The sequence below is a fragment of the Clinocottus analis genome, unplaced genomic scaffold, assembly GCF_023055335.1.
Source record: "Clinocottus analis isolate CAN_PGR_092001 unplaced genomic scaffold, fCliAna1.0.p SCAF_5, whole genome shotgun sequence".
Classification (NCBI taxonomy): Eukaryota; Metazoa; Chordata; class Actinopteri; order Perciformes; family Cottidae; genus Clinocottus; species Clinocottus analis.
Genome location: NW_027176207.1, coordinates 4,200,546 through 4,270,352, shown reverse-complemented (window position 1 = coordinate 4,270,352; position 69,807 = coordinate 4,200,546). Strand labels below are relative to the sequence as shown.

The window sequence follows — 69,807 nt, the reverse complement described above, 5'->3', positions numbered from 1 at the left end:
TTTTTTATTTTAAAATTATCAACATCTAAGTGAGACTATACATGATTTACATTTATTGATGCTGCGGTTTCGAGTGTTGGATCATTTCTTCCTCTTGCATGGTCTATCAATGTTGTATGGGTGCAGTTTGTTATGTCACAGTCAGAGTGGGCGTTCAGGACTTCCTGTTGGGCACCAGGACTTCCTCTGCCCAGTAAGTCTGCTGCAGTTCAGCTGTGTGGGAATTGAACCCTGATCCCCGGAGCAGTGATCTCTAAACCACTAGTCTGAATGCATGCATCTCCACCAGCAGAATGCACTAATCCATCAGGTGGAACTGAAACAGTTTTATTTATTTACAGCCTTATTACATCATACTTCCCACAAAGGATGAGCTCTGGCTACAGATAGAGGCCCAGATGAATGGACTTCCTTTCCAATAATTAACAAAAAAAACAAGGCAAACACTGTCTCTCATTACTATTCTGACTTAGCTATCTTGTCTGTGACATGCCCCCCCACCCAAAAAGTGTTTAACTTATTACAAGCTATTTTTTCAACTGAAGACAGCTCACAAGTAAATATCTTTAATGTCTTAAAACAGCTGGTCACTGTATTTTTTTTAACAAATGTTACTGAAATGGGAGGAATTAGTGCATTTGTTGGACACTATTGGTGCTTTAGTGAGTATTAATGGCTGAAGGACGGCATGTGTGTGTGTGTGTGTTAATGAAGGAGCATATCATCTAGTGCAGCAGTTTGACTTTCTGTTATTTTTTATCAATAATTCCCCCCTCCAATTATACTACTATTTCATTTATGTCATAATTCCTATTTCCACATCAGATCACCTCAGTCACTGCTGCTGTTGTGAAACTAAACTACGGTCAACAACTCAACATACATCTGGAATGACATTTGATTGGTGTTGAGTGTCGGAATTATTCAAAGGATTATTATTGATAATGAGTAGTACGCTGTCACAAACAGCAGCACCTGCTACATTTGCACAAACAGAATTTATTTGGCCATATTGAAGACATATTCACACAGATTCTGGAGGAGCTCTTTCACCTTCCATAAGTCACCGTAGAAAATAAACCAGACATATTTACAGACATGTTTTGATGACTTTTGACTTCAGTGTAGCGTTTTTTTCTTCACTTTTTTTTTTTTTTACAAACACATTATTGATAATACACTAATATTACAAGCATGGACAGAGCTACCCTACTGAGCCTTTCATGTTGAAAAAAAAGCCTCATTAAACAAAAATCAGTTCAAATATGAACGGAGCCAGAAGCTAGGCCGGAGTATTTAACTGGGGTTAATGTTTCTCTGATAGTACGGTGCGCCGAGCTGCACCGCGAACACACGAGACACTGTCGCGGGAGTTTTAAGAACACACCATTTTAGTGGTCACATATAAAAACTAGTCCTGTACAGATATTTTGAAGGGGGAAATCAATGTTAGTTATGTTGCTGTGGTTTAATGTGGTTTAATACTACGATTCCCATTTTTTTCATCATGCAACTTGTGGATGCGGGCAGGGCGGTCACTGGAGGTTGTCGTTGGCGGCCGTCTGAGGCTGCATGGCAGGAAGCTCCAGCCTCTCGCTCTCGGTCAGCTTCAGGGTTAAGTGCTGGGCGATCTCGTTAGGATCTGTGTACAGTGCGGCGGGGACATCCTGGGGAGAAATACATGCAGTACATTACGGGAGTTTTAATGCACGTTCTATTATCGAAGGCTTCATTATCACCGTTAAATAAAAATTAGATATTCAAACACATGATTGCCGTGTAGAGTTTCCATTCTTACATACACTTCACTGGATTTAGTGCATTTATGTGTCAATAAATGGTAATGTTGGGTTGTTTCTTAAAAGAAAAACATTGGCAATACATGAATGATTCATACAAATATACGCGATGGGGATTTGTTAACAACCTATGTTTCCACGACAAAACAGACTCTATGTGAGAGAAGCAGAGATGTGTCAGAGTGGCCACTTTATTAGGTACACCTGTAAGATCAAAGGTAATAAATACTATCTTCATAAAGATTGACAAGCAGCAGCACCACCGGTAAGAGGGGTGTCTATGAGTTTGGGGTGTACCGTCCCTTTGAAAGGTCAAGACTGTAATTTTGGCTGAAAAACATGTCGTCTTTTTAAATGTGCCCTGTGGCTTGTTGTCGGTTGCGTGATGCATCGCCGCTCACCTTCAACTCTGTTACTTTGCTTTCTCTTGTGCTGAACTCTCGCAGCATGAAGTCCTTTCCGGCCTGAAATCACAAACAGCATCGCCACAGTCAGCTTCAGCCACGTTCAGATAATATGACTTTCCCATTGTAAAATAATAAAACACTATTCGGCCCTGCCCGGAGGCAACCAACTTGCCTCATGATACAGTCGCGTGTCGTTAATTCGAATCAGCACTCCGTCTACTCGTAGGAAGAAGCGCAGCAACAGGAAGAAACTGGTGGGCATCACTCTCTGCAGCAGACACACAGCGACATGTTACTTAAAACTTGTTGCATACACCGCGGGCTGCTGCTGTCTCGGCACTGAGCCTGCTGCTGGTTTTGCTCATTAGTATCGGCACTGGCGCCGTCGCACTCACAATTTTGGCGCTGATCATCGAGACACCGTGGTCATGCAGCTCGTCCTCGAACAGCAACACCTCGTCGAAGAACATGATCTGTTCCCGGGCCTTCAGCTTTTCCATGTCGATCCGTTCCTCCGTCTTGGTCGCCTTCGCATGAAAGACACAGAGAGAGGGGATAAACACAGGTAACGCGGAACAAGAAGGTGTGGATGAAAATGAAAAAAAGATCCACCTTCATCTGCATGCTTTCTCCTATGAGGGTGCCTCTGTAGTCGGTGGTGTATGTCCAGTCGTACGGTCTCACCACCTCTTTGGAGTGTTCGGAATCAGCTCTGGAAGGAGATCACAGAGGTTCTTGTTCTCATTCTTGGCATCTCTGATAATGTACAGCTTTTACAAAAATACATATAATCCCTTTTCAACGCAACACAAGGAGTGTTCTTCTTTGAAGCTGTTCTGTTTATTGTACTTCTACTACTTTTTTTAAATGACACGTTGCGCGTAAACCAAACAATCCCTTTGGGCGCTCTCTTGCCTGCTCTCCTGCCACTCCTGCGCACAGGCCACCTTGACGGCGTCCTCCATGTTATTGACTCTCCTCAGGGCATCGATGGCGTTGAACTCGATGCCGTAGCCGTCCGTGTGCTGGATGCGCAGCACGTTGTCCCCGAACAGCATCTCCGGAAGGGAGGGCATGTTTATCTCCTCCGCTAACCTGTAGAGGCAAAGAGCAATTGTTGACACCTATTCATTCAATGAGTTGACATAACTGTATGTAAATATGCTAACAGTGAGTTTGAAGGAGGAGGAAACTAGACCAGGACTGAGCTCTGCATATGTACAGGGAGGCCTATAGTGCCATGTTCTTCTGGCTGCACTACTGTACATCAGTGTATAATTGTATACACACTTCAATAATAATAATAATAATAATAATAATACAGATATTGTTACAACGAAAGGGAAAAAGACAAAATCATATCTTCTTCCTGTGCGCGGAGCCATCTCACCGTTCAATGTCTTTAGATTTCATGATGTGGTTTCTGGCAGCAGTCACCTTCCACGGTCCGAAGTTGAAGTCCTGCTTGCTGCTCTTGAAGCCATGCGACATCATCGTGGATAGAGAGGCCAACATCAACTATAGAAAAGAAAAAAAGAAAGATTGGCTGTCTGTCAGGTGTCTGTCTGTAAACACTGTGCCAACATGCAAACCATGCTGACTCAGAATGGGTCTGATGTTGGCGATTGTACAGGTGACGTGTTTTCCTCTCCTCTGCTGAATCTGTGTCTTGGTGAACACACACGCACACACACACACACACACACACACACACACACACACACACACACACACACACACACACACACACACCTTCTTGATTTGCCCCGATTCACAATAAAATTAATTTACAAATGAATGGCAATTTAATTTACCTACACATATTTGAAACCAAACATTTAGTTTGTCCACTCGGTTTAGACATGGAGGATAAACAGAAACATAAACACACACACAAACTTAACAGTTTATTAATTCATAACGTTCACGTTAGCTCCGGCATGTATTAATGAAACTCTAATCAAACTTGTGAAAGTCTCGGCTGCTACTGTTTCTGCTCATGGGGCATATTTTGAATATTGTCTGACTGGAGCATCTGCTAACTGCTCGCAGAACGTTACGCTACTTCCGGCAAACACAACTACCAAAAGCCGGCCGGACATTGAGACCAGCCGCCGCCGACCAGAAACACTCCGAGTCGCCACGACTGTGCGTGAGCGCGCGCGTTAACAGAGCGAAAAATCTGTTTACCTTGGTGTTGTAGTCGACTGTTAGCTGTCATGGAGGCTACTCGAGTGCGCCGCTATAAACTGTCCGGTTGGTTTTTGCTACGCTTACGCTGAGCGTTCCGTTATTTCTCCGTGGTGTCTGTTTCCTGGTGTTACCGTTCGCCCGTCCCCCGCCCGCCTGACGGTGCTGCATTCTGGGTAGATCCATGGCGGGCTTGATGTGATTTATATTCCCCATTTTATTTAGTCATTAACAATTACACCAGGCGACGTAATGTATTTTTATGATTGAAGTGGTGGCTGCCCTGGGCACGTGCACGCGCATATCAATTGGCGTGGGAATGAGTCAGGGGCTGCTGGTGTTGCTGGTGTTGCTGGCTGGGCATGTCTGTGTTGACCCCAGATTTTACGCACGTGGGAACGACGTGACACTCACCCTTTCTGGTGTCTGTAGATCTCAACCAAAATAATGCATAATAAATAACGTGCACATAATTCTTTGTGCACATGTATGGGGTGCAACCCGAGGGTACCAAGCAACCATAAATAGAATGTTTTATTACTGTGTTTTTATTTGATTCTTTAATATAAATAGTTTTTTATATGTGTTGGTTACAATGTTTTATTTTCCCCCCCCCTGTTCACCAAAGCCCAGGAGAACAACTTTTAAAAACCCTGTTAACTATTGGGATTCATGTTCTGTTGCATTTCTATTCTGATAGACTGGTTTGGCTTAAATTGCTTAAATCCAACATTAGTCAGTCTGAGATATATAATTATCATCTTATAAATTGTATCAAAGTACATGAAAAGTTAATTGAGATAATGTAAATGAGAATATCTTAAAAACTAAAAGGATATAAATAAATCTGAAATCTTTAAAAGGGAAGCGTTAGTCTAGGTTTCGGGAGGGAAGGGGAGGGCACACATTAAAACCATTTGGTGTCTTTTTTTCAGCATGAAAATGCACATTCCCTGTGTCTTTAGTATCTGAGATGATCCTTTTTACACACAACAATTTACCAGGCAGAATTTATAATGTTTAAGAAAATAAATTTTGCCCAGGGTTGTTCGAGAGGCATGAAACAAGAACACAAGTTGGGTCAGATAGATTTTCAATAGATATTGCAACAGTCTAACTGGTGGCTTCTGAAGAAGTAAAACAGATTGACAGGTCAGAGATGATTTAACGATCCCTGTAGCGTGTGGCCAACATTGTGCTGAGAAGGTGCTCCCTCTTCCCTGTAGGTGGTGTGAGTCAGCTGCATTCACTTTCTTATTCTAAAAATTTGAGAGACTATTCTAGAGAATCGTCCCCTGCAGGTGAGATAAGAAATGGTGCGTGAAGCACTTCATTCATGTCCACCTGCAATGTTTGCAGCAGCAAATCAGTGGTGGAGCATATAGCAGCTACTTTCATCAACATCCATTCCTCCCTCTTTTACCCTTTTTTATAAATTCATTCACCTTTTTTTTTTATAAATGCCACATTAAGTATATGTACCAAACCCTCACAGTTTTGTCTTCTCAAAGCACCCGCTAAACACATAACACATGTTATTCCTCAGTGTACTCACGCAAGTTTCTCAAAAGGCCCACAAAGACTTCTCTTCTTCACTGATGCCCATCTAACTTATTTATAATAAGGCTTTTTAAGACTTTTTAAGGCGATAAAACCTTCTTTTAAGGACCCATGGGAACTTAAAAAAGCAGTTAAACAATCATTTAATGTCCACTAAAGTCATGACCTTTGCACAGGGTTAGTTTGAGAGGGGATTGAGGATTCACTGGCCAGCTGCAGGTCTTAAGTTTTCAACCCCACACAAGATCTGCTTTCAGTTTCTTTCAGTTTCTTGGTCACTAGCTGAGACGTTTTAGACGAAGGGAAGCTCACAACACTGAACGTTATGGCTGGCCGATGACAGCTCTTAATATTTCTGTGAGGCCTGTCTCTAATTTGTACTGTGGCTCCTTTACTCTGTTTCTGTAGATTACCTAAATTGTATTTCATGATGAATTGTGTGGACACTATCGGAACTGTAAACCCTACAGCTAAACATATCTTGAAATGTTATGTAGCAATGGGCATTGAATAAAGAGAATGACATACCACATTCAATCATCACTCTGGCTACAGCGTCATCACACTGCCTACAGCGTCATCACTCTGGCTACAGCGTCATCACTCTGGCTACAGCGTCATCACTCTGGCTACTCTGGCTACAGCGTCATCACTCTGGCTACAGCGTCATCACTCTGGCTACAGCGTCATCACTCTGGCTGCGTCGTCCTTTGTCACCGCGGCTCCATTGTCTGTCCTACGTCTCGCGTCTATTGTCCTACGTCACTCTCGGTTCTGTCGTCCTGTGTTATTGGTTCTGCCATCCTATGTAACTCTGGCTATGTCGTCCTAGGTCATTCTCTGTCCCGCCGTCCTACGTCACTCAATTTTGTCGTGCTGAGTCACTCTCGGTTCTATCTTCCGATGTCAGTCCGGTCAGTCATCCTTTATGGTTCTGTCGTCCTATGTGACTCTTCATTTTGTTGTTCTATGTGACTCTGGCTCTGTTGCGCTATGTCCCTCTTTGTCGTGTAGTCCTTCATGACACTGGCTCTGTGATCCTGCAAAAATGACGGTTCTGTTGTCCTACTGTATGTCACTAATATCAATATCATCCTCAGTTAAACCCTCCATAACTCAATGTGGACTTCTTTTAAACTCCACATCTTTTTAAACTTTGTTACATATCAGACATAAAGCCGCTTGAATGAACAGAGCTGATTCTCTGAGTTGCTATAAATGAGCCTACCTGTACATGCATTTCAACCCTCATCCAGGCTCATCTTCATCCTCTTCCTCTGTGGGGGAAGCTTCTGTCTGGATTTCTGCACACATCAAAACTTGAATCTCTTGAATCTTAAAGTCTAATGGGACAGATCGTCAAAACAGCAGAGTGATGCAACACCTACCTAATTAGACACCTCTTTCCCTCTGAGATTTGGTTCGGGCCTTCGTCACTGGAGCCTCATTAGAATATCTTTTCTATTTTCTGGTCTTCCTCGCCGCACAGTTTGGGTTTTCTGCACCAATCAAATGCAGTTTAAATGTCTTGAATGCAACAGGAACAGCACAGTCATCAAAACAGGGAAGTGACACCTTCCTGGACGTTTGGTAGTGCGGGTCCGTTTGGGCCTTCGAAGCCTTCTCTGGTGGCCTGAACAGAGTCACAAAGTTATAGCTATTTTATAATTAGTATTATTTTTATTTATTAAAAAAACATTATAATTAAAAGTTATAGCTATTTTATAATCTAATTGTTTTTCACAAATACACTACAGGTATTAGAATTATTTTTCCCTATTGGCTTATTTTCTCATTGTACAGCTGTCTTCATCTGTTCCTCTGCTCCTTCAGGCCTCTGGTAGGCCTTGTGAGCTAGTCAACATCATCTTTATCCAATCACATTTCACCTCTCTTTATCTATGGAAGAGTAGCCTGGCATCCGACCCAGAGGCGCTGCCTAATTGTGCGTTGCTCGGCGGGGGAGTCCACTGGTGGTTGAAGTGGCTCTGTGGGTTGGTCCACACGCCCCGCGCATTGCTTTTTTCCCCGTCATAGTGGTGGAGTGGCTCGGCGGGTCGATCCCCACGCTCCACGCTCTTGGTGGTGCCGTGTGGCGGAGTGGGTGCTGTCCACACGTGGTGGACTGTATGAATGCGCCATGTATTGAGTGGGTCGGTCTGTGACAGTCACTCCCGGTACACTTTTTTTTCCACTGTCCGCCCGTGACGTGGACTACACGTCACTTACTGAAGGCCTAAGTGGAAAACGCACAGCCTGCTTCTGATGTTTGGTCTCGCTGGATGGAGCCTGGTTAGGTTTCTCTGTGGGGGAAAAGATGTTCAAGTTTCAGCAAAAACTTCTATACAGGTCATGGTTGTCCTGAGACGCATTGAAAAGGAGTCAAAGCTTAGCTCACTTGTGTGTGTCTCCACCTCATACAGGTTCATCTTTATCTTCCTCTTCTCCCGTGAGCTGCTGTGTGGGGTTCTGCGTGAAAGAAACCTCTGAACCTCATTGGACGAAGCTTCAATTGGATCCTATTTTGGGTCATGAAGCATGCTCTTCCTCATCTTCTTCCTCTCTGGTGAGCTGCTGCGTAGAGTTCTACATAATGAAAGTGGTTTGAATCTCTTGAATTGTAAAAAGGGATGCATCGATACGACTTTTTCAGTCCTGACACTGATATGGATATCTGGGATTTGGGTATTGGCCAATATGGAGTACTGGTCTGAAACCATTGTTTTATGAATACGCTGTGTGGAAGTGACTGGCATCATTCTTTTATGTGTCAAGCGACATTGATCTTGATTTAAGTAATGCATTCCCACATTGTAAAAACCAATGTAACAAATAAATACATAAATACAATATAAATGTACTGAATTGCTATTTAATACAATAATGGCATCAGATACCAGGTTGGCCTATTGTCACAGATACCTGATCCAGCTGTTCATCTCTTATTTTATCAGTACAAATAAGTTAAATATCACCTACCGTAAGCCACTGTGCAAGTCTACAACAGTGGCCCATGTTCTTTCCTCTGACGCTCAGCTGGATGAAGCCGCAGCAGGAGCTTCTTTCGATGTTTGAGGTAACTCTGATTATAATGGTCATAATGCTGGAATACTTCTTGTAAAATATTACTCCTTTATTTCAGATCAGACTTAAATGCACTAAGGTGATTTAAAAATGAACTCGCAGGCTGTTGTACCGGCTGTGTGTAAGTTCAAATGTATTCATGGCCTGTTATTGTGCTGCTATAATTGAGCCTACCTGTGCCGTGAGTCTCAATGAAATCCATCTGTTCACGAGGTCTTTTCCCCGTGAACAGACGAGCTGGCGGCCGCTGGTCCTCATGGATGGAGAGGCTGCTGGAGACAGAAATGGAGTCGCAATCTCCAGTTTGAGGGGACGCTCTTTGCGACTGTGCCAAGCGGGAGCGACCTCGCCGGAGGTGTTGTGCTGGTTCAGGCTGGCGGTGCTGGTGGAGGCCTTAGGATTCAACCAAGGCCCCCGGTCCCTTTAGCCAGAGCTCAGACTCCGATCTTAACAGACTTCCATCATTTCACAGCCTTATTTCAAGCTTCCTACCTCCTTCAAATCATCCAGGGAGATGAAATAGCTCTCGCACCCAGCAATTTGTCCACATTTAAAAGTCTGGAGAGAAATAATTGTTGATTACGAACCCAATGAGTGTCTTTGTCTGGAAAGACACACAGGTAAAGGAAGGCTTTCCAGGTGAAAGCCACGGAGTGCTGGTACCTTTAAGCTCCACGACGTCCTCGGCTGTCTCTCTGCGGAAAAAACTGTGTCTGATGCCATTTTTTAAAGGTTGGTGCTGCATCTGACCCTGAGTCTGCGTCATATGTTGTAACTGTTGATACGACACAAAGTCACAAAGTCGGTTCCACTTGGCACATTACAATATTAAGATGTATTTTCTTTTGCATTATGTTTTGATGCTTTTAATGGTTATATGTGAACATACAAATAATGCTAAACAAATAAACTTGGCTTGCCATTTCAGTTCTCCAACAAGTATCAAAGAAGAAAAAATGTTATGTGGTTACTGAATAAATTCAAGAAATTGTTTGACATTTTGGCTAATAGGGTTATTTCCTTCTTCTTCTGAAGCTGGAGTAAAGAGGAGATCATTTTAGATTGGCATAAAGAGTGAAAGCATGAGTAAATAGCATCAACATTTCTGTTTGAGACACATGTCAAACAATAAGTAAGCCTTCAAAAAAAAAGTTTCTAGAGGAAAGACGCAGGCTAGCTGTTTCTCATTACTTTCCCTGTTTATGCTAAGCTAAGCTAATCGCCTCATTACTCAACCTCCATAACTAACTCACAGACTTGAGACTTGTGTCAATCTTCTCATCCAACTTCTGGAAAGAAAGCGCGTACAAATGTTGCTCTAAGACCCTGTTCAAGCTAATATAGTGTTAGCATGTCCTGCTACACGGTGATGCCACTTCTCGCCCCTTATACACAATAGATGGAACTTTTTTTTAATGATTTCTTCAGTGTTACACTGACCATGTGGCATACACTGTTGCCAGGCTACAGTATAAAGCACAGGAGCCACTGTGCAGCAAAGGAAGCCCAAAGACCGCAAGTCAACCAGGATGACCTCTGGAGACCTTAGAGAACAAAAGTAAATGTACATATTTTTTGCTTTATTAGAACTAAAATACAAAGCCAAAACTGTGCAATGTTACTAATGACTTACACGTAATAGCATGGCTCCATGTGCAACCCATGTGAGCCCTGATCAGTCAAAGAAGCACCAAGTCAATGAACTTAATCTCGCATGGTCCACCATCAGGATGTGGTCTGTCTTGAGATCAGTGTGTGCAACTCCCAGGTTCCTCAGAGGTAGAGTTGTGGCCATCTGAAAGATCCCCGCCGTCCACACCAGGCGATATTTTCTTTGCTTTGTTTTCAAGACATTTAAAGGGTGAGTGAACCCTGTAGGATCTGAGACTGCAATGCCTGTATGCACAGATGTCTGCGGTCAAGCCGCTGTGGTCGGGTCAGCTAATGCTAAAGTGTTAAAGCACCCACACTAAATGCATTAAATCAGCCAGACTGCGCTGACGATAGACTGTAAAGAAGTCTGAATTTAAATTATTTAATATAGAAAGGTTGTCTCTAAAAAGTTTCTATTTGCAGACATTGGTGATGACAGCAACTTGATAAAGTTAGTACAATACATGTTTGACTATATGTTCAGTTTTCCAAATAAAGTGTTCACAATGGGTTTAAAACACTTGAGGTAACAAGATTACCTGGCTGATGTTAACAATAAGTATAAAACATGTTCCCCATGTCCCTTGTGAATTTAAAGAGAAAACACCAATAGATTGCGAGATAAATGTTGTTATTCTTTCATTTCACGTGTTCTTGGAGAAAAAACTGGATGAATAATAATGACTGATATTCATTTGAGTTGAGGACATCTCTTACTACATCCAGACATTAAAACAAACATTTTTACTTCGTCAACTTGGAGATAATACAAAGGGAAAGTTACACATTTCAACCTAAACTTTAAACTCTAATTCATTTCATGATCATACGTGTATTTTTAAACCTTTGTGAAAGCCTTATTTTGAAAACTGGACGTAGTCACGTGTGTCTGCTTCCGCTAACTTTGACAAGTGTTTGCTAGTCGTCATCTCCACAGAATTTTTGTTTGTGTGTTTTTATGTATGTAAAGAATGTAAAGAGACTTTTTATATACAGTCTTATATACAACATTTTTTTTTTCCCATTATCGATATTTTGCGAGATAACTAAATGATTAACTTGTCTCGTTATAACATCAATTATAACACGGTTAGATGAAATCAAGCATTCTGATTGGTTGAGAAAGAGTCACAGGGTGTACTGTATTGAGCCATAATGTCCTCTACGCCTGTTTACATTTACCAGAGTGTTCCACATCAGTGTGCACTTTCCGTGACCGTTAGTTGTTATTTCAAACAAACATTTTTTCATGTAAACTTTTATATTTTGGGGGGAATAACGAGAATGATGAGAATGGCGGTGGTGAGTAATGGGGGGGAGAGGAGAGCAGATAACGCTCTGACCAAGCGGACTAATTAGCGGGGAGCGAGTGTGTAAAACCGGATACTAAGATGCGGAAAGAAAAGGGTTTGATAGCTAATCACAAAATTGTGCGTTTTTCCGGTGAGAGATAATTACTGTTGATAATTTCCCGATGTTCGGGAAGTTCTCTAAACAACATGGAGGGGAATAAAGTGATGGAGGAAAGACGGACAGAGAAGCAGCGAGAACACTTCTTTACATCGGTGGCTGACGGTCACCCTTCACCCTGCTTTTAACCGGCCAGGTCAGTAAATCACAGACTTTCTCTCTCTCGTATGTGTGTGTGTCTCTTCCACATGTGAGGCGGTTGCATAGCTACACGTTGGGCCTAACAACACCCTTGAACTGTACATTATTGATGATACAGTACTGTCTCTCGTACCTTATTGCTTAATTAAACATTAATGCGACGATGACAGTTATTGTTCTTTCAAACAAAAATCAGGAGAACTTCCTACATTAAAATACACTACATTACAATGGCACCACAAAAAATATTTTCTGATAAATTCTCAACTATTGACCGCTTGCCAAAGCCCTTCCCGTCACACCATGGCAGCCAAAGCGGAAGTTACATCAGTCAGTAACAAGTAATGACGCTGACTTTTAAGCCTTCTTTATACTCAATGGCAAGAAAATGGTTGCCTGAAATCAAGAGTCCATTGTTTCAAAATCTATTTAATTTAAGAATTCCAAGTAATTTTGTAACTGAAAATGTGCCTTTTCTATATAAACCTAGCTGGAGCAGGGTTAAGCAGATTTCTTTCCCAGAGAGGGAGCAGGATGTTTTCTCTCTATGTAATCAAACAGACTGATGTCCACCATTTTGAACTCCAGACATGCTGTCTGTCGATCCAAGTGGCGTTGAATCTGACAAAGCTGAGTCTGTTTGGGTTAAAAGCTCCTGAAGGACGTCGACCTGAAGAACGCTTGAGCTGTCAGATTCAAGGCCAAGGGTTTGTGTACATTTAAAAGCGTTCTATGAAGCCTTTTACCCTTCTGTTCTACTTTGTTCTGTGTCTCTTCATTGCTAATCGCGATTAGCATTTCTGCATTGACATCAATGTTAAAATTAGCTTGGACGCTAACTGATCAAGGGAATGTTATGTTAATGGTTATTTACCTTTTCTGGCATAATGGCTGTATGTTGAATCAGAGCTTAATACTCATGTGTATGTATATGTGCTGTTTGTAGGCTCATTTTATGTTCTGTTTTTTACAGTTTTCCAAAACCAAGATTCTAACTAAAAACCCTAAACTTCACTCCGGATTGCTAAGTCTTTATTTTATGGATCTGCTGTTAGCTATCTGCTCAGCCAACTTATAAAAATCAGGGCAGAATAGCCATCGTTTATTTTGTGGCTGACTTTACGCATCCCATATGAGACAAAACCAAGTACTCAGTATTAAAATGGGCCTTCATGACTTTCTGCCAGAAAGTAGTTTTTTACCCAAACCAGGATATTTTTTTCGTAAACCTGACCGAGTAGCCATGTTGCCTCAACCTGAGGAGATTTCTGGTATGAAGTCCCAATACTATCAGCTGGGTTGACCTGGAAGAAACCTTGCCAGGAGATTTTACCCTGCAATGGCTCAACTAAGCGTCCATTGAGATCGGCTTGTGTACTGGACTGTCTCCGTTGTGTTCATGGCTTTGAGTCCTTTGCATCAGGATGCAGTCACACCCAGTAGAAGATGTGTTTTTTTCATCATGACCTCCATGGCTGCATGTTGTAAAAGGTCACAACACCTTTTCTCACTCTCTTGCTCACACGTGTGTTGCCAATGAGAGGTGTAATCTGATAAAGAGTGGTCTACATATTTAAAAACATAGAATCAAAACCCGCAATCACTTTCAGAAAAATTGACATCCCTTAAATTCAAGTCATGTAAATAGTTATGCTTTATAATGCTATAAATGTCAACGTCAGTAATGTTTGTAAAATGGGAAGGCTTTAATTTCCAATTATGATGAGAGAATCTTTTTTTTTGTTTCATTATTTTGCATCTACACTATGAGCCAACTACTTAATATTATTATTTGTGATATGTGTAATTCATTGGGTCTGGTCAGGTCTGATCCTACTTTAAACTAAAGATGTGGTTCAATAAATTGCATACATTAAATAGCTGATCATAAAACAAATACACACAACCCGCCTGAACAACACAACTTGGTGGTTTTGGCTAGTGCTCCACTTCACTCTCATGAAACTTTAATCACCTCTGGATGCTGTGACGATTCAATCTTGATCAAAATTGGTATTTCTAAAAGACAGTAAAAAAAAAGAAAAGAAAGAAAAACAAACATGTGTTTTTGATGCTGCAGCACGGGCGCGGACTAAACATTAGAAGTGAACAGAACACGTTTTCTGTTTTTGATAATGTAAAAATCGCCTCTCTTATCTATAATTCAGATCAGGGGGAGCGGCGGTAAGCACACGGTAAAGCGTGTGCACCCTCTGCACCCGAAGGACACGGGATTTGCGGCAGGAGGAATAGCATGCGGGTGCCCTTTAAAGAGGGAGCGTGAACGGTGATCCGAATCAGTCGGCTGCAGCGTGGACCATGTGTGCATGCATCCTCCCATCCCTCCCATTCAGCTGTTTTAAAAACGACCCCCCCCCCCCCCCCCTCCAAATCCTGCTCCCGCTCTGAGTGCAGTCATTTCTAGTGCAGAGAAATGTCCCTGGTGACACTGAGGGATGACGCAGGCTCTCTCTTCCTTTCTCTGTTCCACTACACCCCCCCTCCCCCCCTCAAACACACCCTCCTCCCCCTTCTCAGCAACACCATCTTTTTCCTCTTTTCACTTGCTTTCCCCTTCTTCTTCTTTTTTTTGTTGCTCTGGCGCTCCCCCTTTCTCCATTTCTTCTCCCTCTCCCCCACTCCTCCCGCTGTCTCTCCTCCTTCTCCTCTTCCTCCCCCTCCTCCCTCCCTCCCTTCCTTCCTTCTCTCTCTCTCTCTCTCTCTCTCTCTCTCTCTCTCTCTCTCTCTCTCTCGCTCTCTCTCTCTCTCTCCCTCTCTCTACTCCGGCACTGCAGTGCTGATTGTGATTGCACACACACACATACACACGCGCAAGCACACACGCACACACACACACACACACACACGCACATACACATACACACACACACACACACACAGGAGCGTAGCTGAGAGGCAAGGACTGCAGCAGCATGCACCAACCGCGGCTGAGCTGTTCGGGGACACGAGGAAGGGGGAACTGAGGAGAGGAAACAGTGTGCTATCTCACAGCAGCCTACGTGGGCATCTTTGCAGCGGCCGGGAGCGATGCATTTCAAGAGCGGATAGCTTATGTTATCCGGCCTTCCCCCCCTGCACTGCCTCTGCATCCCGTTCACCCTGCTCCTCCCACTCCAAGTCTTCCTCCTCCTCCTGTCTACAGCATCATTACACCGGACTACAGATTGACCGGGACTGGTCGAGCGGCGGATGGTCAGGTTTGCCCCGGCTGGAAGACACCTCTGTGGCTAAGCTACATCTACACCTCCGCTGACGGCTGGATTGTAATCGCCATCCGGAGCTGGAAGACGAGCCGACGAGCCAAAAGGGGCATCGGATGTGTTGTGTCATTTCTTTTACCAGCGTTGTCATTTGGCGCATTTGCTCTATTTCGCTGCTTGTTTTTTTTTTTTTGCCTTCTCTGAGACTGGCTAGCAGGCACTGCAGCATCAGGACCGCAAGACCCATGAAGCAGTAGGGCATGAGGACCCAGGGGCGACCCAAAGGAAGGGCTTGAGTGCTTCCATTGCTACCACTGCTGCTGAGGTGCTTATCTTGATTTTTTTGATTTTTTTTTTCCTCCAGAAAGGGGTGTCTGGTGGGGGTTGGGGTGAGTGGTGACAGCACAGGTACCCAGGCCCCTGCAGAGCAGAGCAGAGCGGGTGGCTCTTGCGTAAAGGAGGCAGGCAGGACGTCCTGTGGGAAAGAGGGGGGAGAAGAAGGGCCGGCTCGAGCGTTGGGCTCCTGATGGTGGCTATTTTTGTCTCCCCTAGCTGAGTGATTGGGACAGCGGGTGGAAGAGAAGATGCTTATGGCCCGAGACACGGCGCGGGACGAGGCTCAAAAGCTACACAGGAAGTGGCTGAAGCACCAGGCCTTTATGGCCGAACTGGCCCGCAATAAAGAATGGCTTGCCAAGATCGAGCAGGTGAGTGGAGGTGGCATGGGCATGATGGTAGAGGAAGGGAGGGGAGGCGTGGATGGGGGTGGTTTGGACGGGCCGGAGCAGGTGAGAGCATGGCTTGAGTGACAGTGGGTGTGGTGGCAGTGAAACGCTGATAAGGTGAGAGAGAGTGTGAGGGATGTCATCACTCAGCTTTTCATTTCACCACTTTGCTCGGGGACATCCTGAATTACGTTCTCAAGGTTACGTCGCCATGGTGGCGGTGTTGTTCCGGTTCACAGGTGGTATGATCCCTCCTCCCTCCCCCCTCCGCCACCCCCACCGTCCGTGGTTCTCTGGTGTCTCTGCCCAGAGGTGAGACCACCTGGATTTCACGGCTCGGTTACGGAGGTTACAGTGAATCACACAGAGGACACGTAACCTCCGCAGCAGTGGAGGCCAAACACACAGGAGGATGCCGGTTCCCTCTCGTGCCCATCTATATACAAATGCTGTCTGTCGGAAGAAATATACATCGTCAGCTCGCATCATGAACACCCTTTTTTTTTCTTTTTGGCCCCACATTCCCATCATGCTTTGCTACTCTGGCACAGAGCAACCGTCCCGTCCACACAAAATGTTCCCCGTGCCGTCTGCCTCGGCGGAGCTCAGGTGGGCTCTTTATTAGCTGATGAGACGGCCTCCGTCTCCGCCGAAGTCAGCCAGTCAAACGTGTCGCCGCTGTGGTTCAGGAGGCTGTGATGATCGGCTCGGTCACACGCGAAGCTGCTGCTGATGAGGCGGACATGTGGAAACCACGAGATCCAAGAGGGCTTAGCTCTTAGTGGAAAGGTTTGCATACTGTCATGTAGAAATGTGCACTGGTTATAACGGTGTCAGCCCCCTTTGATGCTTAAACAATTGAAGCAGAATCGCTGACTTCAGAGATGCACTGTGTTCTAATTGATGCAGATTGATGAGATCTCGGTTAAACCAGGAAGTGCTTCAGCCCTCGAGCATCATGCGAAAGACGAGAAGCAGGAGCGAAAGCCCCTTTTGCAACATGGATCCTATAATTCACCAATTGCTATAAATACTCATTATTTTCTCATTCCTGCAGGTTAACCAGCATATTATTTATGTCCGTTCATGCATTTCAGTGGACCCAAAAGCTGCACCGGGGCAAAATCAATCGGCGCACAATGATTTATGGTGTAAAGTGTGTGCGTTTTTGTTGTTGTTGTAATATTAGATAATCAATTTGCTAATCTAGAAGCAAGCGAGTGGCTGCTGCCAGTCCTCCGGCTGCGCCTGTGGCACTGAGAGACATGACAAGTCGCTCCTGGACACACGTTTAAGAGAAAAATGCTGAATAACGTGATGGCTGTGCTGATGAGGATTATCAGACTGTGACCTTGCTAAAATGTATTTACATCTCCGATAACATCCTGAGAGGTTTTGTTGACATTTCCGACCGTTTTAATTATTAATTCTTTATTGAATACATTAAAAAATTCATTAGACTGTATAGATTTTTACACATTCATGTTTTCATAGTATATACGGTCTTATTAAATATTCATACGATAGTGGCGTAACTAATTATAACCACGGCCCATGAAGACGAGGCCCCACCGCTGCATATGACCTAATGAGGAAGCCCTCATTAGCCGTCACCGGGTTCACCACAGTCCAGACCCTCCCAGTTGAGCCGGCAGACACCTCCTCCTCGTTCAGTCACGATGCGAAAGAGAGACTTGTGCTTGTAGCTGAACGTGTGCAGAGTCGATGTGTCTTTTCTTTATGTTGTCTTTCGCTCCAGCCGGTTCCCAGCGCGAGCTCTCTGCGGCCATATCCAGACGTGCGTCCTGTGGCTTCGGAGTTCAGGATATTCCATTTGTGATTTTGCGACGTTACAGTCGTTTTTTGGTTCGCAGTGTGCACAGGAGATGGAGTTTTGTTTTTACAATGTCAAAAGTGGAGAGGCTCGTGTTAATCATTAAATGTGGCCACATTGCTCATATATAAATATACAAGATGCTACGATTTAATGTCATAATGACACCAATTTGAGCATTCACTGGGATTTAAAAACAGGCTTCAAGACTCTGGATGGAACTTGTTACCTGAGCCTGACGTGGTTTATTTTTAAACTTATGTTTTCTGTTTAGTTTTGATGAATAATGTGGCGCTGAAACGATTAGTCAATTTAAGGATTAGTCAATTGATAGAAAATTAAGCCGCAACTGTTTTGATCACCGATTAATCGCGTTATCCGCGCAAAACTACGACCATTCTCTGGTTCCAGCGGCTTTCCAAATGCAGGGATTTGCTGCTTCTCTCCATTTTTAAGCATTGTAAACTGAACAGCTTTGAGTTTGAGGGGAAAAAGCAAGTCATTTGAAGCTGTAGGATTTGGGCTTTAGGGAATGGTGACTGTCTTTTATCCCTGATTTCTGGCATTTTATAGACCGAGCAATTTATCAAAACAATCAAGAAAATTAACAAGCAGATGAATCAATAATGCACTACAGTTAAAACAGATAATCACATGGTGGAACAATGACATTTTCATATATATATAAATATATAGAAAGCTGACTTGCTGGGACCGCTGTCAACATCCTCATCATATGCCTGTTATTATCTTCATCACTGGTAAAATAGAATGAAATGATTCATTTAAAGGAAGCTGGACTCGAGTTGAGGACACTTGAGTTGGTGTATGCTCAGCACGTGATTTTATTATCACAGATCACTGAAATATACACTATTTAGAAGATGTGACTGCGGGTTTGAAACATTTCTACATTTGATTAAATGTTTTTAAAGACAAATAACATATTATTACCTGTTCAATAGTGCAATTGATATGCAGTATCACTGAAGAGTAAAGCCAATGCTGAAGTTTGTTAAAGCTGAATTATCTCTACTGACCACCAGGAGGGCGACTGCTCTGGTTGTATAGAAGTGTATATAAATGACTCTACTTCTCTCTTGATGTATTCCCTTAGTAAACATTTTAAACATGAGTCTGAATCTCTAATTTCCAGTATTTTTCAATACAGTATGATATTTATTTAGGCAATAATGGTTCATTTAGAGTCAGACGATAATGCACGGTATGCTTTAGGGCGGGGCTACAAGGTGATTGACAGGTTGCTGCCCTACCAGAACCGTAAAGTCTCTATGTCACTCCTCCACAGTCCAAATATGGTCCCTTATGTTTATTGGTTGCAAAAAATCAAGATGGCAGTGGCTGTAATCCAAGATGGCGACAGCCAAACTCCGAGCATCAAAAAGGCAGTACACAAACCAATGGGTGACTCCACGACCACTACCACCACTTCTTACAGTCTATCCTCATATGGTATGCATCTTAAACCACCATGGCAGCATGACGCCTTCTCACCAATAACCAGTCGCCTTTAATATACGTGCACAATATTTTAATATTTTTCCATAATAATACAAAGTTAGCGCAATACTCTGATCAAAGAGACAGAGAGCTCCTCTAATAGAGCTACATCTCAGCTTTACATGAGAATGGACTGAACCGGATACCGCTGCACTGAATCATCAGTGTGTTTGAATAACCTTTATTGCCAAATACCAGATACAACCAACTGGAAGGATTGAGAGAAAGATGGCTGCTCTACAGAGGTTGTCTCTCCCGTGCTGACCGACACAAATTCCTGTGTGTGTAGCCACGTACAGACGGTACCAGGCACACTCATGTCTCCGCGACCCTGCTAGTCTCCCATAATCTACCCACGTGTCTCTCTGTCCATCGTTATCTAAGGGGAGGGGAGAAAAGATGACGGCGCGTGCTGCCGCGATTGGAGAACTCCGCGTCCTTTTTTGGAAGGGTTCCCACCTCCGCCCCTCACCTCTGTTCTCCCAGTACTTACTCAGCACATGAAGCCGGGCCGACTCGTGTGTGTGTGTGTGTGTGTGTGTATGGAGGTTCTGTGGGTGCTTCTCTGTTACAGTGAGGCCGACCTTGTGCCGAGCCTCAGCGTGGGCTCAGGGGTCAACGCACAGACAAACCATGGGCCTGTCCAGTGGCTGACTGATAAACACTGTACCTCTTACATATTCACACATGCAGAATATATTAGGGGCATCTTCATATTTAGCTGCTGCCCTATTAACAAAATAATTCAAATCACTTTTTTACTTTTTTACCTTCCTTTGTATGTGACTGGAGACAAAACAGGGATGATGCCTTTTCCTTAAGACGTCGTGCATTTAACATGGATTTCAATGTACGCTTCAATTATTCTATATGCTTATTTATATGATAAAATAATTAATCCCAGAGCCCAAACTCTTAACAGGCCTTTGTCACTGAGGACATTTGCAACACAGGCGCCAGAATCAAATGCCGGCATTGTACGTTTCTGCAAAGCAGCAATACATCGAATTTCAAAAAGACATTTCCACATATGTATTAATCAATGTTATAGTGTCTTGACCTCTCGTAGCTCTTTTGAAGCTGCAGTCTTAATTACGTTCAAGTCTAGGGAACACGATTATTCGGTTAGGGTTAGCAAAAGATCATGTTTTGGGTTCAAATTAAGTATGTTGCTTTTGGTTTTTCACGGGACTCGGGTACCTCTTCTGGGGCAGAGTCCCATGTTTGACCCAGACTTTCATTTAACATATCAGCGTATCCTCATGCAACGGTTCCTATGATATCTTATGGAAAGCTACTCCTCATTTTTCATGCGTTTTCCTGTAAATACTAGCAACATGCGTGATTCTTGTGACACACCGTCGTTCTTTTCAAAATTGACTTCTATCTGCACAGGAAACAACTCAGTTAGGTTTAGGTAACAAACCTACTGAGTTAGATTTAGGTAAAGATTGATTTTTGGGTTCTAATAACTATGGAAATCCTGAGACTTAGATATATATAGATATATGACATATTGTTTCACTTGGGGAACGGACTGAAAGATTGCCGTTTGTTGGACCCATCCACCTTCCCAGCGTGGGCTATTTTACTTCCTCGTTCATGAATACGTGGGTAACATACGTAATAATTTTGTGAGATATCTCGAAATTATGGCTGTAGTTATTGCAATGAATGCTGGATAAGACCTACCTGAACGTATCAGTAAGAAAATATAGTGCAACTAATAAAATAAAATGATGGCTAAATTCCATTTCGCTGCTTCAGCTTCAGGGTGCAGGTCTTGTGCGTGCTGACTCGCTGTCATGACTTTACTGGGACACAAAGCCATTGTTAACGTTGTCAGTAACGCATGCATTTCCTGCTATGCCGAGTCACAATGTCTCCTGTCAAACTGATATTTTTCTAAACTTCGCGACCACGTCTGTTGGGGACTACTTTCAGTGGTAGATTACAGTCGGTGCTCTAGTCTAGAGCAGCGGTACCGGTCTGTGGGTCCCTTGGTACCGGGCCGCACAGAAAGAATGAATGAAAACGTTTTGATCGATTATCAAGGTCGGAAAAAAGTGTTTCATTTTGAAAAATAACCGGATACATCCGGCTGTGCGTCTAAGCCTCTTGACACATGTCAAGAGGTTATGTGATACGTTACCCAAATACGTTTTAACTTTGCCGGTTCTGGATTAAAATCAAGGCTATCCTGAGAAATGTCGAACATCCTGTTTTTGTGAAGTAGACTGGAGACCAAGGTTTAAGTTACAGAGTAGACTGGACATAAAGGTCTAAGTTATTGATAGACTGGACATAAAGGTTTAAGTTACGAAGTAGACTGGACGTAAAGGTTTAGGTTACGGAGTAGACTGGCCATAAAGGTTTAGATTTTAAGGAGTAGACGGGACATAAAGGTTTAGGTGAAGGAGTAGACTGGACATAAAGGTTTAGGTTACGGAGTAGACTGGACATAAAGGTTTAGGTTATGGATAGACTGGACATGAAGGTTTAGGTTAAGGAGTAAACATAAACGACACACGTCGGGTGTCGTTGTCTGCCCATCACTCGAAATGAACTGGATCGTAGCAGAGAAACAAACTCATGGCTCCACTAATTCGGCGTAATGGTGAGTTGTATTTTTAGGCCGTGAAGGCCGGTCTGTGAAAATATTGCCTTAAACCGGTCCATGGTGTGAAAAAAGGTTGTGAACCGCTGCTCTACAGAGTATTTAAGAGGACGGTGTATATGGTAGTGTCCTGTTCACGTTAATGAAGGCTTTGGCTATTAATAATAGGATCAATCGGATCCATTTAACATGGTTTTAGTCTTTGTATGATATCTGTATTCAATTATCTTCAATTATTTTCATCCCTTTCAAGTCATGTTGAACCTCACACATTTTATAGTGTCAGGCAGGACTTTTTAAATATCCTTTTTTCTATTTAAATTGTGTCCCACCTATTATGCAATATCATAAAGTAAATATTAAGCATAAACATGCAATTCAGGCTATTTTGGTTGTTTTAAACTGTGCATTGTTTAATTAGCAATCACGCTGTTTTGCTGCTATGATATGAAGTAGCGCTGCATACATCGTCGCTGAAAGCTCGTGTTAATTCTCTGAATGAATTTATTAATGATCATCTCTTCCTGTCAGACAATAGCAGATAACAATGTACCACATGTTGGGATCAAATGTTTGGGTCTATAGACATCTGCATTGTTAAAGATATGTGTCAACTTAAACAGCCAACACCGCCATCATATTAGCATAACTAAAGATGTCGTGTCTGCTGCAGGGTTTTAGCAAAGTTGGCAAACATATTGACGCTAACATCTAAACCTCACTAGCTCTTTATTGTCCATGTGGCTGTTGTGTGTGAGATATAATCAACCTGGTCAATGACGTAAACTTATGGACAACACAGCTTTTTTAAATCTTCAACCCAACGACGCGTTAGCTAGCATTAGTGAGCATCTTTTAGATACGGTTTAGCTAACGGTACTTGCTTCTGATTGGGGCACTGCACATATGTTAAAACACTATGAGTTATGAATCCAGTGCAGTCACTGTTCCCCTGCTATGAAACAGCAGCGTGCAAACACTACAGTGTGCAACGTGTTTGCACTAGAAATGCAGCTGCAGTTGACATCGTCTCTCCAAAACACACACCAGCGTTATCGATGTTATACTGGGATTATTAAATGGTTTATGTTTTATGTATTGTCCTGATGCTCTTGATAAGTCTCGTATTTCCAAACCTCTTAATTCAAAACAGTTTAGAGTCATATTTTCAACATCCAACAATGACTTTCAGTACATTTTCAATAAATTGTGTAAAAGTAACGATTTGTCACGTCTTTAATGCGGTACAGACTAATTCCCCCTGCTGTTTTTATATTGCTCTCCAGATGTTGCTGTTCTTCATAATAAATGTGAACACATTATTTTAGCTTATCGTACTGCAGTTATTGTCCTAATTATTTTCTTCTAATTTTTAATATATTACTCATCCCAAACCTGAATATCTGTGTTTTTAGTCTATTACATCCATCCTGCTATTTTATATCCATCAATTATTTGTTTAATTTACTACATACATGATTTTATTTATTATTTATGACAGCAGGTTCAAATAACTGCAATACGTTTCTGTCTTGATGGCAATACTGCTTTCATAAGGCGCATGCTGCTGGCATCACACGCCACTCATGCATTCAAGCTCTTTAGCATGTGCATTTTAGAAATAGGGAAATCTACTAATCCAAGACGTTTGAAAATACTATTTCTTACAGAATTGTAAATAACAGCACATCCACTCAAAGTTGGTTGGACGCCGCCATAGTAATACATACGTGTCACTGTTGCATTGTGGGTTGGGCAGAAGGGGAGACGTGGCATCAGAGAAGGACGCTCCCGTCTACATTAAGTGATATTTGCCGTCTCTTGCAGGTAACGGCTACGTTGCATAGTGTTACTTTCATGCATCCAGAGGGTGTGAACACATTGTTGTTTTTGCCAGTATCGTATAAAACAAGCCCCCCAATCCCGCCCACTACTTCTCTATGCTGCATCAGCATCACAAGAAAAGCCTGCAGAATTCGGCAACACAACTCCTCTGCCGTAATCGCACGATTCCTACGTGGTAGCCATTCAAATATCGCACTGTGTCAGCCGACCGCCTCGAACATTTGCTTTCGCAGATGCCCTTTGGATCCGACTGTGCCCAGGCTGTAGCACACACCCGCAGCCTCATTCCTGCCCCACAAACCTTTGATTCCCTCTCCTTTTGCCTCCCATCTTCCTTTTTACTCTGCCTTTCTGCTCTCTCTCTCTCGCTCTCTCTCTCGCTCTCCACCCCCCTCTCTGATTTCTTCTCCCTCTGCCTCACTGTGTGTGTCAGTAAAGCCAAGGGAGGGAGGAGAGAGAGACAGAGAGAGAGAGAGAGAGAGAGAGAGAGATACCTGCTTTCTGCTGGCTCTGCATTATGAGAGGGAGAGCGAGGCTGGGGGAAGATAGGAGCGAGAGTGCGGGAGAGAGAGAGAGAGAGAGAAAGAGAGAGAGATGGGTGGTGAGCGAGTGAGCGCTAGCAGCAGTTAAGCAGAGAGCCGGTGCCAAGAGGAGGAATGCAGCACTGCATTATGAAAGCCATAGGATATAGGTCCAGCTCCCCGCGAAAAAAAAAAGATAAAGGAGGGGAAGCAGAATTTAGAAAAGATCGAATCCATCACGTGCACGGTTGTTATTACGACACGGGTAAAGTATGATCGTATGCAACAGAGGAATGTGGAGCAGGAACATGAATCAAATCCGCAGAGATTCTAAGTCACGACGGCGTGAATGCAAGAAAACACATCCCAAAATCTTGTGGAAGCACCTTCAACAACCTTTGAGGAGCCCGGTGATAATCTGTTTCAAGGGAGGGCTTCATTGACACAAAGGGGAATGTGCCACAAGCTTTGATCTCCCCACATCTCCTCATCCACATCACGTCATGAACAAAGCCCAAGATTTAGGGGAGGGGAGAGGAGCAGAGGAGCACGGGCGGAGGACATCGCCGGCGTTTATTAGACTTACCACGCATGATTTTTTTAGGTCAGCCCGAGGCCAAACTTTGCCCCATACACCTGCCTCTCTGCTTGCGGGGGTGGGTGTGAGGGGGTGAGGGGGGCTCTCCATACTTGGCATGGCGCTGTGTTGTCCCAAGCTATTTTTGGGGACAAAACTGAATTTAGCCACTCTCTTCCAGCGCCATGAACAGAGCCCTTCTGCAATAATGTAATCTATTAAAACAAGATCCACCGGTTCATGGCTTAGAATAGCGTGTTGTTCTTCGTGTAGATTTGTCGAGGGCTGCTGATATAGTCCATTTGTCTTTGAACACTAATTCCCTTTTGGTAGAGACGTTCCATCGAAGGATATCAATTACCTAAAATCGTTGGTCGTGTGAAAAAAAGATGGATTTCGAATGAACACGGTTCGATTTCAGAAATAGATTTCCTTTGAACTTGAAATCTAAAATGGTGGACGGATGTGTGCAGTTCACAGATTTGTGGTAACAAGTGAAGCAACAATCATCTCAGCCCATATAGGAAGCGTCGCCGCAAGCCAACGCTGACATTAAAGCAGCGTCCGAGTCACTCAGCCAAGAAACGGCAGTCCAACACACAATGTCTTTCTTTCCTTTTCTTAATCAGATAGATTTAACACCTGTGACAACAGTGACTTAAACTGATGGTTTAGGCCAGTGTAATTGGTCATCACTTCCTGTGTCCAGGAGGGTCAGGAGCTGATCCAGGAGAAGCCGGAGCTGCGTCCAGTGGTTCAGCAGAAGCTGGAGGAGATCAGAGAGTGCTGGTCCGACCTGGAGAGCACGACCAAGGCCAAGGCCCGTCAGCTCTTCGAAAACAACAAGCCCGAGCCGGCGGTGAAGAGCTACTTGGACCTGGACAACCAGCTCTCCCACCTGGAGCAGCAGCCGCCCCAGTTGGAGCCGGTGCACCATCTGCCCACCTTCAACGAGCAGCTCCAGAAATTCCAGGCAAGTCTCAGTCTCGAGAGCTCCCTCGCGACACGCTCGGTGTCGCCCGAAAACCCAAATGATTCTTTCACGTTTGAAACACTTTCACGTGTAAACCGGAGCGGCTCCCCAGCCACGAAGGATTTATGTTGGAGGTAACCGCCATCAATTGGTCAAACTCAGCTTATGTACTGCCCCCTCTCATTTGTAAATTTGCGCTTAAATGTCTACAAATATATTTCACTGCACACATAACATGAAGGTAAAACTTTTATATCTGGAATCTTGAACCTCATTGGGAAACGGTTTCGTAATGACATGGAAATAGTCAAGTACCTCATAAAACCTAGGTACAGTAGTTGAGTAAAAGTCCTTAGATACATTCTACATTTAACTGAAAATATATATATTTTTTAAAAACAGCCTTGGTTCTCACACGCCATGTGACCATGAGAAACGTTGTTGAACTAAAACTCTCGGCCTGGATGTGGCCAATGCCTTTGACGGACTGCGTCCTTCAGCTCGCTGTTGTTTATGTAATTTCCCCGTCTCCAACATGTGTCCACCCATGATGCTGTTGTGGCGTGTTCTTGAACACATGAAAAAATGCAACACATGCTTTTTTATCCCTGCCCCCTTAAAGTGAGGCAGTCCGTTACATAACCCTGAAATGTTCCAATGGGAAAACAGCTGATGTGTGTTTGTCCGTCCCTCATGTGGCTGTAACATGACCTCCCCCCCCATCCCTCCTTTCCCCTCCGCTGCAGGCTATGGAGTCTCAGATTGGGGACTTTTACAAGGATGTGGGAGAGCTGGGTAGCTTGCAGGGGGTCTGCCTCCCCCAGCGAGGGCTGACGGCAGGCGACAGGGAGGGCGGCGGCAGCGAGGCCGGCGACAGGGAGGCCGGCGACAGGGAGGGCGGCGAGCAGTCGGGCGTGGCGGAGACCCGCATCGTCCGCCTCATTGAGCCGCTGAAGGAGAGGCGCCGCATCCTGCTGGCTTCCAAAGAGATGCACCAGGTCGCCCAGGACCTGGAGGACGAGATAGTGAGCGCACACTTCTTTATCCCTCTTCCCCATCCTTTCCCTACACATACTCCCTCTTCTACATACACTGTTTTTAATTCCCTTTTGGAACACCTGTCAGTATATGGTATTATGGTGCATGAAAGAAGGAATGCATGTGGCAATGCGTCAGTGCCGTGGCTTCCATGTTTGACTGTGAGAAATGTAATGATCTGACTGTGGTTACTTGATAGCTGTGGATTCAGGAGAGGCTTCCCTTGGCCTCCTGTAAGGATTACGGGACTAACCTCCAGAGTGTGCAGCAGCATGTCAAAAAGAACCAGGTAAGTGTCAGAGACGACGTTTGGTGGGCTAAAATGTGACCCCCGAGCACGCTCAGTTTGGGAACTCACCTCCGATTTGGTCCTTCAGACGCTCCAGAGGGAGCTGACGGGGCGGCGGGCTCGCGTCGAGGAGGTTCTGGACCGCGCGGGGATCATCGCTTCGCTGAGGACTCCCGAGGTGGAGTTTGTGCGCGAAGGGGCCGGGCACGTGCGCCAGCTGTGGGAGGTTTTGCAGCTGGAGACGGAGCGGCGGTGCATGATGCTGGACGCCACGCTGCAGGCGCAGCAGTACTACAGCGAGGCGGCTAAATTGGAGTCCTGGCTGTCTGGTCAGAAGCTCCATCTGGTCAACGAAGAGAGAGGCACGGTACGGGCAGCGCGGTCGCTCACACGGGGGGGGGGGGAGGTTCATTTCTTTCTTGCCACGATTGTGAAAGTGAACCCTGACGGCGTTGTGATCATCTTTTTTCAGGACGAGGCGAGCACCCTGCAGCTGCTGAAGACCCACCTGGCTCTGGAGCAAACGGTGGAAACATACGCAGAGACAGTCGGCATGCTGTCCCAGCAGTGCCAGCGTCTACTGGAAGTCGGACACCCAGAAAGGTGTGGCTTACGAGCACTCACAAAGCAGCGCATACAGGCCCAAGGACAGAGTAAAGCTTAACCTTTGCATGTTCCGTGTGCCGCGCAGGAGAACACGGGGGCCGACATTGTCGATGCGCGTCTCGCCGGCAGCTTTAACGCTTCGTTTCCCTCCGTTTCTTTTCAACAGCTCGCAGCTCACCAAGCAGCAGACGCACGTAGACCGGCTGTATGTGTCTCTGAAGGACATGGTGGAGCACAGGAAGACCAAGCTGGAGCAGCAGTACTGGCTCTACCAGCTCAACAAGGACGTGGAGGAGTTAGAGAAGTGGATCACGGACCGGGAGACGGTGGCCAGTTCCACCGAGCTGGGCCACGACCTCGAGGACGTCACGGTCAGTTCCTCAGCGCAGTTTGGGGTCGCTCCAACTGCATGACACATTTCACATCACTACAATTAAATGCCATTGCTTTTTTTTTATATTTAACAAGCCCAATAAATTTAAATGAAGCTGAATATAAATGAGCCCAAGTGTGAAAGCGATATTAGAAAACACAGTGAAAATAGCTTTATCACGTCAGGGGTTATTCTCATTGAAAGGCCTTGACTTATGTATTTACCTCTTGTATTTATTGTGATACAAAAAGGTGAAAGACTGTAATAAAACTTACAATCTAGCTTAAAATCTCCTGAGGAATCAGTTTCAAACATAAGGCTATATTTTGTGTTTTCTCTTTTTCAAGATAAAGTAAAAAAAAAAAGGAAAGCAACATTAAATATTACAGTTAGTTTAAAGCCCTGTTATCTTTTGATCTGATTCAATTTTGAGATTATAATTTGATTTTAATGAAACCAAACATTATTTTTCCACGAGCCAAGCAAAAATGCAATGGGATAAGGACTTATTATTTCCATTATGACCACCATTTGTAATCTTTATGTCGTAAATTCGTTCATGATCACAGCATTTATTTTATGGGCTCTTTAATTAATCAGCAACATTGGCTGCCATTGGCCCCGTACACAACGGATATGACTTTTGTATGCTTTGTTTTATACCATTATTAAGCATGACACAAGGGAAAATTAACCACCTTTTATGTGGATGTCCAATCAGTGCTGATGTTAGATGGAATAAATTCCCCAGTGTGTGCTGTAAGGCCTGAGAAAGCTTATCTTATCCGCTGTGGCCTCGTGCCGTCACGTACAAGCATGCAACAACATCAACAAAATGACAATTAAGTTCATATTCTTACAGCGTAATAGAAAAATACAACCGCACACCTTCTGAAGTCAGGGTTATCTTTGAGACTGAACTAAGAATTTGAATCGCCCCGTTAACTCATCGTAAAACACGCTTCATTCAAACTGGACAGACAAAACTCAACAAACTCATCGTGGTCAGTCTCTCCACAGCTCCAACCATCAACTTAATCCTTAATTTAGAGAGTAAGATGTGAAAATCTGCCGTCTCTTCACGCTGTTTTACCCCCCCGCATGCATCTCTCTGGCACGGCGGCTGCCCGTGGAAGAGCAGCTTGTCGGAAGATCTCACTCCTCCTTTGGAAAAAAAATACAATGAGAAAGATGGCTGGCCATATCCTCCCCACTTACGGCTGAATATCCAAGTCAGGCGAAAAGATCTAAAATGTACACCGTAAACGTCTTCTGGATACTTTTGGCCGCAACGAAGCCATTTTCCAATGATGGAAACGTAACCAGCTTGCAATACAAGCAGAGAGAACAAGATGTTCTCGAATGGCATCGCACCCCACAGCTGAAGAAGAAAGAGCATGGACAAGAACTGCAACCGTTAAAAAAAACTCAGATAGCTAACTTTCAAATTCTACAAATGTTCCCTTTAATAAAAACAATATTGTGACGAATAACCCCCATTTAAAAATAAATAAGAAAGGATCACATATGCTTGTGTTTCATGAAAAAAGGAAGAGACTGATGAAGAAAGTTAACCTAATGGGACTTTTTTTTTGAGGAGATGGCAGATACTCACGACACACAGCTTCTTAACTGTCCTAATGTGTGGAAATAACATAATGATAGTAAATTATAATAACAGTTTAAAACACCCGATGTTTGATGACTGCTACTCCAATTAAATCAACTATAGATCTATTGTGTGCGTCACAGAATATGACTGATCTAAATAAAAACCAACAATACACTTTTTTTGTACTAAAAGAACATAACAGACGTAAGAGAGCAGCTATAAATACCAAATAAAATATAACATTTCTTTGTAAGAGGCTGAAGGCATAGGTTGATATTATAGACTTGAACGATAACTGTGACTGTGCGTCTGTATAGATGAATGCCCCAGGCTGAATGTTTCATGAAAACTAACAAAACGAGAAAGAAAAAAAAGTGTTTGGGTTTTCATTAATGACTTCTATCTTACTCACATCCTGTCATATTTATGTTATCAATACATTATGGCTGCAACAAAACTATTACTCTCTCAAAACACACATACGTATGAATCAAAAGGAACAATTCGTGCTCTGTAGCAGAAACACAAGTCCAAATTGAAATAGTTGTTGATCACTCACGCTGACTAACAGACAGTATTAAGTAGTGAGGAGTCCGTAGTCGCAGACAGTCAATAAAACACGTTTTCAAAAGGTGTGAATCACTGCAAACCACGAGAGATCCATAAGCATATAGTCATAAGTGAGCAGCAGAAATATTAGGCTGAAGGGTCCAGCAGAGTGCGAGATAAGCCGTGGACAGACACCGAGATACACACTTACACACGCACACACACAAACTTATACCTTTTCTCCTGGTGTTGAGCATAATAATAATAATATTATGAGCCTCACACAGTAAGTATGCATTGCATCAGTCTCACTCATCTCGTGCACTGTCGTGTGCTTCCTGCGTCTTCCAGGTGCTTCAGGAGAGATTCACCAAGTTCGCCTCGGAAACCAACAGCGTTGGCCAGCAGCGCATGGAGCAGGTGAACAAAATGGTGAACGAGATGATCGACTGCGGCCACTCGGACGCGGCCACCATCGCCGAGTGGAAGGACGGCCTGAACGAGTCGTGGGCCGACCTCCTGGAGCTGATGGAGACGCGCCGGCAGATGCTGGCGGCGTCGCACCAGCTGCACAAGTTCTTCACCGACTGCAAAGAGGTACAGCCGAAAGCAAACACCCGCCTGTGATCCAGGTGTACCGCGGATCTATTTGAAAAGGTAGACAGTCTGGCCGTGACACGCGGCTTCTATTTTTAAAGCTGCTCGTGACGACGACGCTGTCCTGTGTTGTAGGTCTTGGCTCAGATCGCGGGGAAGATGAAGCAGCTGCCAGAGGTGAGGGCGTGCCAAGCCAACATCACCAATCCGGCCACCCTGCAGAGACTCATGCACTCCTTCGAACATGCCCTTCAACTGCTGGTCGCACAGGCAAGTGATGCGATGTCTTTCTGAACTCATCAGGCACACATTGTAGGCCCACTTCCTGCTCATGGGCACAAGGTGAGTGCATATAGATTTCACCCAACTTATTTTTGAGACACAACTCCATATCATGGACGAACCCAGCCCTGAGACTGGAGACGCACATTCAAATATGTGCTTGACATTCAGAAATCCGATATAAAGCAGGTCAATGTATTTTCTAAAACACAACTGTTCGTCGGGCTGACTATATTCTACTGGGACGAAGCCGCTAACTGCCTTCAATCCCGTCTCGGTGCAGGTGAGGCAGCTGCAGGAGAACGCGGCCCAGTTGAGGACCATCTATGCTGGTGAGAAGGCCGAGGCCATCATGCTCAAAGAGATGGAGGTGATGGAGGCCTGGAAGGAGCTGCTGGGCTCTTGCGAGGCCAGTCGCGTCCAGGTCACCTCGGTGACGGACAAGGTGCAGTTCTTCTCGGTGGTGCGCGAAAACCTGATGTGGATGGAAGGCATCATGGGTCAGATCGGATGGGATGAGCCCAGGTAGGACTTCTGTTGTTGTTCACTGTCTTGAGATGTGGTTAAACCACCGCGCACCAGTCTGTGGTCCAGGTTTAGTAGCTGCATTTTGTGGTTCAGTGTTTAAAAGTCTCTGTGGTCTAGTGCAGTCCCTGTAGACACAATTTAATTTCAATGTCGTGTCCCATTAGGCTGCTGTTCCACCTTGACCCAATTCCACATGACACTTTCTATATCATGAAATGCAGGCTACACATTTTACATCGTGATCACTGCCAGTGTTCATCATTTTACTCAATTACTGCCACAGTGGAATAAGCTCAGAGTACGTCCACTTGGCTTTGAGGTCGTTCAGCAGCTGACGATGTATGAACATATGCATGAACATGAGCACCGTCGGACTGGTAAAGATGGAAAACGGATTTGCATGTTCTGTATAATGCTGCAACTAAGTTTAATATTAATATTTTTTATTCTGGTTTGTTCAAGACAAGAAATGAGAATAAGTCATTGAGACAATATTCAACATAATAATAAATAACTGAAATAACAGCTTCAACTTCTGTTACTGGTTGGTCTGTGGTTTATTTTTCAAGTCCATTGGTTGTTTAGTTTATACAATTTAAGAAAAAGTGAAAAATACCCAGTCCAAGCCAGGTGACGTCTTCAAATTGCTGGTTTTGTTCAAACAACAGTCCAAACATAAAGATGTTCATTTTACAGTACAACACAGAGAACAGCAAATAGAAAGGGTCTGAGGATAGAAGGTGTTGTATGCTGTGATTAAACAACCCTTGAGGCAAATTTCAGATTCTAGGTTAGATAAATAAAACTGACATGGCTTATTACTTGTTGTAAATGTTTACCATTTTTAATAAATGGCTCAATGATTAATTGATTATCAAAGTTCTTGTAAGCCAGCACAGTGCCGCATCTAAGATGCATACCATATGAGCATTGTATCCAGACTTTATAGCATGATAGCTTAAAAAAAAGCAGGACTGAATTTCACTAGCAGCTCAGTGAGGCTGTAAAGCTCTTTGTTAAGAAATGTTTGTTGAGCCTAAATATAATAATTTGCCACGGGGTCAGCAACGTCTTTGGCAACTTATCTCGTTGTCTGTCATTTCAAATTTTTTACGACCCTTTCCATTATAATTCAAATGTTGTCTTACCCTGTCATTTAAACTGTATTTCATTAATCTGTTTTTTAATAATTGGCATGCAAAGCAAGATTATGGATGATGCATTTATAATGGCACGAGAAGAAGAAATTAACAGAGACAGTTGAGGCCAATTCAGGTTAAATACAATTGTACAAAATTACAATTATTAATTTACTGATCCTGCACTGGGAGAAAATTCCATGCAGACTGCTAACATCTTACACTCTGCAGGTATAAGGATTCCCAAACAGTATTTGGTGCTTCATTTAATCTGAATAATCTGATCCATCCTTCCTCAGGGATTTGACGGCTCTGGAGGTGATGATGAAACAACATCAGGATCTGAAAGCCAAAGTAGACGGCCGCAGCAAGACCATCCAGCAGTGTGCCGATCTGGGCAAGATCCTAATAGCGGCCGGCAACCCTGCATCAGAGGAGGTCGGCTCACTAAACAGTGCAACACATTTGATTGACTGTTACACAATCCACAAGGGAATACCCACACAATTACTTGATTAAGATGTGGCAATGTGTTGTTGTGGTCATGACTGCGATGTGTCTGTCACCACAGATACAAGAGAAGCTGGACAGCCTTCTGGCTAAGCAGAGGGACCTTGTTGAGAAATGGGACAAACACCAGGAGAAGTTACAGCGCAGTGAGTAACTCACCAGACGACTGCATCAGAGCAGAGCAGCTTTTAACACAACGCTGTGTTAAACGTCAAAGGGGCTCAAACTACAAATGTTTTTTTCCACTTTTATCATGAATCATGAATCATGTATGAATCTTTTAGTTCTTCTTGTGTGCGCTAACGCTCCACACCCGCTCTGAAATAAGAGCGTGTACACATTTGCCTCGATAGAACGCATAAATATCATCATCACGTAAACAAGCATGTTAACAACGGATTTCAACTGGGCTGTGCGTTGGTGTGATGGTCACCATGCTGTTGATCTGCTGTCACCACCAGAGCAGGAAAAGTTCCAGTTTGCCCAGGAGACGGTAAAAGCGGAAGCCTGGCTCAAGGCCAAGGAGCCGCTGATCACCTCCAGAGAGCCCGAGGGAGGAGGGGCCCGGGCGCAAACAGACGAGGTTGAACAACTCATCCTTCGCCACGAGGCCTTCCGCAAGGCTGCTGTAACCTGGAAAGAACGCTTCAGCTCTCTCCGCCAGCTTTCCGCAGTAAGCTTGACTGTAGATAAATGTTTAATCAGTTTTTGGTGGAGTCACAATTTAATGCTGCTACAGGAAGAAAAGAAAAAAAGTGACCTTGGGATGTGTGTTTGCTTAGCAGGCATGGCGCGAGCCATGAGTTTGCATTGTTTACGGGTTTACTGCATGTGGTGTACCCCCATTCACTGCACCTCATCTGCCTTTCATGCGACATTGCTTAGTAGCCAATAAAACAGACTGTTTTGAAATAAGCAGATCACTCCTGATAACTTGTACCCACATTTTATTGGACTATTCTTTGTTTTCTGGTTTTAATTGAGTTTATGGAGTGCTATTAGTTATTTAGTTAACTCTCTCTTTAGGCTGAGAAGAAAAAAGAGGAGGAGAAAAAGACCACCCCGCTCTCCAGCCGAAGGATGTTCCCATTATCATGTCTGACTCCCAGCATTCCCTCAACCAGTGCTACCTCATCTTTCTTGAGGCAGACTGTACATGCGCATATAGAACACAAACCCTTACAGACCAGTCTGGATCTTGGTGCCACCCCTGCAAGCCAGAGATTGTCCTCAACCCTAGGCAGCTACAAGCCAGTTATAAATGGATCAGGCTACCACGGATTGGAACAGCAGAGCAGTGGGAAGTTGGTGGGCTCCTCGTACCTCGGAATGAACCAACAGACGGTTGGGGGTGGAAGTGACTCTGGTTTCTCGGCGCTGACCTCCCAGAGTGGTGGAGCAGACACTTCTACTTACCTTGGGATAAACCATCGAACTGCTGGCAGTGCAGAGAGCTCTGGGTACTTTGGACTGACAACTGGGAGTGTGGGTAGTATGCAAAACCATCAAGGCAGTGGCAGGTTAGGAAGTTCAGGTAACCTAGCTCAGCAGCCAAGCAGTGGAGGTATGGGAAGCCCTGGCTTTCTGCCTCAACAGAATATGGGCAGTTCTGGGTATTTGGCTCAACATCAAAATATGGGCAGTTCTGGATACTTGGGACATCAGCCTAATTTAGGGAGTACAGGATATTTGGCACAACAGCCTAATATGGGGAGCTCTGGGTATTTGGCTCAGCAGCCTAATACGGGGAGTTCTGGGTATTTGGCACAACAGCCAAATACGGGGAGTTCGGGATATTTGGCACAACAGCCTAATATGGGGAGTTCTGGGTATTTGGCACAACAGCCTAACATGGGGAGTTCTGGATATTTGGCACCACAGCCTAATACAGGGAGTTCTGGATATTTGGCACCACAGCCTAATACGGTGAGTCCTGGATACCTAGCACAGAATTATCAGAGCAGTGGGGGATTGGGTAGCTCAGGCTTTCTGGCACAAAATAATTACAGCAGTGGAAGTCTGGGCAGTTCTGGTTACCTGGCGCAGAGTGGTGGCATCCTGGACCCCAAAATGGCGTATGCATGGCAGCACCTGAAAGCTGACTTCATGCAGCCCAGAATCAACCACATCCACAAGGCCGTAAACCCACTACTAGAGGCCAGCAGAGTGCAGCGGGAACAGTTTGGGGACATCCCAATGGCAGACATGGTCGGTCCAGAGTCAGGGCTGGAGCTTCTCCACGGCCGTCTTCAGAGGGATCCCCGTGGCAGCCGCTCTGATCCTCAAATGGACCATCTGAGGCGAGAGAGGGAGTACAAGCTGGGTAGACAGACCTCCAGCGAACAGGAGATCCAGGCCAGGCTGAACGAGTTGCCACTGATTGTGCGTCAGGAGCGCTACCGGAGGCGCCTGGAGAGGCAGTCGTCCAGCGAACAGGAGGGGAACGGCAAGCAGAGGATACAGAGACAGGACTCGAGTGACCTGGAGGGCTCTGTTAAGGAAGGCTCTGACAAGCGCTCAGGGTATGTGAATGAGTCGTGCTGGTGACAGTGAAATTCGAATGATCTTTACAAACTTTGGTATTACTGTTTTACTAGTCAGCACTGTCCTGTGTGAGCCTAATGATATTTAAGGAGTTTATATTGATTGTATTCACTGTTTGGGTGACTCATGTCTGTCATCGCTTAGGGACAAGAGATCTACCATGGCAGAGATTGTAGAACAGGCCCAGGAGAGAGAGGCAGCAGAGGTGAGTTAGCTTCCATACAGTATAGCACAACGGTGTTGTGCATGTTAGTTTTTGTGTCTTGGTTGTCACATTCTCATGTTTCCACTTTCTTAGGCGCGAGGAGAGCCTTATCGCCCGACAAGCAGCCTCTCAGCACCCGTGACTCGTTTTGACGGACGCCCTCGTGCCCGAGATCGCCCCAAACCCAGGAGGAGGCCCCGTCCTAAAGAACCTGAGGAGTCAAGACGTTCTCGCTCGGCTCCAGCTACTGGTGCCCCAACGACACCTCAACCGCCTTCACACACTGCCCAAAACGAAGGCTTCCTCTACCGCAAAAAGGCCACCGCTTCTGACCTTGAAGCTCAGCAAAGAAGCCCAAACAGGTACAACCATGACTGATAAAAACCATACAAGATAGCTTAATTTATTATTCGCGTAACCCCATAGCTATGTGACATGTATATATCATCAATCATAATCTGTGTCATTTTAATTTTACAGCAAGTCCTGGATGAACGTATATTGTGTGCTGAAGGAAGGACAGCTGACCTTCTACAAGGATGCTCGGCATCTTACCACAACATACAATGAGGAGCCCCCTGTTGAGCTCTCTAACTGCACGTTTGATCCTTCAATGGGATACAAAAAGAAGAAAAATGTCTTCATTCTTCAGTAAGAGCTTTTCTATTGCGGCAGAAATTGTGATTTTAAATTATGATTTCACAGTTTTTGAAGTATAATGTTGCAATAAAATAAGAAATGACAGCAAATGTCAGCAGATTTAAAAGAAAAACATAAAATTACAAAATATTAAACAAGTGCAATATTATTAGTCATTAGAGAGGTAAAAGGCATTGATGTGCATGAGAAACTGACAAGCCTTGTTGATTTCCTCTGCAACAGAATGAGCGATGGAATCAACTTCGCATTCCATGCAAAGGATGAGGTGAGAACATTTACATTTGAGTCATGTTTAAGAAAAGCAGACATAAGACATAGTCCACTTTACTTACTTTAAACTGTATAAGTGCCACATAAGAGGTTCATGAAAGACTACAACTGTAAGTGTAAATAAGAGATGTCACTGAAGAGACTATGTAGTCATGATAGCTAGCTTGCAACAATCCTCCGTTAGGCCAGGATAAACAGACACACAGCAGGTCCAAACAGCATCAGGGGTGTCATTTTGTATTCATATTTTTAATAAAGTATGTCCATCGAAAAATAGGTTTACCGTAGCTTGACATCGTTTGACATAGCTGGGAAGATTAGGCCAAACTCAGTCTCCCAGAGGGAACTGGGACATGAACTCAGTGAGATGGGGACCCTCCATGCTCTCAAGGCAAACCCAGGGTCAGTTTGCAGGTTATAAAGCTAATTAGCTTCCCAGTTGCAGCACAATAAACATCATGTACACTTACTTACAAATTTCACTTGGGGCCGGTTAGATGCTGGTGTGGTCTGGTCTCTTCAATGTCACTTGCGACACATATGAGGACCTCGAAGGGCGCTCAGGGTGGCACAAGGTTCCATCTTGAGCGCCCTTCCAGGTCCTCATATGTTTTCGAGAGGTAGTCATCTTGGGTGGTTAGCATAGCAGCATTAGTCTGGATGTTAGCTCGCCGGCCAGCGTGGTGATTCAAAGCAGCGGATACACTCTCTCTCTTGGCGGTCTCCGAGATGACCAAGACAAATTTAGTGGTGATCTCTGACCATCTCTCTAATGTTTGCCAGCAGGGAGTCGTTAACATTGGACGGCAGTTTACGACGGCCATGCTTAAGCCATGTGGGGGAGTGTGCGACCAGCTAGCGTCATTATTGCTCTTTTTAGCACTAAAACAGAGAAAACATGACACATGTTAGAAAAATGTCTGCACGTCTTCTATGGTTTTGGTCTGTACATGAGATTTGTGGAAGATAACAATATATTAACAATCTCGTCATCAGCCTTATGTTTTGAAGAGTAAAAACCGAATAAGAAAAGGAATATAAAAAGGAACAGATTTAGAACTAACCAAGTGCAGCAAAATGGAATAAAGTAAAACAAATTAAAACCTGAAGACAGTTGTCATACGTTTTTGATCATCACTGTATGCAAATAAATGTCAGACATTGCATCAGTTTGTCTATTTTTAATTTCCTTTCCTTTTGTGTTATTTAAATAACAGGATATGAGCAGAATACACATGTACTGTCAGTACAACAGCAGAGGAATATTTCTTTTTTTGATGCTTCAGGGAATTATCTCAATGCAGTGTCTATGGAATGTGTGGCCTTCTTCTCACAGTACTCATGTGCAGAGGAGACTTATGGAAGAATTGTATTAATGTCCAACTGAAATAAAATCTTTTTGTTTCGTTTTTTTGCTGCAGCTTACGTAGCTGTTCTTTTAGGACTGAGTAGCTAATTGACTTTACCTGGAAAGGTGTGTCAGTTTGCAGGTTAGCAAGCTAATTAGCTTCTCAGTTGCAGCACATTAAACAGCATGTACACTTATCTGCAACTTGGGGCCGGTTAGATGCTGGTGTGGTCTCTTCAATGTCACTTGCAACATGTAAACAAGGATGACATGTAAACAAGTCTGTTTACTCTCCTTCTCTATGGTACGTGTATTTACTAGAAACGTTTTGGAGATATCAGCCGAATCGACTCCCGCCAATTATTTTCCAATATAATGGAAGCTCTTGGCTTTTGGTGCTCAGAGCACAAAGAAGTGTTACAGCTCATCCATGAAGACGCCATTAATGTTAACATCTCATGCTTTCACAAGCACGAGCCTAAAATCTAAAATGATGAAATGATTCATCCCCCCCAAACACAATATGAAAAACATGCAAAAAGAATATGATTACATAAGAGAGAGACTCCTTACATAAGACGTGTGTCATTTGCTTCGTAGGAGGACCTGAAGGCCTGGACTTCAAACATCACCCTCTCTATAGAGCACTCGTCCTTGGGCAAGTGGGACAAGCCGGGCACCTCGTCCATGGACCCTGATAACTCGGAGAGGAAGGAGAAGTCAGAGGGGGACGCGGACGCCAGGTCAGAGAGGTCCGAGCTGGCCGAAGGGGAGGAGCGGTCCGAGAAGGAGAGGTCAGAAAAAGGGGAAGGCTCCGAGAAGTTAGACACGTCAGAAATTGCCGACAAAATGGAGGGCGGGGCGGGGGGCTCCAGCACGTCTGGGAAGAGCAAATGAGGAGCCCCTTTGTGTTTTTAACATTACTCACTGACTAAAGGCGTAGGAGGCGGTGGGTGGGAGGGACGGATGGAGAGCATGTGCAGCGGTTTGCAGATCCTCAATCACAGAGCCGGAACACACCGAGGCCATGGTCCTCGGACTGACTATTGTTACTGTGACAGACTAATCTCTCAGCCCCTCCCCTTCACCCAGGCAAATACATCAGTGCTTGCATTGGGCCACCTGCTGGTAGATAGGAGGTCGGCCCAGACAGACAGACAGACTCCAACAAGTGGTCCCAGGAATTAGTCACCGTCACGTCCCATCGTTGATCGTTTAATCTCTTGGATTCACAGCATCTTTCTGTATGTATCTTTGACTGATAATGTAACGCTCTGTCTAGCTAGACAAACCCGAGAAGCGGTGAATGAAATGTTTCACAATATCAAAAAAGAGCAAGAAAAAAAGAAAAAAAAAGTTTTTTCAAGCAATATACTTTTTTATTTCTTCTCTTTGTCAAAGAGATACAAGGGGAAAGAGGAAACAAGGAATAATCGCAAATGTGAACTCTATGATTTGTCACATCCACGTGAGCTTACTCCAGGCAGTTGTGCACCTTAGACACTTGACACACCTGTATACTAATCATACTGACATTTAATCCAGTCACATGGCTAGCTTTGAATCATGTTAATATAACGGAATGCTGGTGTTACCCACCTGACTTCATTGGTGTCAATGAATACACAGTTCTACAGTCTCTTTTTTTTTAATTTTTTTTTTTTTACAATTTTCATTATTATTATTGTTTGTACACGACGATCCATGTAAAAAAAAAAAAGAAAAAAGAACTTTCCATCAAATTCTAATCCAAGGTGTGTTTAAAGTGGCAATGCTCAAAGTAATGCTAAGCCTAATGTGACACGATGCCTTTGTATACAGTACATGACAAAAAATCTGAACATTGCATGAAAAAAGTCTACTAGTGCACCTGTTGAACTTGCCTTTATTTTTCTGTTTGTGAAATAGGTCGGGCAGTATTGGAATTGCAATAATTGAATGTGAGTGTGAGGGTTTGAGGGATGGGAGGGGGGATGGCAAATTGTATTTTACTATCACGGTCCACTTCTGAAAATCCAGAGGTAAGTTTGACAAAGTCTGGTTGTCTTCTACACCACAGCGCGCATGAGAAGAAAGGGATGGTTTGTTTTTTTTTGGACAGGGGTACACCAGATTAGAGACTACTCCTTGATCTGTGACATGAAGTGAGACGCCACATGGCCCCTCTGCTGTTTGTACTGTATTACTGCAATTCATTTCCAACAGAATGTATTGATTTTCAGCTGTAAAATGTTCCGTCGCCGCCGTGTTTTGCGGTGCCCCAAAAATTGTAAAAGAAAACAAACAGCCCCCTGAAGCGGTTTGGCTGAGAGTCGAGCCTCTCCGTACCCTGTGTGTTTCATTTGAAGTTCAAACCGATTGGAATCTCTCCATCAAAAGGCAAGTTAAATGTAAAACTGTCATGATTCGAGTCATGAATTGTATATACCTATCTTTGTATGTATACCAATAAATCCTGTGCTCTAATAAAACAATACTCTGAACTGAAATGGGTAAAATTAAAACATTTGTATTAATCCACAAATAAAGAAAAACAACCGTCACTCAAATATATGAATGACATTTAAATGAAGAATATGCAAATTAGGAGCCACTATTGAATAGCATAGTGTATATAAGTACACCAGTATCTAATTGTGAAACACATTAAACCAGGGAAGAGCAGCAGGACATACTGGAGGTATGCTTGTTGTATTTTTATATGCCAATATTTATTCTTCTCAGATTCAGGAGTTGCCCCAATAACAACGCGTAATAATATCAGACTGAGTAGCCGCTTTGTCTGTGAGAGGTGTGTTACATTCACACATCACAGACTGAGCAGTGCAACTAGCCCGGGCAGTTCAGTACCTGCTGCTCTGGAAAGTGACTAAACTAAGGCATCACAGAGGAGAGCGGGAATTTATCCGCCTATTGTTTGCCATGCATTAGTTATCTTTTAAGTACAATTAAAGTTGTCAGGAAAATGTAGCCATTTTGACACATTGTACTCACATTAATGGCAGAAGAGTGTGTGTGTAAAGTGTGCAGTAAAACACGGGCAGCAGCTGTGACTTTCCACCGATGAAGCTGCACTTGAAAAGTGTAAAAAAAAATAAAAAATAGTCTTCCTTTCTACAAGAACACCAAAAAGCATATCTCAGATGCAGCAGTGTTTTGAAGTCGCCAAACGAGGGGACGGACGAGTTATGCTCCGGTGTGAACGTTCTCTTCATTGTTTTTTTATTCGATAAATAAGTGCCATGTGTTTGCTGAAGCAGTGGGTCAGAAGAGAAAACCGTCACTTATTCATTGCAATACATATTTTTGTATCATTGACATCGGAGCTGTAGTATGTTCGTGTGGCTGTAATTGCTCATGGCGGATATTAGTCGTAAGTGTTTTTGCTTCCCATCACTTTTAAAGAACCCCAGCATATAAGCCATGACTGAAGAAAAAAAACAGAATATGTATATATACATTGTGCAAACTTAGTTCCCTCCGTTGATGGTCTTACAAGCGTACACTTGCTGCTATGACGTGAAACAAACCTCCAAACTGATGCCAACTTGGCGTGCAGTTGACGTGGATGCCCGCGCCGGTCACAGACACGTGCCTAACGGAAACAGTTTGTTCCTCAACATGGGTTTAAAACCCACTGGCCGAGTGGTTCTCCACTCAGTTGCACCTTCTTGAGACCAACAATGGACTTCCACTGCAGCTCCCTCAGTGTCCACGAAAGGAAAAGACACAACCCTATCGGGGCGAGGTAGCTTAGCTTAGCGTTGGCTACGATGGGCTCCACGTCCTCCATGCTAAAGCCTTGGGGCTCCAACACACAGTGTAGATGTGTAAACACACTTAACTGATAAATACAATGAGGACAATTAATCTTTTTTTTTAAAAGAGGGTGTGTGTGTTCACATAAGTCCCGACTGGAGTTAGAGCTGAACTAGCCCTCATGCGGACACCATGCATGGGACATCAACTGAAGAGTTGGTATTTCCCCAAACACGTGTCCATGTCAAGACGTTAGCTAAACGCTTCAGCGCCGCCCCGCTTGCTTCTGTACATGCACTGACTGGCACAACGCAAACATTTTTTTAATGCTGTATTTATGGCTTTCTTACAGCGGCCGATGTAAAAATGCCTAATCTCATCCGAGCTACGTACGTGCCGTTTGAAATAAAAATGTGGAGCGGGCGCGTTAATATTTGATCTGAGTAGGGAAACCATAAAGGTTCGTGCTGCTTTTTGTTTTTGCACTAAAGCAAAGCCACCGTGCACGGTGTAAGACAGCGGTGGCGATGCGGGGGTCTGTTCTCTGATAAAACATACTCACACAAACACGGTATTGCACAAACTGCACAACTTGATGTGTGTTTTCAGATTGTACATTTGAATCATATGTGTGTGTATATTGAAATTGAGTAACATCTGCCAATATCTGTCTGTGGAAATATGAAATATGGTATTGTCTCATAAAATCTGTTCATTCCTTAATTTTGCCATTGTCTTTTGTCCCCCTTGTAGGTTAGCGTGGCCCGTGATGGACCCTTTAGAGTGTGTCACAGTTATTGTAAGAGGAGTCTTAAGGTGTCTCATGAATTATTGGGATTTTGATTAATCAAAATTGCAATATACATTATACTACTCACTGCTTAACAGTTTTTTCATCAAGATGAATGTTGATATATCTTGCAACTGTATTCTGGCATTTTTGGTAATGTTGTAAAAAGCCACAGTGGGCTCCAATATGACACAATTAGACCAAATACTGTATGTCACTCAGACATCCACAGATCTCCCAAATCTTTTCTGCTAGTTTGAGAAATGGGATGAAAATGCCTTTACTTTGAAATGGGACTTAAGTTGCTTCTCTCTGTGAAACTTGGTTTATTATGACTGATTGCTCTGAGGCCGATACATGTGGGCTTAAAGTAGTTATTTTTTCCCAAAACTGATGAAATTATCTACTGTGTCAAACTGCGCAGAAATGTTGAGGATGTGAGGAAAACGTCTAGACGACATCCAACTGCCCATCCTAAAAGTCCACCATGGATTAAAGTAGTAGCTTCAACGACAGTCAATCACAGTAGCCCCGCCCCAAAAGCATGCCTGCTTTATGGTTTGTTTGACTTTAAATTACCATAATTAACTAAATGAACATCATGTTGTATTGAAGAAGACTTTAAACTAGAGATTGAGACATAAACATGTTTAAAATGTTTACTGAGGGAATAAATCAAAAGAGAAGTAAAATAATTTTCTCATAGACTTCTATACAACCAGAGGAGGCGCCCCTTGGTGGACAGTAGAGACAATACAGGTTTTAAATAGTCGATAAAATGATGTCCTATGTCCTTCAAACCACTTTTTCTAGACATCAATGGAAAACATTACGAGGTCAAGGACATCTTGTGAAAGAGAATTCATAAGGCCTTTCATCGTGGCACTGCCACATGGACGGTGGGACGGCATTATCTCATTTAATTTGGTAAAGGGTGATCATTCTAGAGTATCCTCAGCTAAAGTTCATTTTTAACAAGGAAGCATTGGCGCACCTTTCCCCATGAAAGAATTCGACCACCTCTTATCATAGCTGCCACTCTATTGGGAACCTTCCTGAGGAAAAAAAGACATTTCCATCAGAGATACAGACTCAGTCACCGTTGCGTGAGCTCATTCGGTGTTGTACTGACTTAACAGACATCTATTTAAACTAAAATATTTTCCTCAATTACAGAAGAAACTCAAATCAAAGCCCACTTCTGCTGCAGGAGGAGCCAAGATCAAAGTGATCATGCAATCTGCATTTACAGCTTCTTTCTTTTTTATGAATGACATTACTGCTATTACTGACATTTAAATATACGTATGCCTGGCACAGCAGATTGTCTTCCTTCTCCTGCAGTAAACAATAAACCTTTCTTTCCATTTTCTGTCTATATTCTTCTCACTTAAGATAACCTATGGACACGAGAACTCTAATCTTCTAAAGGAGGGCGGTTTCTCTGTGCTCACCTCAAATCTCAGTTTAACACCTGGATGTCTACCAGCTGCATTTATGACATCACAGTTTGTAAGCCAATCTTGGACCAATAAGTCACTTATGTGATGCGGAAACGTGATGTTATTAGGTTACAAATGAGGAAAAATAAGAAAAGACTTTCCAGTTAAGTTGGAGACATCTTCTGTCCAGAAGTTCAGCTTTTGAATTGAAAATGATCTGCATTTTTATAGATTCTGGTTATTGTCAACAAGGGATGAGTAGATAGCGCTTTAAACTATTTAATTCAACTTTTTTATGTGAAGACTATATAAAACACAAATTAATATTTAAATGTTAGTATGTGCATACAGTATGACTTCGAACACGTCTTCGTGGGATCTTTGAAAATGTGATCACTGAAAGAAGTCCTGTCTTTTAGAATTTGAAAAAAGTTGCATCGTTTTTGTTTTCATAGATTTTGTCAGGATGTATTTATCTATATTAAGTATTATTCTCTAAATTCCTTTATTCATTCATTTCTGGACTTGCGGGCGTCACGTGACCAGTGCAGCTCCCTGCCCACATACAGTACGCAGCTACGGAAGCCTCCGGAGTTCACGCTGCCAGCTACCGAGCTAGTTCCTGTAAAATGGCCAGCTGGGGAAGGGTCGCCGCCGTCTTGAGGAATGTTTTGAGGAGCCCTGGGTCCCTAAAAGGTTTGGCACTGCGCCGGGCCGTGGGACCCGGTATCCTGGGGTCCCTTATCGGGACTGGCGCTCTCTGTTATTACCAGTATCGTGCGAACAACAGGACTCTGCCCTTCGCCGTTCACGCCGAGGTTCCAAAAGTGAGTAAAGAACTCAACATGGCGAATAAAAGTTTATATCGTTGAAACCGGAGCACAGTGGCACACGTGACGACTGTTCGTTTCACATGTCTGAGGGTTTAAAACGTCGAGTAAAATGCTGATAAGTCGAAGTAATAGCGACACCCATTAATATTTACAGAAGGGCGTCAGTTACTTGAGTATCCACAAACAGCGCCCCTCCCCTCCCTGCTGTCAGGCCAACACTGCGTCTTCACGTCGGGTCTTGTTTGTTTCCCTTGCTGTGCCGTTTCAGGTCGCTGCTGCAGCCCCATATCCATCCGCCAGAAAGGTCCGCTTCAACCAGTTCGCCTCGGTGGTCTACGATCAGGAGCCCTACATGACCCCGAGGGACTTTCTGTTCTCGGTGATGCTTGAGAACGTTGACCGTAAGCCTGCACTGCCCCTGTCTCCTTCTACTGCCAGTGATGGGCTAGTCTGACCTCTCAGGGAGGAGACACCGCTGACCCCTAAGTTAGACCCTTTGTGTTGCATCACATCCACGGATGTGATTCCAGTCAGATATTGAGATCCATTCTTGACATTCAGATGTATAAAACCAAGGTACATGTGGGGGAAAAATACATGTTGTTGTGTTCTTATTAACAAATTGTCCCTCCTCCTCTTATAGGAAAGCTGCAGAAGAAAAACCTAACAGCAAAAGTATGCCTTCACCATCCCGATGTGTAAATTAATTTTAAACGGCCCACGGAGAGCACTTTGTGCCGTGACCTGTTTGTTTTGTTGTTGGTGTTTTTGCAGGATGTTAACTGCATGCTGGGTGCTGCCTCTAAAGCCCGGGCCGGCAACGAGCTGTTCAGATCCATCGGAGACAACGGTGAGTCTTCTGTCTGTCCGTAGCCAACAAATGCCACAATTGTTTTCAGAAGCCAATCAATATATGTGTCGGTGATCATATTCCCTGAGTAAAATTCAGTGCTCTTTCCTTTGCAGGTTTGATATCCTACACGGAGTATCTGTTCCTGCTGACCATCCTGACCAGTGAGTAGATTCCCAGACCCCCACACACACCTCTCAGGGATGTCGTGCTAAATGGATGCATGTGCATATTCTTCTCTTCTGCAAGAATACTGCTCCGCTTCCCTCCCCCCCGCCTCCCTCTGTTGGTTGTCCAAGCTTATGCACACCTGCACATGACAGTGGAGCAGCTGTTTGACCTGATTTGTGTTTTAAGGCTGTTTTCCAGGCTGTCGCAGCAGAAATGCAGCTTTGCCCTACTGACCGAGTGGGTTGATTTTTTGGTGACTGTGTGTATGTGTGTAGTAAATATACTGGTATAGTTCTCTCTCTAACTGACAATATAACGGTAACATTACTGTTGCAGAGCCGCGCACAGGATTTCACATAGCTTTCAAAATGCTCGACATTGACGGCAACGAGCAAGTGGACCAAAAGGAATTTCGCAAGGTACGACCCCAGATATATCTCCGGATTTACTTTTTCTTTTGTTATTGGCGAGATGTGAACAGTGTACTTCAGTAAAACTGAACACAACACACATTTGTTTCACATGGAAGCGCTGTAATCATGGGAGGACACAGAGAGGATTGTTATTCTGTTGTGTGTGTGTGTGCATTTAAATTTCAAAATATTTTGCCACCTTTTTAATGCTGCCTCAAGCACTGATGCCACGGCGGGTGTAAGTATGGACCATGGCGCCGCGTGAAGGTGAGGGAGAGCCGCGCTACGAGCCACTTTTTCCACCCGGTCGTGTGTTTGCATTCCTTCGGCCTCAGTCAGCGCCGCAGTTTAGTCCATTTATTTAGAGCCACTTGACATGCTTGTGCCGAGTCCAGACCGGGACCGGGCCAGTAGGCTGCATGTCGGCACGCTATGCACCTTTAGTTGTATTCTCATATCGTGAACAAGCCCAAAGCCTTGAGTAAGAGAAGAGGTGCATGGCCTGTCCTCTGCCCCAGTGTCTGTGTGTGTGTGACGTAGACGTAGATTTAAAATATTTATTTATTTATTTATTTATTATGGCAGTTCAGTAACGAGGGATCTATGTTCAGATTCAGCCATTTAATAAAATCCAGTTCAGAAGTTAATTCTCAATTTCTCTGGTTGAATATTAACAATGTTTTTTTTTTTCTTCTTCTGAAGCTGAAGAAAATCATTGGGAAAAGTAAGAGGCAAGTCCTGAAGGACAGCACAGAGGTGGGTTTTTCACGTTCCCTCCAGAGGGAAGCCGTGCTTGATTTGAGTCATCTTGTTAGCGTCGCTAATGCAGAGCATTGCCGGTCGTCATATTCACAAAGCTGGGTGTGGTTGTACATTCCCCGATTGTTTACAGAAACCACCGGAAGACGGGGAAAGCGCCAACACCACTCTGCAGGCCTACTTCTTCGGCAAGAGAGGAGAAAACAAGTTGCAGTATCAGGAGTTCCGCAGGTGAGGGAATGAGACAAACAGACATACACCTGCTGCTGACGGTGATCACATGGTGTGGACAAGTCTACATTTAAATGTTACGGTCAGCAGAATCCTGCAAAAACATGTAATAGTTTAATATTTATTTTTAAAATAGGGACCGTAGCATTACAGACACTTAGAAAAAATCAGAGAACTTTCTAAAAAAATTCAAGTTAAGATAAATCTGAGCCAAGGTTTGATCTAATGATGAAATCAACGAACATTTTACATTTAACCTTTGACCTTTTAGTTAGGTTGGAACTAGCGCTTGTATTACAATCGCTTTGGCTCAACACTCGACACTTCATTCAGTCCTCTCACGCAAAGTGCAGAACAGAGTCACATGTTCAGGCTCCAGGCCTCACATCAGCAGCACGGGTTGCAGCGCTCGTCACAACCATGCAGCCCCTGAATCAATGCGTTTGCAGGGAGAGCAGCATCACGACATGGCCATCGACGTGACACAAAGTTAACTGGTGTCTGTTACAGTAGTGAAATTGTTGCATGCTATTTAGCATTACTGTATCTTACGGTCTTTTAGGTGGTTAAACTCACGAGACCGAAATATCCAAGCTTTGGTTTCTTAAATGAGAGCAAACTTTGCGATCAATACAGAAGCGAAAGTGGTAAACCGATGCAGTCGAGACATTCAAGAGAATGAAACGGATGTCTTAGCTGCAGCCTCAGCAGGACTCCTGGGTCTTCAGGCGTCACGTTCTCTGTTCCCCAGGTTCATGGAGGACCTGCAGGCCGAAGTCCAGGAGATGGAGTTCATGCAGTTCTCCAGAGGTATGGACACCATGCGGAGAGAGGACTTTGCAGAGTGGCTGCTGCACTACACCAACGAAGAAGACAACGAAGTCTACTGGCAAAACATCAGGAGGAGGATCCCCGCCGGCCAGGTGAGAGGACCCATCCCCCTCCCCAAAATGCTGTAAAAAGGTCCTTCAGTGTAGCACCCGAGTGAAGTGGACCTCTTGTCTTGCAGAGTATTACATTTGATGAGTTCAAAGCCTTCTGCCTCTTCTCCAACAACCTGGAGGATTTCGCCTTTTCTGTGAAACTGGTGACCGGAGCCAACCGTCCCGTTGGAATGGGTGAGTGTCCTCTCTTGTCGGGCAGATCGCGGCCCCGTTCGCTCTGCACACTGAACACGCAGCAGGCGACGCCATTGTTTCCCTTTCCCTCTCGCTGCAGCCCAGTTCAAGCGAGCCGTGAGGATCGCCACGGGCCACGACCTGTCCGAGAGCGTGCTGGACACGGTGTTCAAACTGTTCGACATGGACGGAGACAACTGCCTGAGCCACAAGGAGTTCATGGGCGTGATGAAAGACAGAGTGCTGCGAGGTCTGAAGGTGGGTCCCGTCAGTGTTTTCATTAATCGCCACACACACACACGCGGCCTTGTGAAAGGAATAGTTGGGACATTTTGGGGGAAATTGCTCACGCTCCTCTCACGTTTGTATGCTGAATATGGACCTGCAGCCGGGAGCTGGTTACCTTAGCTTAGCATAAAGAAGGGAAGCCTTGTTCCAGAGGTCCGCCCACCAGCCCTTCTAAGGCTCACTAACTAATCCATCTGCAAATCTATGCAGAAAATGTTATTCATATTTCCTGGAATTGCTGAATTATTCTGCTAACAAGTTATTTAAGTAATCAAATTTACTGCTGATGAAATAAGAAGGGGGAAGAAAAAAACTCCACTTATAAGATTGACCTTTTTAGCATGGCAAACTATATGCAAAATAAATCAGTAGATATGTTGTCAATTGCTCCAGTGTTGCATTTTGAACAATGGGACCGTCTGATGGAGTAACCCCGGTCTCGCCCTCAGGTGCAGCATCAGAAAGGCTTTCCCGGCTACTGGCGGTGCGTGAAGCGGGAGACCATGAAAGCGGCTCAGGAGGCCCTGGGGGCGGAGACCGGGTGCCCCTTCTGAACCGCCGCCAGGTCAAGAAACAAAGGATTTACACCACTATCTTGTGTACAAACGATACGTTTACAGATCAACCATCTATTGTCTGATGTTCGCTGAAGAACGGGTTCTAGTTGTGTTTACAAAACATTAGTTTTTATTGTTTAGTGCTAGTGTACTGGTCCGTGTGCTTAATTCAAGTTGTGCATTTTCTATTCAGAGTCTGATCGCTTTATAATCACGTTTTGCACTCTACACGCTCCCACGCTGTCTGGAAACGTTCACTACCTTTTAATTCAGTGGCCATTAATGCATTTTCAATGACTTTTTTTCTGGTGTGGGTTTTTCACGATGTTCTTCTTGTCAAAAATATTTATCAAATAAAGTTTCTTAAAAAATGCCATCGACTCAACGCTGCACTTGTGAGGCTGAAAGAATAAAGTGTCCGTGACTCGTAACTATTTTGTAATTTATTGTAGAATTGACCCGTTCAGGTCACATGAGTATGTGGGTTAACCATTGAAGATTGTGGTGCTAATTATCTTACCATACATACAATAAAAAAAAAGTAAATAGACAAAATGACAAGCTTACCTCTGTGATAGATGAACAAATTAGTGACTGACGCCGAGGTCATCAGTGAGTACAGCATACACGGCTACAATACAATAAAATTACATTGAGCATGAAGCCATCTTTGGTCTTCTTATCACTATAAACAAATACATAGAAATTTGTATTGTATCAAAAATAGAAATTACATAGCCATATTGAAAGTAAATTCACATTTTTGACATACAATAAGAGGAGAATACCTAAGAGACATATTGTGGGATTACATTTTTTTTTTCTTCAATCCTTGACTTTTAAGGACCAATTGGTTTTGCCACATTTTGAACATTCATTTGTTTTTTGTTTTTTTAAAAGAATCGCTTGATTCTTTTAAATGTTGCTGTCCTCCATCTGCATGGGAACAACATGTAGAACCAAAACAAAAAGGACCAAAACAGATTGTCGTTTCTAAAACAAGCGTGTGCTTTCTATCCTGGGCTTTGACGACGAGGCCTCCGATGCTCTGGAAAGGAGGAGGGGGAAGAGATTTGGTTCAGCACTCCATTTGGCCGGGACGCAAGCAGCTCGGCCTTCGCAGGTGAGCCGAGGGCCCTCCCTCCCCCTCTGATCGACGGACGCGTCCCTCTTCTTTAGTTAGCGGTGTGTGTGTGTGTGTTTGTAGCTGTGTGTGTGTAGCTGTTCTCCTGGGGTTCAGAGTCATTCTGTTCTCAGAGGCACACATGATGAACTGCAGCCGAAGTGGACCTCTGCTCGAGATAATAGGGAAGTGCTTTCAAAGTGTTTGATCCACTGAGGGGAGAGAAGAAGAAAAAATGGGTCACATTTTAAACAAACAGTAGGTTAACAATGGGGCTTTCTTTTCTAATGGGTTATTTCAGGCTAGTTATGTGCCCCTAAACTAGAATCCACTCAGTCTAAAGTTAATTTTAGCAAAGAAAAAAATAAATAGTTAATGCGTCTATCATTTTCCTGCCACTTGTCTGGGGTCCAGGTCACAGTAATTAATCACTTCTTGAAAACTACTGGGAAATGTTGCAGCACGAGTAGAAAAGTGGGATATAAAAAAGGTCAAATGCCTAAAGTCTTGCCCTTGAGAGTTGGTAAATCCTGCAGAAAGCCCTAGGTCTAATATTAGAGACGTCTGTTCGCAGAGGACTGCCAGAGACCTCACGGCTGAGAGATGACGCCGTTGTTTATGTCACCCATTCGACAGAGCATCTTGTGAATTTGATCAATCTGAACTCAAAAAGTCTACTACTGAGAACTCTGTTGGCACCACGACAGACGCACCTTTGTTTTCATGTCTACGCAATGGGCCGATCCTGCGCATTCCTAATTATTACGGCGATTACATGCCGAATAAACATTCTTCTGAGATACAGTCTGACCGCGCTCCTTCATTCACCTCCGTGTGGTCTGGAAGGACATCATGAGGGACGTGATGGACGGATGACCTGCTTTACAGATCAGCCACACCGAGCTCTACTCCAAGTCTTTGTAAGCCAAGATGAAGAATACAAAATACTAATAATAAACAGTACCATGGTTCTAACACTGATAGTGTTTCTGATTAGCAAAAATCTCTTTTGCAACTATTTTTTTTTAAATTTCTTATCAGGGACTCAAATTGGTTTTGATTAGTTTAATCTATTTTGCTTGTCATTTTAAAATACACATACTTCACTAAATGGTTCATTAGTACCAGCTCTGTCTCTCTGTCTATCTGCCTTGTAATTGCCAGTGGACCCTCATCTCCCTGCATGCATCTCTTTTGTTTTGCTGCCTCAGACTGATTTATATATTTTGGTTTTTAGTGTCTAACAACGCAGCATCATCTTGTCTCGTCCATGTTTCTATTGGACAGAATTCTTCCGTGTGTATTTGCTTTTCATGTCTTGTTTATGGGCCTGTGTTGCACATCTTAAAACTGTCCTGAATGATGTTTCTACTCGTATTAATATTCTCCCTTTTATTGTTTCTGCATGCTCTGAAAGGGAAAATTACGCTAACTTCACAATTTTAAATCTGATATTGTTTTTTAGGGTAACTTTGTAACATCTGTCCGGGGACCACAGATGAAAAACAGCCTTTTAGCCAACTCTGGCACATTTGCAGGAACGTTGTATTAATCTATCCTGTCCCTACCAAATAAAGCAATAAAATAATGTTCTATTAAAGCTGATGTCCATCCCTCAGGACAGCGCGTCGGTCGACCTAAGACAGATGCAGAAGCGCGTGTTCTCATCGTCTTACCATTCACTACGACAACAAGATGGAGACGTCAAGGGTCGCTCTCCTTCTTCACCGTCACGTCTCCGTCTCCGGCCAGGATGGTCGAGATCTCCCCCTGCATGAAGGCCCAGGGCACGGAGGACCCGGCCAGGGGACAGCGCTCTCCGCTGGGGCAGTACACCTCCCCGCCTTGACCCTGGCTGCGGATGAACCCCCGGGTGCAGGGGAAGCAGAACTTGTGGTGCGGGACGGAGGGACACTGGACAAAGTGGGTGTCCTCCAGGCGCTCTCGGCAGAGGGTGCAGCAGAGCAGGGTGCCCTGGGCGTTGCTGGTGGACTCCCCGGCGCCGGCGTTGCTGCTCTGGCCCGCCGCGCTCAAGCCCTGCCCCAAGGCCGCCTGGGAGACTGAGGTGGAGGCGGTGGAGGGGCTGCCGCTGGTGGGGCGCCCGGCTGAGGAGGAGTGGGCCGTGGACATGCCGGGGCTGTCTCTGGCCATCTGGCTAGAGCTCAGGCTGTCTGCGACTCCCATCAGCGCGGAAATGGGCGAGGGCTGGCTGTGTAAACGGGGCGGGCCTTCTTGTGGGGCGGCCATGCCGGGAAGCGGCTCCATGCCGGAGTACGTGCCCCGGGGCCACGGCTCTCTCGCCGGGTGATCGGGCCTCCCTTCGCTCCTGCCTTCGCTCCTGCCTTCGCTCCTGCCCTCGCTCCTGCCTTCGCTCCTGCCTTCGCTCCTGCCTTCGCTCCTGCCTTCGCTCCTGCCCTCGCTTCTGCCCTCGCTTCTGCCCTCGCTTCTGCCCTCGCTTCTGCCCTCGCTTCTGCCCTCGCTCTCCCCGTTCTCGGAGCCCGGGGAGGCCTTGCGGCGGCGAGTTGTGCTCTTTGCTGGTACAGAGCGTCCGGCGGTCGCAATGGGCAACCCTGCGTCCAGCTGGGGCAGGACCTCTGGAATCGGGGGCTCTTTGAACATGCGCACGCCGTCGTTCAGCAGCTCTGACAGCCCGCGCCAGTCTCCCGTGCCCTGCCGCTTCTCGTACTCCACATAGCGCAGCCCAGAGTTCACCGCTTTACCCGCGTCTTTGGCCGAGTCGCGGAACATCTGCCTGACCAGGTCCGGGATGCCCGAGAAGATCATCCCGGAGCCGGCGGGGTACTCCACAAACACCTTCAGCTCAAACTCCGGCGATGTGCTGGTGTCGAAGGCCAGAACGCGGCCCATCAGGTTGTGGTCCTTCCTAAAGCGCACGTTGAAGGGGACGCAGCTGCTCAGAGCCACGAGCACGTCCCGGACCGCTTTGGGGCGATTGGGCCAGCCTTCGACCCGGCAACGAGCCACCTCATTCAGTTCTGCCATCACTTCATTGTTCCGCCACAAAGCGGGATCTATACCCACCAGAGCTGAGGTGCTCGCTCCCACGCCCAGGGACACCACCTGTCTCCTGCCAGAGTCACCCATTATGGGGCCGGCTGAGACGGTGATCGGCGTGGCCCCTGCCCTGGAGCCTGACATGGGGGCTAGAAGACCATGGGGTGCCGCTACTAATCCCTGAGCTATCAATGCATGGGATATGGCGCCATGGAGACTAGGGACTGCCCCAACTATAGCCCGGCGTGTGTTTGGGCTCTGCCTGCTGCCCTCTGACAGGGCCACATCTTCAGCTCTGTGCAGCCCGTTGGGGAGGCGAGAAGACACCCCATACTCACCCCTCCCCCTCTCCATACGCTCCCCATGCTGCCGCCCTGCTTCAAGGGGCCCGGCCGGGCTGGGTTTGCCCTGCTGAGGACCGGGCGACCGGCCGTCTAAAACCCCGTGCGTGCTCTTCAGCTGCCTGGCAGTTTCGATGAGGAGCTCTATTCTGTCCGCCCCGTCGTAGTTGACACATCCCCGGCACACGGCCTCGCTGAACTCCCACAGCATGGCCCAGGGCATCTTGGGCAGATCGCAGAGGTAGCACCACTGCCGTCTGGAGGAAGGCTGCGAGGCGGAGGACATGTTGTTTACAGGCCCTCGACCAAACTTTCTTCGGGAGGCCTACACGTTACGGTCTGCGTTTGTCAACAGTTCTTCTTTTCTCAGACGCCACCACGCCGCGCGCCGCGCATTTTACGATGGAAACGAAACGAGAGAATGAGCTCAAAACGCGACCGCTGACGACAGCATTTAAAAGTTGGCTACGTCTTCTTCTCGATTTGTTCGTGTCGGTCTGTGTGGAAGGAAGTAAAATGTTATAAGACACCGGAAACACCTACGCGACTGAGGCGGAGGGCACCATGGGAGTTGTAGTTTTCTTTTGCTTCCATCGCTTTCTTCTCTCCGGTGTCGTGAACGCCACAACGTTGAACGATGAACCGTGAGACACGAGTCTACATCCAGTTGTTATGAGAACACAACTACCAGAGTGGCACTTCAAAGTGAACTACAATGGTTAACGTAAGATAACGTGACCTCCATCAAATCAGAGCCCTTTCATATTCCTGGTACCCGTGTGCGTGACGTGACCGTTACACTGGTGGCTCGGGTGCAGGACACGTGGTGTTCTACTGCAAATTGCTACCTGTGTGTTGTGATTCTCCACGCGCCTCATCTGAACGCTTCAGAGACAATCTAGTTCCTGGTGTAGTTGTATTTTTTATATATATTTTTCAAAGTGCATATTTCAAGGTGAAATAATGGAAAACCACCACACATAAACAGCTTCTTTTCACTGGCCTTCACTCTGATGAACAATCCATCAGACATCTGCACTGTTGTCTTTTTTTTTTTTTTAAACATTTATCTTGATTATTGTATATTGTCTATGTAAGAGCAATGTGTAACCAGAGTCAAATGCAATGCATGTGTAGCAATAAAGCTGAATCTGATCTTCCAACAAATAGTTTTATGTATGTGAGCAATTTATTTAGAAAAATGCGTTCCATTTATTTTGGTATGGACACACAAGTACACCACAACAGGCTATATATGCATAGATCCAGCAAATAATCCAAACAGCAACGCAACACTCAAAGTGTGGTCTACAATTAAAAAATATAAGTATACTACATACCCTTTGTATATAGTTAAGTGATATTTGGATATTCTGCTAACATGCTTTATTAATAAAAACATTTTTAGGTGAATAAGTAAAAAGGGCAATTTTTCATTTTTTAACTGCTTTAATTCATCTAGCACTTCTGAATACAAACAGTAATACTGAAAATAATGCAGTGCAGGTCTGAGTGCATTATGCTACACACAACCTGTGTGTAGTGATGGGGCTTTAGCCCGATCCAAGCTACCTAATGCTGGTAAGGGGAAACTGAAACCACTAACTCTTAAGTTATTCCAGCCAAAGTTATATTCACAGTATTGTTTACTATAAAAGGTGACGACTTGACGATGGCATCTTGACAGAGGCTAAACTGATAACCAGCTCCCTCATCTCCGCCCACCTTTAATCTTCCTCATGATAATCCTCTATAGTTTAGGGATCAACATACAGAAGGCACCCGAACCAGCGCGGGACAGAGATGTCAGGAAACAACAGCCGCTTCTCTTTGGGAGAACGTGCCAGTATATTTGTACCTCCCTGTGAACTTGAAGGTTTCCCTGTCAAGAGTGAAGAAATGAAGGATACAATACAAATCATCTCTGGAGACATCAACACTGGTTATATCAGTATTCACATCATTACTGTTCTACGTGTTTAAACTAAACAAACAAACAGAGGTCCACATTGAATTATTTCAGGGTAGTGTTTTTCTTTCTTTCTTCAAACCTTGTGTCAGAAACATACAAAATAAAACTGATTGAAAAATAGGATAGAAGTAAATACATCATACAAAATCATAGTTTAAGTAACATGTTCTAAAGCAAAGCAGTCCTAGCTTTTGTCAATTTTACTGATCGAATGTTTTCCAGGAGCGTGACATTGTAGAGAACACTATGCAAAGACACGAAACATTACAAATGGTTTGTGGGGAAAGTGTTCAGTTGGCATGGTGTGTGGTTGAGAAACACAGCTTCAGTGTGTACGGGTAAGGCCCACCTGGAAGAGCAAACAAAAACATGTGTTGTAAAGATGACGGTAAAAGACAATATAAAGGCTATAACATTTAAAGTATTTGGTACAACTACACGAGCATGTACAAACAAAGTTTATATGTTATTGCAAAGAGATGAGAACTTACTGGGGTTTTTCATCTGGAAATGGTTAATCAGAGCGAGGGCTTCCATGGCGTCATTGATGGATTCCCACTCCATGAGACCAGATGAACTCCGCTCACCTTTTGTGCCAGACAACAGGACTGATTAGGTCACTAAAATAATTCAACTACTGCTACCCACTCTTTACTTCACTTTATAAAAAATATAAAAGACAGCATTTCTATAATATTACACTATTGGCCTGGTTGTAGATCATAGTACTCACTCTTTCCGGTGAAAAGTTTCACACTGGTGGGGCTCTTGATTCCCAGTTCTTCGCATGCCTGGAAGGAAAGACCAGTTTCAGAGGAAGTTTGAGGCGGCGGTGCATAAAAAAAGTGCAGCTCACAAATGAAACCCTGGTGGCTTTTCTTACCTGGTTGAAGACCTCTGGAGCGATGTCGGGCTGTGCGTTGAAGAAGTGCAGGACGTTGCTGGGGTGCTGAATTCGGTTCTTGGCCGCCTGCTCCGGGGAGGTGAAGCGGTTGTTGCGGGATCCGTGGAAATCTTTGAAGCTGCTGGTGTTGTCCTCCAACTGGTAGCACTGTCCTGGCACAATAGCCTGCTGCTTGGACACACTGCCGTGGGGAAAGGTCAAAGGTTGTTCATCCAGCTCTGCATCTTCTTTATAATCTCGTTTTCTAATAGTTTGGACAGCTGCTCTTACCAAACGTTGAGTTTCTGTCCGAAAAGGAAGTTGTTGTTGAGGTGAGTGATGGCCCTGTCCACAGAGTAACAGTCTCCCATCTCCACCATTGCGGCTCCAGGCTTACTCTTCATAAACTTAATCTGAAGGAAGAAGAACATTCAGCTGACTCGCACACAAAAGGAAAAATGGCAATTATTTTCTTTAACTATAAGGTCTATTCGTTTATGAGGGCATGACTTCAATTTGCATGTTTTGTTTAACAGTCTAAAAACATGAAGTCGATATTAAACGGACTAGTTATTTACAAGTATTTTGGATTGAAAAAAAGTACAAAAATTATGAATCAGTTAAAGATGAACTATACGCAGGTGCTCTATTCAACTCCAGCAAGCACTAACAATCACACAAATGCATGACGTCGTCCATGACGTATGCAGCCATCAGCTTTTGACTCGTTCCGACGGTGTTCCACTCACCCTCTCTACGTTGCCGTAGAGGCAGAAGACGTTGAAGACCTTGTCGGCGTTGACCTTAGAGGGCTCGAGGCCATAAACCATAAGAACCGGGGAGTCGGCGTGAGGGCCGTACTCGGGGGGCGGCGGCCCATAACTGGGGCCGTAGCGCTGGCTGCCGCGGCCACGCCCGCCCATACCTGGCCCCATGCGGTGGGGAGGAGGCGGGCCGTAGCTGTCCTCATTGTAGCCGTGATAACCTCCTTGTGGGCCAGCTTCATCAGAGGGGACAAACCACAACATTTGAGGTACAGATCCAGTCCTGGGAGTGTGATCCATTCTTCGAAATGTCAGACCAAAGTCTTCAAGGGATATTTACCATAGTCAGGTGGGTGGTCTCCCAGAAGAGCCGGCTGCCTCTGGCGTTTGTTAGGATTGGCATTGGGATCTAAAATGGTCAAATAAAAGTTGCCAATAAAACAGTTTCCTTGTCGAAGAACATCCAACAGGTACCGCAAGCTACTAAGGGACATGGTTGTGATTGACATGCAACAGAGGGGGTTAATACTTTAGGTGTTAAAAAAAAAGTCTGCAGGCTTTGTTTTGCTTATCAAATAAGTGACATAATGGAGATTTCTTTTAGCAGTGATTTTGGAAAAATAGCTTTCATCTTGTATCCACTATCCCAGTACAAACACACACACCTTGTGAATTGTTCCAATTGCCTTCACCATCAGCATCTGTGCAGGTACACATATACACAGGTCAAATCCAAATAAACATTAGAGAGTATAAATTTGGCAACACTGTATCAACATCCTATTACATGACTGACGATTACATGGAGTAGAAAGATCCCAGTAGAAGATCAGAGGGTTAAATCAGTGCTAAGAGCTCTCAGGATGTTTTATTGAAAACTATCAGACCTACACAAGTTCAAACAAACCAGATACGACAGACGTAGAATACCAGAAGTGATTTGACAGCAATTGTTTTGGCGAGGTTGCATTGTGGAAGAATGAAAAAAGATGACACCCAATTTGTAGAATGGGCTTTAAAGTACTCAACAAAAAAGTATTTTTCCCCCATAATATTGGATGTAAAAAAAGCTCTGTTCAACCAAACCTGATTCATAAAGGCAACTTCCTGTGGTTTAGTAGATTGACAATCTAGTCATGGCGATCACTTATGAAAACAGCATTTAATGTTCTTATTTAAAATTGAGTGTTAGAATTGAGTGTAATTAACATTCTTTACATACTTGATTGTATGCTATAATTAGCAGTATATATATATATATATATATATATATATATATATATATATATATATATATATATATATTGACTACATCGCTTTTTAAGGACCATCAACAAGTCTGCGTCAATTGCAACTGCTGAAGCCTAAATGTTTCTCATGATGCATCCCTCAACTTACACTACTTTTGGAAAATACAGCTCTGCAATAATAAAAAAAAACATATTAATAAGTAACGTATCATCAAGGAGAGATCCACACTACCGTATAGAAACAGCCAGCCAGTGAAGGCCACAGGGGTCAAACATATATTTCTTATTATGACCCAAACGTATTTATATTTTGGTTACAGTTTGCTTAAGACATCAAATCCGTTTAACATCTGTTCCATTAAATGATTAGATTTACTATCCCAAGTACAACCTTAAATGTAACCAAAATATGAATCTGCAGGGTAGTTCGGATGTGCGTAGAGACTGCAGGTACACCGATTATAATGCACTCTGTACTGCAGATTGCTCATTGAATGTGCAACTCAAGTCACCTGTCAATAAGAAACATGGGGAGAGTTCACTTGGCGTAGTCACCAAATATTGGGACTTTAATTGGGACAAGCACAACCTCCACAACCCAGAATGTTGCACTATGAATAAAAAATGTAGCTTACATAAAGAGAACTGATAAAAAAAACTACCTATTTTAAATGTTTAATAATGTGCCACCACCAGATGTGACAGCAACCTGAGAATAGTGCAAAACCAAATAAAAAGTACCTGAACGAAAACCCAAATCTGTAAAATAAAATCATAATTTTGTAACCAACCATGCAGCAACTAGTGCTACAAAAAGTGTAACACTGCCCCTTTCACTCCCTCCTTGATGAAAAAAAGTGTTTTTCTTCTTACAAATGAATTGTTTAACTACTGACTGACCCACTCTCTTGGATGGTAAGGCGCATGGTAACCCCACATGAGGTGGTATGACGAGAAAAAAAAAAGAAGATACATTATAGAACTTAGCATGACAATTCAAAGCCAGTTTGTCAATTCCATAACTGACATATGTTGTTTGCAAGTGTTGCTGTGGGCCTTTACCATATTGTAGTATGAACATGATGCCTAAACACTTCAACAACAGTCACGTTGTTTTCGTTTCACAATCATTTTCATTCAGATTATGAATTCATTCTGTCAAGTACTTACAGCACCACACATGGAGCATGGGACACAGTGGGCAGGTAGGGGGCAGTCTTCAGCAAGGATGCTACCTGCCAACCTCTTGACTCCAGCCTCAACTCATTCTCCCTCTTCATTCTTTTCTTCCTTCTTCCCTTCCTTGTATTCCAACCACCAGAAAGAAAAGTACATCCACGCATCCATGCTGGGTTTTGACTTGCTGCAGGTTTGTTTGGACAGTTCCTATTCAAAGGGCTCATTTCCAGCTTACCGTGCTCTGACCACAAAGCAGGACATTTGCACCGTTTGAGAATGGGCTGTCTGTCCACAGACACACTGAGCCAAACCTGCATCACACGGGAGGCGTTAAAGGCATCAACTATGGGCCAGTGCAAAAAAAGGGAAAATGAAACAACGCAGAAACAACACAAGAACAGCACAGAGAGGAGGGGGAATGGGGAAGAAGATACAGGGGGAAAACAAAACACTAGAGTCCATAAATGTAGGAAGCTTTAGGAAAGGATTTTGGAATCTGTTTGCCTCTGTGCTTGTATGCTTGATAGGTGTTTGATGCTTGTGTCTTCATAGGCCCCCCCGTGGATATTTCTTCTTGTGTAAAAAAAATGGACGCTCACATGATGCCTGCTTATTTGGTTTAATAGCTGTCAGCCTCTGGCAAAGCGGAAAAGGCGTCTAGCACTTGTCATAAGTCATCTGGAATATCTGCGTGACGATGTGCTGTCATGGCAGTTCAGCTGTGTGTTGCCGTGGATATTCGGCTCGTTGTGTTGTGTTCGCCCAAGGATGGTAGAGACGAGCGGTGTTAGCATCTGGGAAAGGGAATGGCCTCTTTGTTTGTTTGTTTACTGCCCCAGTGTGTGGTATCGTCTGTTCCCTGGTCAGGCTGAGTGTGTCTGAAAACTCCTCTGTTGCTCCCTGTGGTTGTGTTATGGCAGGCACATCCCAACGACCAACGCGCCTGCCTCCCAGCCCCCATCATCAATGTGTTGTGACTCTTCGGCGGGCTCTGCGGATGAGATGTGCTGTACAGGCAGAGCGGTGGGGGTCGATGCTTATCAATCTATCAACGTCAGTCTGTGGTGGATATGCGAGGTGTCTGTTCGCGTGGCCGTGGGAGTATTTCTGTTCCTTTAAAAACTGAAATGGTGGCAAGTGACCACCACCAAAAGATAAAATGGACTCCCATGTCAGGTGGTGGAGGTAGTGGTGATGATGGACTTGGAATAAGGAAGTACTGAGTTGAGGTTGTGTTCCGGTATTTGTTGCCCCACTGTGTCCGATGTATGCCACAGAGCAGATTTACATTAGCTGTGGCTGTGGGTGCTGTTGTGCTGTAGCTGTAGAGGTTGAAGTAAGCCTGTATGAGTTTGCACAGTGAGGACACAAGGAGTACCTCTGGCTCGTAAGGCAGCGAAAACGATAAGAAAGATGTCAGACACCTGTATAAGACCTGGAATGTACATGTTGTGGCCCTGGTACAAGAAAAAACAACTACATCATTTAACAGTGATTGGTCAAAAATGAAAATGAAAAAAAAAATCCTCAACACAGATACATTTAAGTAAAGTATTTGTCTAATCAGGTTTAAAACTACAGTATTGCGGACCACAAAGGCAAATGTGAATTGCAGTATCATCTTCTTCATCCCATAGCCAATGATCGGACTGCTTAACAGTTTGCCTAGTTGCCTGAAGCAGTATCTCATATTTCTGTCATTGTATAGTGGCAAAGAAGAATCTCTGTCATAAAGTGAGTGGCTGATTCGTTTTCTTTCATGGAGGTTTCAGGTATGCAAGGAGCTTGGTTTTTAAGTTGTTGTTTTAGTATTACATCAACAGAACACATATCCAATAACAAATGCTGTAATCCATACCTTTAAAAAACAATGTTCACATGATCTTTGCCAAAAATATTGATTTGAAAGCTTAACAATGTCGATGCAGCTTGTTCTTAATATACGTTGTTCTATAAGGTCCCATGAAATGTAAAATGTTCTTGTGTCTCACATCTGTTGTTCAATGGTTATATGCAAAACATAGCAACATGTGTAATGTAACCCAGAATAATCAGCTAACTTTTTAGTGTCATTATTTTGAAACTATGTACTTGAAACTTGTGCAAATTCATCCATCCAATAACAACACTACACTCAACACCACAGTTTGATGTTTAAGCCTCAACATCTCGGTGTCACTGACGGTGATCATTGCGTTTATGCTCCAGCTACCCCCAAACCCCAGCCGCCCATCATTAAGTCCCACCCTCGTGCAGAAGTACCTGTTAAGTAAATCCAAGCCTGAGAAATGTTCAAGATCTCAGGAGTGGTTTCATAGTACCTTTAACCAGAGGTGTGCCAAATGGTCTCACGAGTCAACTCAGCTGGCTAGTGCAATGTTGAATATAAGCTATGATAAAATCTCCACTATGTTTGAAGGAATAACAGGTGCGATAGTCTCTGTAGTGTAGAGTAGGCAGGGCTGTGAGGGTGTATAGCTGTGACATGCTCTGTAGGGAATGTGGATCTGCGTAACGAATGGTGCACCTACTTATGCTACTGTGACGAGTGCGTAGGGCTTCTCACATGCATGAGCCTGTAATTAAGGTTGGCTGCCCTTGAGGTTGCTCCTCATGCCCTTACTATGAGCCCGCTGTGTGACGAGAAAAATGCATGAAGACTGTGAAAGGCATCGAGGGAATACTGCCTCTGACCACTGAGCTGAGTAGCATGGCGAACAGTAGGTGAAACCATTCACCAGTGATCAAAGGCAATAACCCCGGAGGCGGAGAGCCCTAAACATCCCATACAGTGGAATGAGAGGAAGAATATAAGGGGAAGAAAGGGTCGGGGACTGCATGTTACCTTGGCCACTGAGGTTGGGGTTTGTATAGTCCCACGTGTCCTGGTCGTTCTTGAAGACATTAAGTCGTGCTGGCTGTGGATTACATTACAAAAAACATCAAGACCAGTTTCCTCTTATCAACGTTTAACATTAATTTAACAGCCTCCACAGTTGATGAGACATGGCCATAAGCTTACCTTGGCATACTCAATCTTTAGAGTGCAGCAGCCAGAATAAATGTCTGCCCCATTCAGAGAGGCTTTGGCCCTCTGAGCACTTTGGACCGAGTCAAACGTGGCAGCAATGAGTTAAGGTGAGGTCTGATTAAAATCAAAATTTCTCAGGGGCCCGGGTTAATTAAACATCAACACAGTGTACAATTATAGTGTGTCCAAATGCAAAAGGCAATCACTAAAAAGGATATTCCACCATGGCCTGAACACCATTCTTTCTGAAGATGACGATCCTCTGCACAGGTCCACAGTTGTTACAAATAGTGTAGAGCACGTCCTGCGGAGGCACACAGATAAGTCCCTTTTATTTTAACTGACATCGACATGTTCAGTGATCAAATAAATGATTCTGTCTGAATTTGTAATCATATAGTAACACATCTATTTCAACAGACTACTACACAAATCAGGATGTGACCCGGTCATAAGGTTATTTTGTATGATAAAGTTACCGTGGTGATGGGATAGATGGGGTTTATGACAGTGAGAAGCAGGACGTTGTTGACGCTCCGGGTGTCGTCTGAGTCACCTGGCCGAGAGATCTTTTGGCTTGTGGAGTAATTGATGAAGGCGGGGTGACCGGCAATGTAAACCTGATTTTCTCCTGCATATGTGACAGCGTTACAGGAACCACTCGTGTCCTCATACTCCACTAGGGCCTGCCGCTTCTTGGGCATCATAACAACATAACTGTGAATGAAGATTTAAAGAAGAAAATTACAGGCTAGATGTCGGAACCATGTTTTATGAGTGAAGGCACGTATCAAATAAATGTTTATTGTTACTTGGTCCGACTTGGATTCACGTATGTCAATACATTCTCAATATCTTTCACATCTCTCGTTAACCACTTTTCCTCTACTAGCAAAACTTTGCCCATTCACTCACAAGATGGAGGGAGACACTGCGCCAGTCCACACTACCGACAGGCTGTTATTGTTGTTGAAAACTTCTGAGGTGAACCTATTTGTTTTTTATACATCTTTCATTGACATGTTTTGCAACGGCCCATTTTCAAACACATTTTATTTTTTATCACAGACCATTTTAATAAAATAAGTAATTGTAGCATCTCACATTGGGCCGTGTTCAGGTGACTTACAACTGAACATTTGGCCCACTGAAAGACACACATGCACGCACACACACACACACACACACACACACACACACAGTATTAATTTTATATATTTGAAATGTGAAATCACATTTCAAATTGGCTACTCTACATGGTCGTAACAGCTTGATTGGATGACAGTAGTTCTGGACGGGGTTGTCTGTAAATGCATTTTAAGAGGTTATTGTAATTGCTGACAAATTAAGTCCAATGAGACCTGACCTGGCACATGAATACCAGTAAAGAACAGAGAGAGCACATTAGACATATACAGACAGACTGCAGGGGCTCCGTTTTTACCTGATGGCTCCAAACTCCTGCAGGGCCTCCACCAGGTCAGCCTCCATGATACCGTCCACCAAGCCCCTGATGTGGACCACCGAGGAGGGGAGCGGTTTGTGAGGGTCATCGTAGTTCTCCTGCAAAGGAGCGCACACACGCACAACATGACGCTTGTAGGTCCATGAAATGTGTCCACAGCTGGTTGAAAAAGCGATGGCGCAGGAGTCCGGCAGAGATAACTAACGTGAATGTTCGTTGGGCCTGAATAGCAGACCAAGACAGTCCGTCTAATAAAATAGCCCTTATTGCGCTGGATATCAACATTAATAGTGAACGCTTATGGTTAACTAATATATATATATATATATATATATATATATATATATATATATATATATATATATATATATATATATATATACATTTTACAGGAAAGAAAATGGTAAATGCGTGTAGTTTAGTATCTAACGTTCTAAAATATCTATTAGACCACCTCCGTCACCGCTTTAACGTGTTTCTATTGTTTCTATTCGTGTTTCTATTCAAACCCAACATAACGTCAGCTAGCTTCGATATTTCAGCTAGCTGTTAGCTGGTAGATAAGCACTACTTTGTCAGGCTAAAAGCATCTCCTAGAATAACAAAACCGAGCACGTTTTAGCATAATAAGATACTGACTATGAAGACCAGCGAGAACGCCTCACCGTTGTCATTCCTCCTTCCTCCGTTTTCTGTCTTTTCGTTGCTCTGCCGCCTTCTCCGTAGTATCGGCCCGCAGCGGCAGCCATGTTGTCCTGTCCCCTGTGCCGGGTTATGGCTGCGTTCATGTTATGTGGGAAAAAGGGGATACCTTTTTGGACCTCTGAAAGCAAGATTCGTGCAATATCTGGAAAAACAACAACTCGATTTGACTATTGTCCATAGCTAGCTTATTTCCACCGGAGTTCCTAAAATCACATTGTATTCTGTTGACAAATATTAAAATAATTATAAATGTTCTACTTATGAATGCGTATCCTCCAATAGCAATCAAAGGTTAGGATGATTGGATGACTTTGTCTTTTTTTATGAACAGTTTTTCCTCTTACAATTGCGATCTGACAACCATTGTGGCATTTCGACTCGGGTGCTCATGTTTCATAATTTCCCGTGAATGCAGCAGACCATCACAAGCTACACATCTTGATCGATCTATCCTGTCAATCACTACAGGAGAGGAGGTGGGGTTATACACCATGGGTTACACATTTTAAACAGACCCAGCGCAGAGGAACACTGCTAACCTGTAACAACCCTGTCATTCATTTAAAACAACAACAACAACAACAATAAAACATTAACCCAGGACTACTTTTTCTAGACTTATGGATTTCCTACTGGAACCTCATGCTAGAATCCATCTATCTATCTATCTATCTATCTATCTATCTATCTATCTATCTATCTATATATATATATATATATATATATATATATATATATATATATATGTATATATATATATATGTATATATATATATATACATATATATACATATATACATATATATACATATATATACATATATATATATACATATATATATACATATATATATACATATATATATATATATATATATATATATACACATATATCTATATATACACACATATATATATATACACATACATATATACATATATATATATACACATATATATACATACATGTATATATATATATATATACATACATGTATATACATACATGTATATACACATATATATACATATATATATGTATATATATGTATATATATATATATATATATATATATACATATATATATATTTCATGGATACAAAACTGACCCAGAATTCAATTTGACTGGATTATGTTCAAGACCCTAGCACAGCATTGGATCCTTGTTTTGGACTTCAGAATAGTGCTAGATCATTTTTTAGACCTTAGCACAGCACCGGATCCTTGTTTTAGACCTTAGCAATGCTGGAACCTTGTTTGAGACCTTAGCACAATGCTGGATCCTTGTTTAAGACCTTAGCACAGTACTGGATCCTTGTTTTAGACCATAACATAGCACTGGACTCTTGTTTTAGACCATAACATAGCACTGGACTCTTGTTTTAGACCTTAGCATCGCACTGGATCCTTGTTTTAGACCATAACATAGCACTGGACCCTTGTTTTAGACCTTAGCATCGCACTGGATCCTTGTTTTAGACCATAACATAGCACTGGACCCTTGTTTTAGACCTTAGCATCGCACTGGATCCTTGTTTTAGACCATAACATAGCACTGGACCCTTGTTTTAGACCTTAGCATCGCACTGGATCCTTGTTTTAGACCTTAGCACAGTACTGGATCCTTGTTTTAGACCATAACATAGCACTGGACCCTTGTTTTAGACCTTAGCATCGCACTGGATCCTTGTTTTAGACCTTAGCACAGGACTGGATCCTTGTTTTAGACCATAACATAGCACTGGATCCTTGTTTTAGACCATAACATAGCACTGGATCTTTGTTTTAGACCTTAGCACAGTACTGAATCCTTGTTTTAGACCATAACATAGCACTGGATCCTTGTTTTAGACCATAGCAATGCTGGAACCTTGTTTTAGACTTCAGCACAATGTTGGATCCTTATTTGAGACTTTAGCACAGTACTGGATCCTTGTTTAAGACCTTGGCACAGTACTGGATCTTTGTTTTAGACCATAACATAACACTGGATCCTTGTTTTAGACCATAGCACAATGCTGGATCCTTGTTTTAGACTTTAGCACAGCACTGGGTTCTTATTTGAGACCTTAGCACCACGCTGGATCCTTGTTTTAGATCTTAGCACAATGCTGGGTCCACCATCCAATCTTGCATGCTTTAATCTTTAGACTGGCATCTCAGGTACAGATTTTATAGTCTTCCATCTCACCTGCATGGAAATTGTTGCTGTATTGCTGCGTTGCTCCGGTCCTTTTTCACAAAAATGACTTGACTTGTATCTGATGTCTGTTTTCGATTTTCCAGTCATGCTTTTTCCACGTCAACACACTTTGACATTTTCAGAAAGATTTCTATCTCTCTTTACACACTTCTTTTCCACAAACGTTATCCTTTGCACTAATGAGGAAGTAATAATTCATCCAATGGAGACATACTCAGCTAAAATGTCTAAATTTCAATGTAATTATGACAGCTTGCAATAAATTACAATGTATTTTTGTTCATATCAGCTTAAATACATTAAATTACAAAGACATGAAATGACACCATCGATAAATACACAAATAAGACTTCAGAGGTGAATGAATCATCACTTTTAAATAATCACACTCAATGGCAGATACTAGGTACATTTTTTTCCCCATTTCACAGCGTATTAGAAATTCATTGCTTGTGTAATTCTTTGTCAATTATATGTTCCAATATATTTCTGATCGCTTACTATTATCAATACTTGTAGTGAGATTCAACTCAGTAGGTGCATTAAATTACACTAAACAATGCCTCGCGTCACATAACTCAACAGAGAAACACAATTTATCAGCGTGAGATAATTACACAACAGCAGCTTATCTCCCTTAACTGTAGATTGTAACCGAAATGTGCTCAGTTATTTTTTCCTGCCCGAAGAAAACTCTTCCGATTGGCTGGCTGGTCCATTCAAAGTCGTACACCAGACAACTCAAACGCTCCCAGTCAACAGTTTTATTACCATTGCTCTAAATCCGTGCGCACAAACTGGAGGTAACCACAGAAATGCCACTTTTTGCTTTGAGCAAATAGACCTCATTGTAGGTTAATGCCTACTGACAAACAAACGTAGAGCAGTGGCCATGGTATGAGCATGGCGACACACTTACATTGCACATCTGTGTAACAGCAGCTGTCACTGTTTGTCTTATCTAATTACTGGTTCAGGCCGCCTACTCTGACCTGGCCTCTATAAGCGTGAGGAGAAGGAAAGACCAAACTTGAAATCCAGGTTATGAACCATCGGGCATCACGCTAGAATCAAGCAAAATCCAGTGACCTCACAGAGTATGTGCCAACCTGCTTTTGCTCTCCATCAAAAACAGTCACTGCATGTTAGTTAGTCAAAAAACTCTGCTGACTGGAACTGTCCTGTAGTGGGGGAGACATACAGATTTTTGTATGTGCGAGTCGGTGGTCGGTTTTTATGTATATACATATACATATACATATATATACATATACATATATATATATATATATATGTTGGGTTTTTTTTAAAGACCATGGCAGCAGTTTGTCAAGTGATGATAAGTCTCCTCAGTGGTAAGTCACTGGAACAGAACTGCAGAGGTGAATGTCCCAGTGGTGTGTGTTGTTTTTAATTGTGCAGTCATTACTCTCCCCAGCTGTGCGCTCTCAGAAGCCCTGTATATGGCAGTAGGCCTCCAGGCTGGCGAAGAGAACGTAGAGGAACCAGAGTCCGAAGAAGAACAGCGAAGTGAGGATTTTGATGGTCCGCGCGCCGCCCAGTTCGCCGCCTATCGACGGCCTCCGACGCAGCATCAGCAACCCCATGGCGAAGAAGGCGAAGATGGTGAACAGTGTGACGGAGAAGGCCAGCGAGCCGGGGTCAACGCGGAAGACCTTACCTTTGACATGCCAATATATGGAAGCGATGGACCAGGCCACTCCGATGCCCAAAAACACATTGACTGCGTTGCTCCCTGTCACGTTGCCCACACACGCATCCGCATACTGGTCCTGAGTGGCAGCCACTTTACTGGCAAAAGTATCTGGGGAAGAAGGATGTTAACAAATAGTTCAGGAGTTGAATCTAACGCAATATCCCTTCAGGGCTTATAACCAGGGCTAAAATGTATAGAATACTGAATTTTGGGGAAAATACTAAAATGAGACTCACGACTAGTAACACTTACCAGGAAC

At 43.9% G+C, this 69,807-nt stretch overlaps 6 protein-coding genes across 10 annotated transcripts in view; 2 read left to right on the top strand and 4 right to left on the bottom strand.

Annotated features, from left to right (window-relative positions):
- Positions 1-979: 979 nt before the first annotated feature.
- On the bottom strand, positions 980-4,850 carry tiprl (TIP41, TOR signaling pathway regulator-like (S. cerevisiae)). 2 transcript variants are annotated; one of them, XM_068599685.1, is made up of 8 exons: positions 4,811-4,850; positions 3,597-3,724; positions 3,122-3,301; positions 2,819-2,918; positions 2,602-2,733; positions 2,379-2,474; positions 2,201-2,263; positions 980-1,667 (listed from the first exon to the last, which is right to left on the bottom strand). In XM_068599685.1, exons 2-8 carry the CDS (start codon positions 3,719-3,721, stop codon positions 1,536-1,538), a joined length of 828 nt encoding a protein of 275 aa, XP_068455786.1. In that variant the 5' UTR covers positions 3,722-3,724; positions 4,811-4,850; the 3' UTR covers positions 980-1,535. The 2 variants fall into 2 exon arrangements, with proteins under 2 accessions (XP_068455786.1, XP_068455785.1); XM_068599684.1 differs by lacking the exon at positions 4,811-4,850 and adding an exon at positions 4,397-4,669.
- Positions 4,851-15,079: 10,229 nt separating this feature from the next.
- Positions 15,080-41,177, top strand: sptbn4a (spectrin, beta, non-erythrocytic 4a). Its single transcript, XM_068600424.1, has 19 exons — positions 15,080-16,232; positions 25,875-26,138; positions 26,885-27,163; positions 27,376-27,465; positions 27,554-27,832; positions 27,938-28,068; positions 28,238-28,442; positions 30,957-31,202; positions 31,338-31,472; positions 31,768-32,009; positions 33,451-33,589; positions 33,723-33,807; positions 34,123-34,334; positions 34,688-36,183; positions 36,350-36,410; positions 36,504-36,772; positions 36,891-37,061; positions 37,293-37,335; positions 39,289-41,177. The coding sequence occupies exons 1-19, from the start codon at positions 16,110-16,112 to the stop codon at positions 39,583-39,585; spliced, it is 4,767 nt and encodes a 1,588-aa protein (XP_068456525.1). The 5' UTR covers positions 15,080-16,109; the 3' UTR covers positions 39,586-41,177.
- A 4,083-nt stretch (positions 41,178-45,260) lies between these two features.
- micu2 (mitochondrial calcium uptake 2) lies at positions 45,261-50,273 on the top strand. Its single transcript, XM_068600616.1, has 12 exons — positions 45,261-45,506; positions 45,781-45,913; positions 46,156-46,187; positions 46,287-46,362; positions 46,479-46,526; positions 46,870-46,952; positions 47,649-47,702; positions 47,839-47,936; positions 48,688-48,859; positions 48,946-49,054; positions 49,155-49,312; positions 49,792-50,273. The coding sequence occupies exons 1-12, from the start codon at positions 45,309-45,311 to the stop codon at positions 49,894-49,896; spliced, it is 1,266 nt and encodes a 421-aa protein (XP_068456717.1). The 5' UTR covers positions 45,261-45,308; the 3' UTR covers positions 49,897-50,273.
- Positions 50,274-50,332: 59 nt separating this feature from the next.
- Positions 50,333-54,874, bottom strand: LOC137802103 (interferon regulatory factor 2-binding protein 1-like). The gene is made up of 2 exons (XM_068599692.1): positions 52,699-54,874; positions 50,333-51,234 (listed from the first exon to the last, which is right to left on the bottom strand). Exon 1 carries the CDS (start codon positions 54,662-54,664, stop codon positions 52,727-52,729), a length of 1,938 nt encoding a protein of 645 aa, XP_068455793.1. The 5' UTR covers positions 54,665-54,874; the 3' UTR covers positions 50,333-51,234; positions 52,699-52,726.
- A 933-nt stretch (positions 54,875-55,807) lies between these two features.
- On the bottom strand, positions 55,808-65,742 carry hnrnpl (heterogeneous nuclear ribonucleoprotein L). 4 transcript variants are annotated; one of them, XM_068600222.1, is made up of 14 exons: positions 65,588-65,742; positions 64,902-65,020; positions 63,937-64,174; positions 63,676-63,761; positions 63,449-63,545; positions 63,272-63,344; positions 58,663-58,698; positions 58,338-58,406; positions 57,983-58,233; positions 57,525-57,646; positions 57,234-57,435; positions 57,084-57,141; positions 56,842-56,937; positions 55,808-56,699 (listed from the first exon to the last, which is right to left on the bottom strand). In XM_068600222.1, the coding sequence occupies exons 1-14, from the start codon at positions 65,708-65,710 to the stop codon at positions 56,641-56,643; spliced, it is 1,629 nt and encodes a 542-aa protein (XP_068456323.1). In that variant the 5' UTR covers positions 65,711-65,742; the 3' UTR covers positions 55,808-56,640. The 4 variants fall into 4 exon arrangements, with proteins under 4 accessions (XP_068456323.1, XP_068456322.1, XP_068456325.1 ...); XM_068600221.1 differs by having other exon boundaries at positions 57,983-58,241; positions 58,340-58,406; XM_068600224.1 differs by lacking the exon at positions 58,663-58,698.
- Positions 65,743-69,165: 3,423 nt separating this feature from the next.
- slc8a2a (solute carrier family 8 member 2a) overlaps positions 69,166-69,807 on the bottom strand; it is an 18,546-nt gene continuing 17,904 nt past the window's right edge. The window contains exons 11-12 of the mRNA XM_068600170.1: positions 69,801-69,807; positions 69,166-69,656 (exon numbers count right to left, since the gene is read on the bottom strand). The exon at positions 69,801-69,807 is cut by the window's right edge and continues 260 nt beyond it. Of these exons, the coding sequence (XP_068456271.1) occupies positions 69,280-69,656; positions 69,801-69,807 (384 nt within the window). The 3' untranslated portion in view covers positions 69,166-69,279. The remainder of the gene's footprint in view (positions 69,657-69,800) is intronic.

Bases quoted from the DNA above. Each gene is read 5' to 3' on its own strand.
- LOC137802103 (XM_068599692.1), bottom strand. From the start codon at position 54,664: ATGTCCTCCGCCTCGCAGCCTTCCTCCAGACGGCAGTGGTGCTACCTC.
- hnrnpl (XM_068600221.1), bottom strand. From the start codon at position 65,710: ATGAACGCAGCCATAACCCGGCACAGGGGACAGGACAACATGGCTGCC. The intron at 63,762-63,936 runs GTAACTTTATCA...GTGCCTCCGCAG, and splicing joins CCATCTATCCCATCACCACG to GACGTGCTCTACACTATTTG. The intron at 63,546-63,675 runs ATATCCTTTTTA...CATTGCTGCCAC, and splicing joins GGTGTTCAGGCCATGGTGGA to GTTTGACTCGGTCCAAAGTG.
- sptbn4a (XM_068600424.1), top strand. From the start codon at position 16,110: ATGCTTATGGCCCGAGACACGGCGCGGGACGAGGCTCAAAAGCTACAC. The intron at 26,139-26,884 runs GCAAGTCTCAGT...CCTCCGCTGCAG, and splicing joins AGCAGCTCCAGAAATTCCAG to GCTATGGAGTCTCAGATTGG. The intron at 28,443-30,956 runs GTCAGTTCCTCA...TGCGTCTTCCAG, and splicing joins ACGACCTCGAGGACGTCACG to GTGCTTCAGGAGAGATTCAC.
- micu2 (XM_068600616.1), top strand. From the start codon at position 45,309: ATGGCCAGCTGGGGAAGGGTCGCCGCCGTCTTGAGGAATGTTTTGAGG. The intron at 46,527-46,869 runs GTGAGTAGATTC...TTACTGTTGCAG, and splicing joins CCTGCTGACCATCCTGACCA to AGCCGCGCACAGGATTTCAC. The intron at 49,055-49,154 runs GTGAGTGTCCTC...CTCTCGCTGCAG, and splicing joins CAACCGTCCCGTTGGAATGG to CCCAGTTCAAGCGAGCCGTG.
- tiprl (XM_068599685.1), bottom strand. From the start codon at position 3,721: ATGTTGGCCTCTCTATCCACGATGATGTCGCATGGCTTCAAGAGCAGC. The intron at 2,919-3,121 runs GCAAGAGAGCGC...ATCTCCTTCCAG, and splicing joins CAGGAGTGGCAGGAGAGCAG to AGCTGATTCCGAACACTCCA. The intron at 2,475-2,601 runs GTGAGTGCGACG...TGTCTGCTGCAG, and splicing joins CGATGATCAGCGCCAAAATT to AGAGTGATGCCCACCAGTTT.